This window comes from Hyla sarda, unplaced genomic scaffold (genome assembly GCF_029499605.1).
Source record: "Hyla sarda isolate aHylSar1 unplaced genomic scaffold, aHylSar1.hap1 scaffold_1359, whole genome shotgun sequence".
NCBI lineage: Eukaryota > Metazoa > Chordata > Amphibia > Anura > Hylidae > Hyla > Hyla sarda.
The window spans coordinates 1-69,227 of NW_026607986.1; the positions used below are offsets into that span (position 1 = coordinate 1).

The window sequence follows — 69,227 nt, forward strand, 5'->3', positions numbered from 1 at the left end:
CTTCGGCGAAAAGGGACATCGAACCTGGAACCTCGCAGGTACCTTTTGGTCCGGAGGCGAAGGGTAAGGTTTGTTGGGGGGCCTCTCTCCTATCGGAGAAGGGCTTGCGATAGACCGCATCCTTTGTGCACGTTTTTTTAGTGTAACACGTTTGCACTTTTTCTTGCACTTTGGGTGAATCGAAAGCACGTTCCTCGGCTTTAGATAAAAAAAAATCTGTTCTTATCAGTTTAATATCTGATACGTCCCCTATCTGGGGACCATATATTAAATGGATTTTTGAGAACGGGGGCCGATTTCGAAGCTTGCTTCCGTCGCCCTATGCATTGACCCGATATGGCAGTATCTTCGGGTACAGTGCACCACCCCCTTACAGGGTTAAAAAGAAAGATTCCTACTTTCATTGCTACCTGCTTGCTGGCTAGCCAGCTAGCCAGCCCTGTGGGCCTTGCTGCTGCTGCAGCCAAAAAACAAAAGGTGGTGCTGCTGCTGCTTCTGCTGCTTCTGCTTCTGCTTGTGTCTGGCCGCTGTTGGAGCGTCCAGGCACAGGACTTCTGCTGCTGCTGACTAAATGGCCTCCTTAATTGGATCATTTGAGTAGCCAGCACACCTGTGCAGGTAGGGCATGACATGATAGGCAGCTGCCTTGATAGCGGGTGGGTGCTGAATGTTCCTAATTGACAAAATAAGATTAATGCTTATGAAGAAATATAAAATCTCATCCCTTCCCCAATATCGCGCCACACCCCTACCCCTTAATTCCCTGGTTGAACTTGATGGACATATGTCTTTTTTCGACCGTACTAACTATGTAACTATGTAACATAACATGGGGGGGGGGGGGGGGTCTCCTGGCTGTTCACACAGGTGTGTCATTGCTGTACATTGACCATGCATTGCTTCTGTGGTATTGCAAAGGCAAAGACAAATGCTTCCAGCCATCCATTGCACTAATGGATTGGTCATCAGCTGGCTGTCTATGTCCCGCATCAATATAGACCAAAGTACAGAGGGTTAGGCTATGCTATTGTGCACCTACCTGATGCATCAGAAGGTGCGAGGCCCTTGCTAAATTCTGTGCACAGACTTTGAGATCTATACTTTAGACTGTATCTAAACCTGCTCCAACATGGACTGACATTCTGGCCTACTTTCAGCCGATGCGACTTGTCTGTCGCTGAACAGTCGCTTTTTATGTATTCAGCACCTATGTATAATGTTGTAAAAATGCTCTAGAAGCTAAAGTCGCAGAAATGTCACACATATTTGGCCTGCAACTTTCTGTGCGACAAATTCAGACAGGAAAAATCAGTATAAATCCTTAGAAAATTATCCCCCAGTGTCTCCATCTGCTGGCGGTATTGAATAAGCATTGCTGCACTGATGGGGTATGCATTAGACGAAAAAAAAGAAGAAAAAGAAGAATAATACGCCCAGAAAAGAGGCGAAAAGGAGAAAAACGTAAAAAAACGTGAAAAAAAAGTAAGAGGAAGAGAAGGGAAAAAAAGGTGGAAATGGGTTTAAAAGTGATTTCGGCGGAGAAATATATATATATATATATATATATATATATATATATATATATATATACGCGCACACACACACACATATATATAAACGTATTCTCCGTTGAGATATTGCAGCCGCTGCTGTGTCCAGGCCCAGGAGCCTTAGCACTGTGCTGTGATGTCACTCAATACCACTGACATCACTAGGTGTAAACAACATCTCTCCTTTGCTGTGTATGTGACTATGGAGCTGTTTGGTGATGTCGTCTATTATGGCCTTCATAGAAGCAACAGGAGATTGTTGCATCCATCTAGAACCCTCAGAACTACAGTGCTATGATGTCACTCACTTCCACAGGCCTTGCAGAGTGTAAACAACAACAACCCAGCTTTGTTGTGTATGTAACCATAGGGATTTGTGATGTCACCTAGAACCTTCACAGCAGCGACAGCTTTATGAGGAGCATCAGCACTGCTCTGCCTGAGCAGAACCATCACCGCCATAGGTTGTCAAATAACCCGGGTTTAACCCACACAGGTAAGTCCAATGGGGTGCAGGCATGTCCTCTATGCTTACAGCTTCCCGTGGGTGTTGGTTTGATACCGTTTGGGGACAGCCAAGGAGGCATCTGCAGGCAACAAAGGTAGGTGTGTGCTTGTGTGTGTGTTTCCTATGCAGATCCTAAGCCCAGTGTCACATGCAAGTAGGAGGAGTAAGAAGGGTTCCTGGCAAATCCGGGTTATGGATTGCATTTAAAAAGGCCCCGTGGGAGTGCAATGGGCCCCTGTCTTGCTGCTTAGCAATAATGGTATGGGTTTAGGTTCTGCTGTGTGTACTGGTGGTTGACTGCCCCCCAGCCCAGAGTGTGCATGGAAAATTGTCTGGCAGCCTCCCTGACAGCAAGCAGTGATAGTGCCCATGAAGGGCACCTTGTTGGGCCCGCCCCTTTCACGGTTATTGCTTCTCGGCCTTTTGGCTAAGATCAAGTGTAGTATCTGTTCTTATCAGTTTAATATCTGATACGTCCCCTATCTGGGGACCATATATTAAATGGATTTTTGAGAACGGGGGCCGATTTCGAAGCTTGCTTCCGTCGCCCTATGCATTGACCCGATATGGCAGTATCTTCGGGTACAGTGCACCACCCCCTTACAGGGTTAAAAAGAAAGATTCCTACTTTCATTGCTACCTGCTTGCTGGCTAGCCAGCTAGCCAGCCCTGTGGGCCTTGCTGCTGCTGCAGCCAAAAAACAAAAGGTGGTGCTGCTGCTGCTTCTGCTGCTTCTGCTTCTGCTTGTGTCTGGCCGCTGTTGGAGCGTCCAGGCACAGGACTTCTGCTGCTGCTGACTAAATGGCCTCCTTAATTGGATCATTTGAGTAGCCAGCACACCTGTGCAGGTAGGGCATGACATGATAGGCAGCTGCCTTGATAGCGGGTGGGTGCTGAATGTTCCTAATTGACAAAATAAGATTAATGCTTATGAAGAAATATAAAATCTCATCCCTTCCCCAATATCGCGCCACACCCCTACCCCTTAATTCCCTGGTTGAACTTGATGGACATATGTCTTTTTTCGACCGTACTAACTATGTAACTATGTAACATAACATGGGGGGGGGGGGGGGTCTCCTGGCTGTTCACACAGGTGTGTCATTGCTGTACATTGACCATGCATTGCTTCTGTGGTATTGCAAAGGCAAAGACAAATGCTTCCAGCCATCCATTGCACTAATGGATTGGTCATCAGCTGGCTGTCTATGTCCCGCATCAATATAGACCAAAGTACAGAGGGTTAGGCTATGCTATTGTGCACCTACCTGATGCATCAGAAGGTGCGAGGCCCTTGCTAAATTCTGTGCACAGACTTTGAGATCTATACTTTAGACTGTATCTAAACCTGCTCCAACATGGACTGACATTCTGGCCTACTTTCAGCCGATGCGACTTGTCTGTCGCTGAACAGTCGCTTTTTATGTATTCAGCACCTATGTATAATGTTGTAAAAATGCTCTAGAAGCTAAAGTCGCAGAAATGTCACACATATTTGGCCTGCAACTTTCTGTGCGACAAATTCAGACAGGAAAAATCAGTATAAATCCTTAGAAAATTATCCCCCAGTGTCTCCATCTGCTGGCGGTATTGAATAAGCATTGCTGCACTGATGGGGTATGCATTAGACGAAAAAAAAGAAGAAAAAGAAGAATAATACGCCCAGAAAAGAGGCGAAAAGGAGAAAAACGTAAAAAAACGTGAAAAAAAAGTAAGAGGAAGAGAAGGGAAAAAAAGGTGGAAATGGGTTTAAAAGTGATTTCGGCGGAGAAATATATATATATATATATATATATATATATATATATATATATATACGCGCACACACACACATATATATAAACGTATTCTCCGTTGAGATATTGCAGCCGCTGCTGTGTCCAGGCCCAGGAGCCTTAGCACTGTGCTGTGATGTCACTCAATACCACTGACATCACTAGGTGTAAACAACATCTCTCCTTTGCTGTGTATGTGACTATGGAGCTGTTTGGTGATGTCGTCTATTATGGCCTTCATAGAAGCAACAGGAGATTGTTGCATCCATCTAGAACCCTCAGAACTACAGTGCTATGATGTCACTCACTTCCACAGGCCTTGCAGAGTGTAAACAACAACAACCCAGCTTTGTTGTGTATGTAACCATAGGGATTTGTGATGTCACCTAGAACCTTCACAGCAGCGACAGCTTTATGAGGAGCATCAGCACTGCTCTGCCTGAGCAGAACCATCACCGCCATAGGTTGTCAAATAACCCGGGTTTAACCCACACAGGTAAGTCCAATGGGGTGCAGGCATGTCCTCTATGCTTACAGCTTCCCGTGGGTGTTGGTTTGATACCGTTTGGGGACAGCCAAGGAGGCATCTGCAGGCAACAAAGGTAGGTGTGTGCTTGTGTGTGTGTTTCCTATGCAGATCCTAAGCCCAGTGTCACATGCAAGTAGGAGGAGTAAGAAGGGTTCCTGGCAAATCCGGGTTATGGATTGCATTTAAAAAGGCCCCGTGGGAGTGCAATGGGCCCCTGTCTTGCTGCTTAGCAATAATGGTATGGGTTTAGGTTCTGCTGTGTGTACTGGTGGTTGACTGCCCCCCAGCCCAGAGTGTGCATGGAAAATTGTCTGGCAGCCTCCCTGACAGCAAGCAGTGATAGTGCCCATGAAGGGCACCTTGTTGGGCCCGCCCCTTTCACGGTTATCGCTTCTCGGCCTTTTGGCTAAGATCAAGTGTAGTATCTGTTCTTATCAGTTTAATATCTGATACGTCCCCTATCTGGGGACCATATATTAAATGGATTTTTGAGAACGGGGGCCGATTTCGAAGCTTGCTTCCGTCGCCCTATGCATTGACCCGATATGGCAGTATCTTCGGGTACAGTGCACCACCCCCTTACAGGGTTAAAAAGAAAGATTCCTACTTTCATTGCTACCTGCTTGCTGGCTAGCCAGCTAGCCAGCCCTGTGGGCCTTGCTGCTGCTGCAGCCAAAAAACAAAAGGTGGTGCTGCTGCTGCTTCTGCTGCTTCTGCTTCTGCTTGTGTCTGGCCGCTGTTGGAGCGTCCAGGCACAGGACTTCTGCTGCTGCTGACTAAATGGCCTCCTTAATTGGATCATTTGAGTAGCCAGCACACCTGTGCAGGTAGGGCATGACATGATAGGCAGCTGCCTTGATAGCGGGTGGGTGCTGAATGTTCCTAATTGACAAAATAAGATTAATGCTTATGAAGAAATATAAAATCTCATCCCTTCCCCAATATCGCGCCACACCCCTACCCCTTAATTCCCTGGTTGAACTTGATGGACATATGTCTTTTTTCGACCGTACTAACTATGTAACTATGTAACATAACATGGGGGGGGGGGGGGGGTCTCCTGGCTGTTCACACAGGTGTGTCATTGCTGTACATTGACCATGCATTGCTTCTGTGGTATTGCAAAGGCAAAGACAAATGCTTCCAGCCATCCATTGCACTAATGGATTGGTCATCAGCTGGCTGTCTATGTCCCGCATCAATATAGACCAAAGTACAGAGGGTTAGGCTATGCTATTGTGCACCTACCTGATGCATCAGAAGGTGCGAGGCCCTTGCTAAATTCTGTGCACAGACTTTGAGATCTATACTTTAGACTGTATCTAAACCTGCTCCAACATGGACTGACATTCTGGCCTACTTTCAGCCGATGCGACTTGTCTGTCGCTGAACAGTCGCTTTTTATGTATTCAGCACCTATGTATAATGTTGTAAAAATGCTCTAGAAGCTAAAGTCGCAGAAATGTCACACATATTTGGCCTGCAACTTTCTGTGCGACAAATTCAGACAGGAAAAATCAGTATAAATCCTTAGAAAATTATCCCCCAGTGTCTCCATCTGCTGGCGGTATTGAATAAGCATTGCTGCACTGATGGGGTATGCATTAGACGAAAAAAAAGAAGAAAAAGAAGAATAATACGCCCAGAAAAGAGGCGAAAAGGAGAAAAACGTAAAAAAACGTGAAAAAAAAGTAAGAGGAAGAGAAGGGAAAAAAAGGTGGAAATGGGTTTAAAAGTGATTTCGGCGGAGAAATATATATATATATATATATATATATATATATATATATATATATACGCGCACACACACACATATATATAAACGTATTCTCCGTTGAGATATTGCAGCCGCTGCTGTGTCCAGGCCCAGGAGCCTTAGCACTGTGCTGTGATGTCACTCAATACCACTGACATCACTAGGTGTAAACAACATCTCTCCTTTGCTGTGTATGTGACTATGGAGCTGTTTGGTGATGTCGTCTATTATGGCCTTCATAGAAGCAACAGGAGATTGTTGCATCCATCTAGAACCCTCAGAACTACAGTGCTATGATGTCACTCACTTCCACAGGCCTTGCAGAGTGTAAACAACAACAACCCAGCTTTGTTGTGTATGTAACCATAGGGATTTGTGATGTCACCTAGAACCTTCACAGCAGCGACAGCTTTATGAGGAGCATCAGCACTGCTCTGCCTGAGCAGAACCATCACCGCCATAGGTTGTCAAATAACCCGGGTTTAACCCACACAGGTAAGTCCAATGGGGTGCAGGCATGTCCTCTATGCTTACAGCTTCCCGTGGGTGTTGGTTTGATACCGTTTGGGGACAGCCAAGGAGGCATCTGCAGGCAACAAAGGTAGGTGTGTGCTTGTGTGTGTGTTTCCTATGCAGATCCTAAGCCCAGTGTCACATGCAAGTAGGAGGAGTAAGAAGGGTTCCTGGCAAATCCGGGTTATGGATTGCATTTAAAAAGGCCCCGTGGGAGTGCAATGGGCCCCTGTCTTGCTGCTTAGCAATAATGGTATGGGTTTAGGTTCTGCTGTGTGTACTGGTGGTTGACTGCCCCCCAGCCCAGAGTGTGCATGGAAAATTGTCTGGCAGCCTCCCTGACAGCAAGCAGTGATAGTGCCCATGAAGGGCACCTTGTTGGGCCCGCCCCTTTCACGGTTATCGCTTCTCGGCCTTTTGGCTAAGATCAAGTGTAGTATCTGTTCTTATCCGTTTAATATCTGATACGTCCCCTATCTGGGGACCATATATTAAATGGATTTTTGAGAACGGGGGCCGATTTCGAAGCTTGCTTCCGTCGCCCTATGCATTGACCCGATATGGCAGTATCTTCGGGTACAGTGCACCACCCCCTTACAGGGTTAAAAAGAAAGATTCCTACTTTCATTGCTACCAGCTTGCTGGCTAGCCAGCTAGCCAGCTCTGTGGGCCTTGCTGCTGCTGCAGCCAAAAAACAAAAGGTGGTGCTGCTGCTGCTTCTGCTGCTTCTGCTTCTGCTTGTGTCTGGCCGCTGTTGGAGCGTCCAGGCACAGGACTTCTGCTGCTGCTGACTAAATGGCCTCCTTAATTGGATCATTTGAGTAGCCAGCACACCTGTGCAGGTAGGGCATGACATGATAGGCAGCTGCCTTGATAGCGGGTGGGTGCTGAATGTTCCTAATTGACAAAATAAGATTAATGCTTATGAAGAAATATAAAATCTCATCCCTTCCCCAATATCGCGCCACACCCCTACCCCTTAATTCCCTGGTTGAACTTGATGGACATATGTCTTTTTTCGACCGTACTAACTATGTAACTATGTAACATAACATGGGGGGGGGGGGGTCTCCTGGCTGTTCACACAGGTGTGTCATTGCTGTACATTGACCATGCATTGCTTCTGTGGTATTGCAAAGGCAAAGACAAATGCTTCCAGCCATCCATTGCACTAATGGATTGGTCATCAGCTGGCTGTCTATGTCCCGCATCAATATAGACCAAAGTACAGAGGGTTAGGCTATGCTATTGTGCACCTACCTGATGCATCAGAAGGTGCGAGGCCCTTGCTAAATTCTGTGCACAGACTTTGAGATCTATACTTTAGACTGTATCTAAACCTGCTCCAACATGGACTGACATTCTGGCCTACTTTCAGCCGATGCGACTTGTCTGTCGCTGAACAGTCGCTTTTTATGTATTCAGCACCTATGTATAATGTTGTAAAAATGCTCTAGAAGCTAAAGTCGCAGAAATGTCACACATATTTGGCCTGCAACTTTCTGTGCGACAAATTCAGACAGGAAAAATCAGTATAAATCCTTAGAAAATTATCCCCCAGTGTCTCCATCTGCTGGCGGTATTGAATAAGCATTGCTGCACTGATGGGGTATGCATTAGACGAAAAAAAAGAAGAAAAAGAAGAATAATACGCCCAGAAAAGAGGCGAAAAGGAGAAAAACGTAAAAAAACGTGAAAAAAAAGTAAGAGGAAGAGAAGGGAAAAAAAGGTGGAAATGGGTTTAAAAGTGATTTCGGCGGAGAAATATATATATATATATATATATATATATATATATATATACGCACACACACACACATATATATAAACGTATTCTCCGTTGAGATATTGCAGCCGCTGCTGTGTCCAGGCCCAGGAGCCTTAGCACTGTGCTGTGATGTCACTCAATACCACTGACATCACTAGGTGTAAACAACATCTCTCCTTTGCTGTGTATGTGACTATGGAGCTGTTTGGTGATGTCGTCTATTATGGCCTTCATAGAAGCAACAGGAGATTGTTGCATCCATCTAGAACCCTCAGAACTACAGTGCTATGATGTCACTCACTTCCACAGGCCTTGCAGACTGTAAACAACAACAACCCAGCTTTGTTGTGTATGTAACCATAGGGATTTGTGATGTCACCTAGAACCTTCACAGCAGCGACAGCTTTATGAGGAGCATCAGCACTGCTCTGCCTGAGCAGAACCATCACCGCCATAGGTTGTCAAATAACCCGGGTTTAACCCACACAGGTAAGTCCAATGGGGTGCAGGCATGTCCTCTATGCTTACAGCTTCCCGTGGGTGTTGGTTTGATACCGTTTGGGGACAGCCAAGGAGGCATCTGCAGGCAACAAAGGTAGGTGTGTGCTTGTGTGTGTGTTTCCTATGCAGATCCTAAGCCCAGTGTCACATGCAAGTAGGAGGAGTAAGAAGGGTTCCTGGCAAATCCGGGTTATGGATTGCATTTAAAAAGGCCCCGTGGGAGTGCAATGGGCCCCTGTCTTGCTGCTTAGCAATAATGGTATGGGTTTAGGTTCTGCTGTGTGTACTGGTGGTTGACTGCCCCCCAGCCCAGAGTGTGCATGGAAAATTGTCTGGCAGCCTCCCTGACAGCAAGCAGTGATAGTGCCCATGAAGGGCACCTTGTTGGGCCCGCCCCTTTCACGGTTATCGCTTCTCGGCCTTTTGGCTAAGATCAAGTGTAGTATCTGTTCTTATCAGTTTAATATCTGATACGTCCCCTATCTGGGGACCATATATTAAATGGATTTTTGAGAACGGGGGCCGATTTCGAAGCTTGCTTCCGTCGCCCTATGCATTGACCCGATATGGCAGTATCTTCGGGTACAGTGCACCACCCCCTTACAGGGTTAAAAAGAAAGATTCCTACTTTCATTGCTACCTGCTTGCTGGCTAGCCAGCTAGCCAGCCCTGTGGGCCTTGCTGCTGCTGCAGCCAAAAAACAAAAGGTGGTGCTGCTGCTGCTTCTGCTGCTTCTGCTTCTGCTTGTGTCTGGCCGCTGTTGGAGCATCCAGGCACAGGACTTCTGCTGCTGCTGACTAAATGGCCTCCTTAATTGGATCATTTGAGTAGCCAGCACACCTGTGCAGGTAGGGCATGACATGATAGGCAGCTGCCTTGATAGCGGGTGGGTGCTGAATGTTCCTAATTGACAAAATAAGATTAATGCTTATGAAGAAATATAAAATCTCATCCCTTCCCCAATATCGCGCCACACCCCTACCCCTTAATTCCCTGGTTGAACTTGATGGACATATGTCTTTTTTCGACCGTACTAACTATGTAACTATGTAACATAACATGGGGGGGGGAGGGGGGGGGTCTCCTGGCTGTTCACACAGGTGTGTCATTGCTGTACATTGACCATGCATTGCTTCTGTGGTATTGCAAAGGCAAAGACAAATGCTTCCAGCCATCCATTGCACTAATGGATTGGTCATCAGCTGGCTGTCTATGTCCCGCATCAATATAGACCAAAGTACAGAGGGTTAGGCTATGCTATTGTGCACCTACCTGATGCATCAGAAGGTGCGAGGCCCTTGCTAAATTCTGTGCACAGACTTTGAGATCTATACTTTAGACTGTATCTAAACCTGCTCCAACATGGACTGACATTCTGGCCTACTTTCAGCCGATGCGACTTGTCTGTCGCTGAACAGTCGCTTTTTATGTATTCAGCACCTATGTATAATGTTGTAAAAATGCTCTAGAAGCTAAAGTCGCAGAAATGTCACACATATTTGGCCTGCAACTTTCTGTGCGACAAATTCAGACAGGAAAAATCAGTATAAATCCTTAGAAAATTATCCCCCAGTGTCTCCATCTGCTGGCGGTATTGAATAAGCATTGCTGCACTGATGGGGTATGCATTAGACGAAAAAAAAGAAGAAAAAGAAGAATAATACGCCCAGAAAAGAGGCGAAAAGGAGAAAAACGTAAAAAAAACGTGAAAAAAAAGTAAGAGGAAGAGAAGGGAAAAAAAGGTGGAAATGGGTTTAAAAGTGATTTCGGCGGAGAAATATATATATATATATATATATATATATATATATATATATATACGCGCACACACACACATATATATAAACGTATTCTCCGTTGAGATATTGCAGCCGCTGCTGTGTCCAGGCCCAGGAGCCTTAGCACTGTGCTGTGATGTCACTCAATACCACTGACATCACTAGGTGTAAACAACATCTCTCCTTTGCTGTGTATGTGACTATGGAGCTGTTTGGTGATGTCGTCTATTATGGCCTTCATAGAAGCAACAGGAGATTGTTGCATCCATCTAGAACCCTCAGAACTACAGTGCTATGATGTCACTCACTTCCACAGGCCTTGCAGAGTGTAAACAACAACAACCCAGCTTTGTTGTGTATGTAACCATAGGGATTTGTGATGTCACCTAGAACCTTCACAGCAGCGACAGCTTTATGAGGAGCATCAGCACTGCTCTGCCTGAGCAGAACCATCACCGCCATAGGTTGTCAAATAACCCGGGTTTAACCCACACAGGTAAGTCCAATGGGGTGCAGGCATGTCCTCTATGCTTACAGCTTCCCGTGGGTGTTGGTTTGATACCGTTTGGGGACAGCCAAGGAGGCATCTGCAGGCAACAAAGGTAGGTGTGTGCTTGTGTGTGTGTTTCCTATGCAGATCCTAAGCCCAGTGTCACATGCAAGTAGGAGGAGTAAGAAGGGTTCCTGGCAAATCCGGGTTATGGATTGCATTTAAAAAGGCCCCGTGGGAGTGCAATGGGCCCCTGTCTTGCTGCTTAGCAATAATGGTATGGGTTTAGGTTCTGCTGTGTGTACTGGTGGTTGACTGCCCCCCAGCCCAGAGTGTGCATGGAAAATTGTCTGGCAGCCTCCCTGACAGCAAGCAGTGATAGTGCCCATGAAGGGCACCTTGTTGGGCCCGCCCCTTTCACGGTTATCGCTTCTCGGCCTTTTGGCTAAGATCAAGTGTAGTATCTGTTCTTATCAGTTTTCATGCTGGTGGGGATGGGTGCTGCATGGAGGATGCAGGTGTACCAGGGCTTTCCGGGGCTGGTTCTGAGGAATCAGCTCGACGGCTGCCCCGATGTGACCTGTTCCCTCCGGGTCTCGCCATGAGGCTGAGAGGGTCTAGAGCCGAGGTACTTTTGTGCCTCGGGGAGTGGTGACCCCGAGGTGCCGAAACTCACTGGGAGAATAGACTCACTGAGTTGAAGCACGGGCACCATAATCTCTTCACCTTGTGGCACTCACCTCTTGATTCCCGGCCTTCTGGCTAGGATCAGAGAAATTTTTATTGATCCGGCCGGATGTCCGGGCAGTATATCTGCACACATTCACTTATTTATTTCTTTTTTGTCTCACTGTGTCACTTTTTGCGTGTTGTGTGTTCACAGGATTGGTCAGGATGCGGTAGCCCTTCTGGGTGTCCCTCCTGGCGGTCTAGGGGAGGTGTGTGTGTGGCCATTAGGTTCCGCACCTCCCTGCAAACACCCCGGGTACTCCTGCTTTGGCAGGGTACCTACCGTAATCGGCTCTGCGGGCAGATACCTTGGCTAACGCCAAGGGGGATGCCGGGAGCATTTGTGGTCCCCTAGTAGCTTCGGCGAAAAGGGACATTGAACCTGGAACCTCGCAGGTACCTTTTGGTACGGAGGCGAAGGGTAAGGTTTGTTGGGGGGCCTCTCTCCTATCGGAGAAGGGCTTGCGATAGACCGCATCCTTTGTGCACGTTTTTTTAGTGTAACACGTTTGCACTTTTTCTTGCACTTTGGGTGAATCGAAAGCACGTTCCTCGGCTTTAGATAAAAAAAAAAAAAAAAAAATCTGTTCTTATCAGTTTAATATCTGATACGTCCCCTTTCTGGGGACCATATATTAAATGGATTTTTGAGAACGGGGGCCGATTTCGAAGCTTGCTTCCGTCGCCCTATGCATTGACCCGATATGGCAGTATCTTCGGGTACAGTGCACCACCCCCTTACAGGGTTAAAAAGAAAGATTCCTACTTTCATTGCTACCTGCTTGCTGGCTAGCCAGCTAGCCAGCCCTGTGGGCCTTGCTGCTGCTGCAGCCAAAAAACAAAAGGTGGTGCTGCTGCTGCTTCTGCTGCTTCTGCTTCTGCTTGTGTCTGGCCGCTGTTGGAGCGTCCAGGCACAGGACTTCTGCTGCTGCTGACTAAATGGCCTCCTTAATTGGATCATTTGAGTAGCCAGCACACCTGTGCAGGTAGGGCATGACATGATAGGCAGCTGCCTTGATAGCGGGTGGGTGCTGAATGTTCCTAATTGACAAAATAAGATTAATGCTTATGAAGAAATATAAAATCTCATCCCTTCCCCAATATCGCGCCACACCCCTACCCCTTAATTCCCTGGTTGAACTTGATGGACATATGTCTTTTTTCGACCGTACTAACTATGTAACTATGTAACATAACATGGGGGGGGGGGGGTCTCCTGGCTGTTCACACAGGTGTGTCATTGCTGTACATTGACCATGCATTGCTTCTGTGGTATTGCAAAGGCAAAGACAAATGCTTCCAGCCATCCATTGCACTAATGGATTGGTCATCAGCTGGCTGTCTATGTCCCGCATCAATATAGACCAAAGTACAGAGGGTTAGGCTATGCTATTGTGCACCTACCTGATGCATCAGAAGGTGCGAGGCCCTTGCTAAATTCTGTGCACAGACTTTGAGATCTATACTTTAGACTGTATCTAAACCTGCTCCAACATGGACTGACATTCTGGCCTACTTTCAGCCGATGCGACTTGTCTGTCGCTGAACAGTCGCTTTTTATGTATTCAGCACCTATGTATAATGTTGTAAAAATGCTCTAGAAGCTAAAGTCGCAGAAATGTCACACATATTTGGCCTGCAACTTTCTGTGCGACAAATTCAGACAGGAAAAATCAGTATAAATCCTTAGAAAATTATCCCCCAGTGTCTCCATCTGCTGGCGGTATTGAATAAGCATTGCTGCACTGATGGGGTATGCATTAGACGAAAAAAAAGAAGAAAAAGAAGAATAATACGCCCAGAAAAGAGGCGAAAAGGAGAAAAACGTAAAAAAACGTGAAAAAAAAGTAAGAGGAAGAGAAGGGAAAAAAAGGTGGAAATGGGTTTAAAAGTGATTTCGGCGGAGAAATATATATATATATATATATATATATATATATATATATATATATACGCGCACACACACACATATATATAAACGTATTCTCCGTTGAGATATTGCAGCCGCTGCTGTGTCCAGGCCCAGGAGCCTTAGCACTGTGCTGTGATGTCACTCAATACCACTGACATCACTAGGTGTAAACAACATCTCTCCTTTGCTGTGTATGTGACTATGGAGCTGTTTGGTGATGTCGTCTATTATGGCCTTCATAGAAGCAACAGGAGATTGTTGCATCCATCTAGAACCCTCAGAACTACAGTGCTATGATGTCACTCACTTCCACAGGCCTTGCAGACTGTAAACAACAACAACCCAGCTTTGTTGTGTATGTAACCATAGGGATTTGTGATGTCACCTAGAACCTTCACAGCAGCGACAGCTTTATGAGGAGCATCAGCACTGCTCTGCCTGAGCAGAACCATCACCGCCATAGGTTGTCAAATAACCCGGGTTTAACCCACACAGGTAAGTCCAATGGGGTGCAGGCATGTCCTCTATGCTTACAGCTTCCCGTGGGTGTTGGTTTGATACCGTTTGGGGACAGCCAAGGAGGCATCTGCAGGCAACAAAGGTAGGTGTGTGCTTGTGTGTGTGTTTCCTATGCAGATCCTAAGCCCAGTGTCACATGCAAGTAGGAGGAGTAAGAAGGGTTCCTGGCAAATCCGGGTTATGGATTGCATTTAAAAAGGCCCCGTGGGAGTGCAATGGGCCCCTGTCTTGCTGCTTAGCAATAATGGTATGGGTTTAGGTTCTGCTGTGTGTACTGGTGGTTGACTGCCCCCCAGCCCAGAGTGTGCATGGAAAATTGTCTGGTAGCCTCCCTGAGAGCAAGCAGTGATAGTGCCCATGAAGGGCACCTTGTTGGGCCCGCCCCTTTCACGGTTATCGCTTCTCGGCCTTTTGGCTAAGATCAAGTGTAGTATCTGTTCTTATCAGTTTAATATCTGATACGTCCCCTATCTGGGGACCATATATTAAATGGATTTTTGAGAACGGGGGCCGATTTCGAAGCTTGCTTCCGTCGCCCTATGCATTGACCCGATATGGCAGTATCTTCGGGTACAGTGCACCACCCCCTTACAGGGTTAAAAAGAAAGATTCCTACTTTCATTGCTACCTGCTTGCTGGCTAGCCAGCTAGCCAGCCCTGTGGGCCTTGCTGCTGCTGCAGCCAAAAAACAAAAGGTGGTGCTGCTGCTGCTTCTGCTGCTTCTGCTTCTGCTTGTGTCTGGCCGCTGTTGGAGCGTCCAGGCACAGGACTTCTGCTGCTGCTGACTAAATGGCCTCCTTAATTGGATCATTTGAGTAGCCAGCACACCTGTGCAGGTAGGGCATGACATGATAGGCAGCTGCCTTGATAGCGGGTGGGTGCTGAATGTTCCTAATTGACAAAATAAGATTAATGCTTATGAAGAAATATAAAATCTCATCCCTTCCCCAATATCGCGCCACACCCCTACCCCTTAATTCCCTGGTTGAACTTGATGGACATATGTCTTTTTTCGACCGTACTAACTATGTAACTATGTAACATAACATGGGGGGGGGGGGGGGGTCTCCTGGCTGTTCACACAGGTGTGTCATTGCTGTACATTGACCATGCATTGCTTCTGTGGTATTGCAAAGGCAAAGACAAATGCTTCCAGCCATCCATTGCACTAATGGATTGGTCATCAGCTGGCTGTCTATGTCCCGCATCAATATAGACCAAAGTACAGAGGGTTAGGCTATGCTATTGTGCACCTACCTGATGCATCAGAAGGTGCGAGGCCCTTGCTAAATTCTGTGCACAGACTTTGAGATCTATACTTTAGACTGTATCTAAACCTGCTCCAACATGGACTGACATTCTGGCCTACTTTCAGCCGATGCGACTTGTCTGTCGCTGAACAGTCGCTTTTTATGTATTCAGCACCTATGTATAATGTTGTAAAAATGCTCTAGAAGCTAAAGTCGCAGAAATGTCACACATATTTGGCCTGCAACTTTCTGTGCGACAAATTCAGACAGGAAAAATCTGTATAAATCCTTAGAAAATTATCCCCCAGTGTCTCCATCTGCTGGCGGTATTGAATAAGCATTGCTGCACTGATGGGGTATGCATTAGACGAAAAAAAAGAAGAAAAAGAAGAATAATACGCCCAGAAAAGAGTCGAAAAGGAGAAAAACGTAAAAAAACGTGAAAAAAAAGTAAGAGGAAGAGAAGGGAAAAAAAGGTGGAAATGGGTTTAAAAGTGATTTCGGCGGAGAAATATATATATATATATATATATATATATATATATATATATATATATACGCGCACACACACACATATATATAAACGTATTCTCCGTTGAGATATTGCAGCCACTGCTGTGTCCAGGCCCAGGAGCCTTAGCACTGTGCTGTGATGTCACTCAATACCACTGACATCACTAGGTGTAAACAACATCTCTCCTTTGCTGTGTATGTGACTATGGAGCTGTTTGGTGATGTCGTCTATTATGGCCTTCATAGAAGCAACATGAGATTGTTGCATCCATCTAGAACCCTCAGAACTACAGTGCTATGATGTCACTCACTTCCACAGGCCTTGCAGAGTGTAAACAACAACAACCCAGCTTTGTTGTGTATGTAACCATAGGGATTTGTGATGTCACCTAGAACCTTCACAGCAGCGACAGCTTTATGAGGAGCATCAGCACTGCTCTGCCTGAGCAGAACCATCACCGCCATAGGTTGTCAAATAACCCGGGTTTAACCCACACAGGTAAGTCCAATGGGGTGCAGGCATGTCCTCTATGCTTACAGCTTCCCGTGGGTGTTGGTTTGATACCGTTTGGGGACAGCCAAGGAGGCATCTGCAGGCAACAAAGGTAGGTGTGTGCTTGTGTGTGTGTTTCCTATGCAGATCCTAAGCCCAGTGTCACATGCAAGTAGGAGGAGTAAGAAGGGTTCCTGGCAAATCCGGGTTATGGATTGCATTTAAAAAGGCCCCGTGGGAGTGCAATGGGCCCCTGTCTTGCTGCTTAGCAATAATGGTATGGGTTTAGGTTCTGCTGTGTGTACTGGTGGTTGACTGCCCCCCAGCCCAGAGTGTGCATGGAAAATTGTCTGGCAGCCTCCCTGACAGCAAGCAGTGATAGTGCCCATGAAGGGCACCTTGTTGGGCCCGCCCCTTTCACGGTTATCGCTTCTCGGCCTTTTGGCTAAGATCAAGTGTAGTATCTGTTCTTATCAGTTTAATATCTGATACGTCCCCTATCTGGGGACCATATATTAAATGGATTTTTGAGAACGGGGGCCGATTTCGAAGCTTGCTTCCGTCGCCCTATGCATTGACCCGATATGGCAGTATCTTCGGGTACAGTGCACCACCCCCTTACCGGGTTAAAAAGAAAGATTCCTACTTTCATTGCTACCTGCTTGCTGGCTAGCCAGCTAGCCAGCCCTGTGGGCCTTGCTGCTGCTGCAGCCAAAAAGCAAAAGGTGGTGCTGCTGCTGCTTCTGCTGCTTCTGCTTCTGCTTGTGTCTGGCTGCTGTTGGAGCGTCCAGGCACAGGACTTCTGCTGCTGCTGACTAAATGGCCTCCTTAATTGGATCATTTGAGTAGCCAGCACACCTGTGCAGGTAGGGCATGACATGATAGGCAGCTGCCTTGATAGCGGGTGGGTGCTGAATGTTCCTAATTGACAAAATAAGATTAATGCTTATGAAGAAATATAAAATCTCATCCCTTCCCCAATATCGCGCCACACCCCTACCCCTTAATTCCCTGGTTGAACTTGATGGACATATGTCTTTTTTCGACCGTACTAACTATATAACTATGTAACATAACATGGGGGGGGGGGGGGGTCTCCTGGCTGTTCACACAGGTGTGTCATTGCTGTACATTGACCATGCATTGCTTCTGTGGTATTGCAAAGGCAAAGACAAATGCTTCCAGCCATCCATTGCACTAATGGATTGGTCATCAGCTGGCTGTCTATGTCCCGCATCAATATAGACCAAAGTACAGAGGGTTAGGCTATGCTATTGTGCACCTACCTGATGCATCAGAAGGTGCGAGGCCCTTGCTAAATTCTGTGCACAGACTTTGAGATCTATACTTTAGACTGTATCTAAACCTGCTCCAACATGGACTGACATTCTGGCCTACTTTCAGCCGATGCGACTTGTCTGTCGCTGAACAGTCGCTTTTTATGTATTCAGCACCTATGTATAATGTTGTAAAAATGCTCTAGAAGCTAAAGTCGCAGAAATGTCACACATATTTGGCCTGCAACTTTCTGTGCGACAAATTCAGACAGGAAAAATCAGTATAAATCCTTAGAAAATTATCCCCCAGTGTCTCCATCTGCTGGCGGTATTGAATAAGCATTGCTGCACTGATGGGGTATGCATTAGACGAAAAAAAAGAAGAAAAAGAAGAATAATACGCCCAGAAAAGAGGCGAAAAGGAGAAAAACGTAAAAAAACGTGAAAAAAAAGTAAGAGGAAGAGAAGGGAAAAAAAGGTGGAAATGGGTTTAAAAGTGATTTCGGCGGAGAAATATATATATATATATATATATATATATATATATATATATATATGCGCACACACACACATATATATAAACGTATTCTCCGTTGAGATATTGCAGCCGCTGCTGTGTCCAGGCCCAGGAGCCTTAGCACTGTGCTGTGATGTCACTCAATACCACTGACATCACTAGGTGTAAACAACATCTCTCCTTTGCTGTGTATGTGACTATGGAGCTGTTTGGTGATGTCGTCTATTATGGCCTTCATAGAAGCAACAGGAGATTGTTGCATCCATCTAGAACCCTCAGAACTACAGTGCTATGATGTCACTCACTTCCACAGGCCTTGCAGAGTGTAAACAACAACAACCCAGCTTTGTTGTGTATGTAACCATAGGGATTTGTGATGTCACCTAGAACCTTCACAGCAGCGACAGCTTTATGAGGAGCATCAGCACTGCTCTGCCTGAGCAGAACCATCACCGCCATAGGTTGTCAAATAACCCGGGTTTAACCCACACAGGTAAGTCCAATGGGGTGCAGGCATGTCCTCTATGCTTACAGCTTCCCGTGGGTGTTGGTTTGATACCGTTTGGGGACAGCCAAGGAGGCATCTGCAGGCAACAAAGGTAGGTGTGTGCTTGTGTGTGTGTTTCCTATGCAGATCCTAAGCCCAGTGTCACATGCAAGTAGGAGGAGTAAGAAGGGTTCCTGGCAAATCCGGGTTATGGATTGCATTTAAAAAGGCCCCGTGGGAGTGCAATGGGCCCCTGTCTTGCTGCTTAGCAATAATGGTATGGGTTTAGGTTCTGCTGTGTGTACTGGTGGTTGACTGCCCCCCAGCCCAGAGTGTGCATGGAAAATTGTCTGGCAGCCTTCCTGACAGCAAGCAGTGATAGTGCCCATGAAGGGCACCTTGTTGGGCCCGCCCCTTTCACGGTTATCGCTTCTCGGCCTTTTGGCTAAGATCAAGTGTAGTATCTGTTCTTATCAGTTCAATATCTGATACGTCCCCTATCTGGGGACCATATATTAAATGGATTTTTGAGAACGGGGGCCGATTTCGAAGCTTGCTTCCGTCGCCCTATGCATTGACCCGATATGGCAGTATCTTCGGGTACAGTGCACCACCCCCTTACAGGGTTAAAAAGAAAGATTCCTACTTTCATTGCTACCTGCTTGCTGGCTAGCCAGCTAGCCAGCCCTGTGGGCCTTGCTGCTGCTGCAGCCAAAAAACAAAAGGTGGTGCTGCTGCTGCTTCTGCTGCTTCTGCTTCTGCTTGTGTCTGGCCGCTGTTGGAGCGTCCAGGCACAGGACTTCTGCTGCTGCTGACTAAATGGCCTCCTTAATTGGATCATTTGAGTAGCCAGCACACCTGTGCAGGTAGGGCATGACATGATAGGCAGCTGCCTTGATAGCGGGTGGGTGCTGAATGTTCCTAATTGACAAAATAAGATTAATGCTTATGAAGAAATATGAAATCTCATCCCTTCCCCAATATCGCGCCACACCCCTACCCCTTAATTCCCTGGTTGAACTTGATGGACATATGTCTTTTTTCGACCGTACTAACTATGTAACTATGTAACATAACATGGGGGGGGGGGGGGTCTCCTGGCTGTTCACACAGGTGTGTCATTGCTGTACATTGACCATGCATTGCTTCTGTGGTATTGCAAAGGCAAAGACAAATTCTTCCAGCCATCCATTGCACTAATGGATTGGTCATCAGCTGGCTGTCTATGTCCCGTATCAATATAAACCAAAGTACAGAGGGTTAGGCTATGCTATTGTGCACCTACCTGATGCATCAGAAGGTGCGAGGCCCTTGCTAAATTCTGTGCACAGACTTTGAGATCTATACTTTAGACTGTATCTAAACCTGCTCCAACATGGACTGACATTCTGGCCTACTTTCAGCCGATGCGACTTGTCTGTCGCTGAACAGTCGCTTTTTATGTATTCAGCACCTATGTATAATGTTGTAAAAATGCTCTAGAAGCTAAAGTCGCAGAAATGTCACACATATTTGGCCTGCAACTTTCTGTGCGACAAATTCAGACAGGAAAAATCAGTATAAATCCATAGAAAATTATCCCCCAGTGTCTCCATCTGCTGGCGGTATTGAATAAGCATTGCTGCACTGATGGGGTATGCATTAGACGAAAAAAAAGAAGAAAAAGAAGAATAATACGCCCAGAAAAGAGGCGAAAAGGAGAAAAACGTAAAAAAACGTGAAAAAAAAGTAAGAGGAAGAGAAGGGAAAAAAAGGTGGAAATGGGTTTAAAAGTGATTTCGGCGGAGAAATATATATATATATATATATATATATATATATATATATATATATACGCGCACACACACACATATATATAAACGTATTCTCCGTTGAGATATTGCAGCCGCTGCTGTGTCCAGGCCCAGGAGCCTTAGCACTGTGCTGTGATGTCACTCAATACCACTGACATCACTAGGTGTAAACAACATCTCTCCTTTGCTGTGTATGTGACTATGGAGCTGTTTGGTGATGTCGTCTATTATGGCCTTCATAGAAGCAACAGGAGATTGTTGCATCCATCTAGAACCCTCAGAACTACAGTGCTATGATGTCACTCACTTCCACAGGCCTTGCAGAGTGTAAACAACAACAACCCAGCTTTGTTGTGTATGTAACCATAGGGATTTGTGATGTCACCTAGAACCTTCACAGCAGCGACAGCTTTATGAGGAGCATCAGCACTGCTCTGCCTGAGCAGAACCATCACCGCCATAGGTTGTCAAATAACCCGGGTTTAACCCACACAGGTAAGTCCAATGGGGTGCAGGCATGTCCTCTATGCTTACAGCTTCCCGTGGGTGTTGGTTTGATACCGTTTGGGGACAGCCAAGGAGGCATCTGCAGGCAACAAAGGTAGGTGTGTGCTTGTGTGTGTGTTTCCTATGCAGATCCTAAGCCCAGTGTCACATGCAAGTAGGAGGAGTAAGAAGGGTTCCTGGCAAATCCGGGTTATGGATTGCATTTAAAAAGGCCCCGTGGGAGTGCAATGGGCCCCTGTCTTGCTGCTTAGCAATAATGGTATGGGTTTAGGTTCTGCTGTGTGTACTGGTGGTTGACTGCCCCCCAGCCCAGAGTGTGCATGGAAAATTGTCTGGCAGCCTCCCTGACAGCAAGCAGTGATAGTGCCCATGAAGGGCACCTTGTTGGGCCCGCCCCTTTCACGGTTATCGCTTCTCGGCCTTTTGGCTAAGATCAAGTGTAGTATCTGTTCTTATCAGTTTTCATGCTGGTGGGGATGGGTGCTGCATGGAGGATGCAGGTGTACCAGGGCTTTCCGGGGCTGGTTCTGAGGAATCAGCTCGACGGCTGCCCCGATGTGACCTGTTCCCTCCGGGTCTCGCCATGAGGCTGAGAGGGTCTAGAGCCGAGGTACTTTTGTGCCTCGGGGAGTGGTGACCCCGAGGTGCCGAAACTCACTGGGAGAATAGGCTCACTGAGTTGAAGCACGGGCACCATAATCTCTTCACCTTGTGGCACTCACCTCTTGATTCCCGGCCTTCTGGCTAGGATCAGAGAAATTTTTATAGATCCGGCCGGATGTCCGGGCAGTATATCTGCACACATTCACTTATTTATTTCTTTTTTGTCTCACTGTGTCACTTTTTGCGTGTTGTGTGTTCACAGGATTTGTCAGGATGCGGTAGCCCTTCTGGGTGTCCCTCCTGGCGGTCTAGGGGAGGTGTGTGTGGCCATTAGGTTCCGCACCTCCCTGCAAACACCCCGGGTACTCCTGCTTTGGCAGGGTACCTACCGTAATCGGCTCTGCGGGCAGATACCTTGGCCAACGCCAAGGGGGATGCCGGGAGCATTTGTGGTCCCCTAGTAGCTTCGGCGAAAAGGGACATCGAACCTGGAACCTCGCAGGTACCTTTTGGTCCGGAGGTGAAGGGTAAGGTTTGTTGGGGGGCCTCTCTCCTATCGGAGAAGGGCTTGCGATAGACCGCATCCTTTGTGCACGTTTTTTTTTAGTGTAACACGTTTGCACTTTTTCTTGCACTTTGGGTGAATCGAAAGCACGTTCCTCGGCTTTAGATAAAAAAAAAAAAAAAAAAATCTGTTCTTATCAGTTTAATATCTGATACGTCCCCTATCTGGGGACCATATATTAAATGGATTTTTGAGAACGGGGGCCGATTTCGAAGCTTGCTTCCGTCGCCCTATGCATTGACCCGATATGGCAGTATCTTCGGGTACAGTGCACCACCCCCTTACAGGGTTAAAAAGAAAGATTCCTACTTTCATTGCTACCTGCTTGCTGGCTAGCCAGCTAGCCAGCCCTGTGGGCCTTGCTGCTGCTGCAGCCAAAAAACAAAAGGCGGTGCTGCTGCTGCTTCTGCTTCTGCTTGTGTCTGGCCGCTGTTGGAGCGTCCAGGCACAGGACTTCTGCTGCTGCTGACTAAATGGCCTCCTTAATTGGATCATTTGAGTAGCCAGCACACCTGTGCAGGTAGGGCATGACATGATAGGCAGCTGCCTTGATAGCGGGTGGGTGCTGAATGTTCCTAATTGACAAAATAAGATTAATGCTTATGAAGAAATATAAAATCTCATCCCTTCCCCAATATCGCGCCACACCCCTACCCCTTAATTCCCTGGTTGAACTTGATGGACATATGTCTTTTTTCGACCGTACTAACTATGTAACTATGTAACATAACATGGGGGGGGGGGGTCTCCTGGCTGTTCACACAGGTGTGTCATTGCTGTACATTGACCATGCATTGCTTCTGTGGTATTGCAAAGGCAAAGACAAATGCTTCCAGCCATCCATTGCACTAATGGATTGGTCATCAGCTGGCTGTCTATGTCCCGCATCAATATAGACCAAAGTACAGAGGGTTAGGCTATGCTATTGTGCACCTACCTGATGCATCAGAAGGTGCGAGGCCCTTGCTAAATTCTGTGCACAGACTTTGAGATCTATACTTTAGACTGTATCTAAACCTGCTCCAACATGGACTGACATTCTGGCCTACTTTCAGCCGATGCGACTTGTCTGTCGCTGAACAGTCGCTTTTTATGTATTCAGCACCTATGTATAATGTTGTAAAAATGCTCTAGAAGCTAAAGTCGCAGAAATGTCACACATATTTGGCCTGCAACTTTCTGTGCGACAAATTCAGACAGGAAAAATCAGTATAAATCCTTAGAAAATTATCCCCCAGTGTCTCCATCTGCTGGCGGTATTGAATAAGCATTGCTGCACTGATGGGGTATGCATTAGACGAAAAAAAAGAAGAAAAAGAAGAATAATACGCCCAGAAAAGAGGCGAAAAGGAGAAAAACGTAAAAAAACGTGAAAAAAAAGTAAGAGGAAGAGAAGGGAAAAAAAGGTGGAAATGGGTTTAAAAGTGATTTCGGCGGAGAAATATATATATATATATATATATATATATATATATATATATATACGCGCACACACACACATATATATAAACGTATTCTCCGTTGAGATATTGCAGCCGCTGCTGTATCCAGGCCCAGGAGCCTTAGCACTGTGCTGTGATGTCACTCAATACCACTGACATCACTAGGTGTAAACAACATCTCTCCTTTGCTGTGTATGTGACTATGGAGCTGTTTGGTGATGTCGTCTATTATGGCCTTCATAGAAGCAACAGGAGATTGTTGCATCCATCTAGAACCCTCAGAACTACAGTGCTATGATGTCACTCACTTCCACAGGCCTTGCAGAGTGTAAACAACAACAACCCAGCTTTGTTGTGTATGTAACCATAGGGATTTGTGATGTCACCTAGAACCTTCACAGCAGCGACAGCTTTATGAGGAGCATCAGCACTGCTCTGCCTGAGCAGAACCATCACCGCCATAGGTTGTCAAATAACCCGGGTTTAACCCACACAGGTAAGTCCAATGGGGTGCAGGCATGTCCTCTATGCTTACAGCTTCCCGTGGGTGTTGGTTTGATACCGTTTGGGGACAGCCAAGGAGGCATCTGCAGGCAACAAAGGTAGGTGTGTGCTTGTGTGTGTGTTTCCTATGCAGATCCTAAGCCCAGTGTCACATGCAAGTAGGAGGAGTAAGAAGGGTTCCTGGCAAATCCGGGTTATGGATTGCATTTAAAAAGGCCCCGTGGGAGTGCAATGGGCCCCTGTCTTGCTGCTTAGCAATAATGGTATGGGTTTAGGTTCTGCTGTGTGTACTGGTGGTTGACTGCCCCCCAGCCCAGAGTGTGCATGGAAAATTGTCTGGCAGCCTCCCTGACAGCAAGCAGTGATAGTGCCCATGAAGGGCACCTTGTTGGGCCCGCCCCTTTCACGGTTATCGCTTCTCGGCCTTTTGGCTAAGATCAAGTGTAGTATCTGTTCTTATCAGTTTAATATCTGATACGTCCCCTATCTGGGGACCATATATTAAATGGATTTTTGAGAACGGGGGCCGATTTCGAAGCTTGCTTCCGTCGCCCTATGCATTGACCCGATATGGCAGTATCTTCGGGTACAGTGCACCACCCCCTTACAGGGTTAAAAAGAAAGATTCCTACTTTCATTGCTACCTGCTTGCTGGCTAGCCAGCTAGCCAGCCCTGTGGGCCTTGCTGCTGCTGCAGCCAAAAAACAAAAGGTGGTGCTGCTGCTGCTTCTGCTGCTTCTGCTTCTGCTTGTGTCTGGCCGCTGTTGGAGCGTCCAGGCACAGGACTTCTGCTGCTGCTGACTAAATGGCCTCCTTAATTGGATCATTTGAGTAGCCAGCACACCTGTGCAGGTAGGGCATGACATGATAGGCAGCTGCCTTGATAGCGGGTGGGTGCTGAATGTTCCTAATTGACAAAATAAGATTAATGCTTATGAAGAAATATAAAATCTCATCCCTTCCCCAATATCGCGCCACACCCCTACCCCTTAATTCCCTGGTTGAACTTGATGGACATATGTCTTTTTTCGACCGTACTAACTATGTAACTATGTAACATAACATGGGGGGGGGGGGGGTCTCCTGGCTGTTCACACAGGTGTGTCATTGCTGTACATTGACCATGCATTGCTTCTGTGGTATTGCAAAGGCAAAGACAAATGCTTCCAGCCATCCATTGCACTAATGGATTGGTCATCAGCTGGCTGTCTATGTCCCGCATCAATATAGACCAAAGTACAGAGGGTTAGGCTATGCTATTGTGCACCTACCTGATGCATCAGAAGGTGCGAGGCCCTTGCTAAATTCTGTGCACAGACTTTGAGATCTATACTTTAGACTGTATCTAAACCTGCTCCAACATGGACTGACATTCTGGCCTACTTTCAGCCGATGCGACTTGTCTGTCGCTGAACAGTCGCTTTTTATGTATTCAGCACCTATGTATAATGTTGTAAAAATGCTCTAGAAGCTAAAGTCGCAGAAATGTCACACATATTTGGCCTGCAACTTTCTGTGCGACAAATTCAGACAGGAAAAATCAGTATAAATCCTTAGAAAATTATCCCCCAGTGTCTCCATCTGCTGGCGGTATTGAATAAGCATTGCTGCACTGATGGGGTATGCATTAGACGAAAAAAAAGAAGAAAAAGAAGAATAATACGCCCAGAAAAGAGGCGAAAAGGAGAAAAACGTAAAAAAACGTGAAAAAAAAGTAAGAGGAAGAGAAGGGAAAAAAAGGTGGAAATGGGTTTAAAAGTGATTTCGGCGGAGAAATATATATATATATATATATATATATATATATATATATACGCGCACACACACACATATATATAAACGTATTCTCCGTTGAGATATTGCAGCCGCTGCTGTGTCCAGGCCCAGGAGCCTTAGCACTGTGCTGTGATGTCACTCAATACCACTGACATCACTAGGTGTAAACAACATCTCTCCTTTGCTGTGTATGTGACTATGGAGCTGTTTGGTGATGTCGTCTATTATGGCCTTCATAGAAGCAACAGGAGATTGTTGCATCCATCTAGAACCCTCAGAACTACAGTGCTATGATGTCACTCACTTCCACAGGCCTTGCAGAGTGTAAACAACAACAACCCAGCTTTGTTGTGTATGTAACCATAGGGATTTGTGATGTCACCTAGAACCTTCACAGCAGCGACAGCTTCATGAGGAGCATCAGCACTGCTCTGCCTGAGCAGAACCATCACCGCCATAGGTTGTCAAATAACCCGGGTTTAACCCACACAGGTAAGTCCAATGGGGTGCAGGCATGTCCTCTATGCTTACAGCTTCCCGTGGGTGTTGGTTTGATACCGTTTGGGGACAGCCAAGGAGGCATCTGCAGGCAACAAAGGTAGGTGTGTGCTTGTGTGTGTGTTTCCTATGCAGATCCTAAGCCCAGTGTCACATGCAAGTAGGAGGAGTAAGAAGGGTTCCTGGCAAATCCGGGTTATGGATTGCATTTAAAAAGGCCCCGTGGGAGTGCAATGGGCCCCTGTCTTGCTGCTTAGCAATAATGGTATGGGTTTAGGTTCTGCTGTGTGTACTGGTGGTTGACTGCCCCCCAGCCCAGAGTGTGCATGGAAAATTGTCTGGCAGCCTCCCTGACAGCAAGCAGTGATAGTGCCCATGAAGGGCACCTTGTTGGGCCCGCCCCTTTCACGGTTATCGCTTCTCGGCCTTTTGGCTAAGATCAAGTGTAGTATCTGTTCTTATCAGTTTAATATCTGATACGTCCCCTATCTGGGGACCATATATTAAATGGATTTTTGAGAACGGGGGCCGATTTCGAAGCTTGCTTCCGTCGCCCTATGCATTGACCCGATATGGCAGAATCTTCGGGTACAGTGCACCACCCCCTTACAGGGTTAAAAAGAAAGATTCCTACTTTCATTGCTACCTGCTTGCTGGCTAGCCAGCTAGCCAGCCCTGTGGGCCTTGCTGCTGCTGCAGCCAAAAAACAAAAGGTGGTGCTGCTGCTGCTTCTGCTGCTTCTGCTTCTGCTTGTGTCTGGCCGCTGTTGGAGCGTCCAGGCACAGGACTTCTGCTGCTGCTGACTAAATGGCCTCCTTAATTGGATCATTTGAGTAGCCAGCACACCTGTGCAGGTAGGGCATGACATGATAGGCAGCTGCCTTGATAGCGGGTGGGTGCTGAATGTTCCTAATTGACAAAATAAGATTAATGCTTATGAAGAAATATAAAATCTCATCCCTTCCCCAATATCGCGCCACACCCCTACCCCTTAATTCCCTGGTTGAACTTGATGGACATATGTCTTTTTTCGACCGTACTAACTATGTAACTATGTAACATAACATGGGGGGGGGGGGGGGGTCTCCTGGCTGTTCACACAGGTGTGTCATTGCTGTACATTGACCATGCATTGCTTCTGTGGTATTGCAAAGGCAAAGACAAATGCTTCCAGCCATCCATTGCACTAATGGATTGGTCATCAGCTGGCTGTCTATGTCCCGCATCAATATAGACCAAAGTACAGAGGGTTAGGCTATGCTATTGTGCACCTACCTGATGCATCAGAAGGTGCGAGGCCCTTGCTAAATTCTGTGCACAGACTTTGAGATCTATACTTTAGACTGTATCTAAACCTGCTCCAACATGGACTGACATTCTGGCCTACTTTCAGCCGATGCGACTTGTCTGTCGCTGAACAGTCGCTTTTTATGTATTCAGCACCTATGTATAATGTTGTAAAAATGCTCTAGAAGCTAAAGTCGCAGAAATGTCACACATATTTGGCCTGCAACTTTCTGTGCGACAAATTCAGACAGGAAAAATCAGTATAAATCCTTAGAAAATTATCCCCCAGTGTCTCCATCTGCTGGCGGTATTGAATAAGCATTGCTGCACTGATGGGGTATGCATTAGACGAAAAAAAGAAGAAAAAGAAGAATAATACGCCCAGAAAAGAGGCGAAAAGGAGAAAAACGTAAAAAAACGTGAAAAAAAAGTAAGAGGAAGAGAAGGGAAAAAAAGGTGGAAATGGGTTTAAAAGTGATTTCGGCGGAGAAATATATATATATATATATATATATATATATATATATATATACGCGCACACACACACATATATATAAACGTATTCTCCGTTGAAATATTGCAGCCGCTGCTGTGTCCAGGCCCAGGAGCCTTAGCACTGTGCTGTGATGTCACACAATACCACTGACATCACTAGGTGTAAACAACATCTCTCCTTTGCTGTGTATGTGACTATGGAGCTGTTTGGTGATGTCGTCTATTATGGCCTTCATAGAAGCAACAGGAGATTGTTGCATCCATCTAGAACCCTCAGAACTACAGTGCTATGATGTCACTCACTTCCACAGGCCTTGCAGAGTGTAAACAACAACAACCCAGCTTTGTTGTGTATGTAACCATAGGGATTTGTGATGTCACCTAGAACCTTCACAGCAGCGACAGCTTTATGAGGAGCATCAGCACTGCTCTGCCTGAGCAGAACCATCACCGCCATAGGTTGTCAAATAACCCGGGTTTAACCCACACAGGTAAGTCCAATGGGGTGCAGGCATGTCCTCTATGCTTACAGCTTCCCGTGGGTGTTGGTTTGATACCGTTTGGGGACAGCCAAGGAGGCATCTGCAGGCAACAAAGGTAGGTGTGTGCTTGTGTGTGTGTTTCCTATGCAGATCCTAAGCCCAGTGTCACATGCAAGTAGGAGGAGTAAGAAGGGTTCCTGGCAAATCCGGGTTATGGATTGCATTTAAAAAGGCCCCGTGGGAGTGCAATGGGCCCCTGTCTTGCTGCTTAGCAATAATGGTATGGGTTTAGGTTCTGCTGTGTGTACTGGTGGTTGACTGCCCCCCAGCCCAGAGTGTGCATGGAAAATTGTCTGGCAGCCTCCCTGACAGCAAGCAGTGATAGTGCCCATGAAGGGCACCTTGTTGGGCCCGCCCCTTTCACGGTTATCGCTTCTCGGCCTTTTGGCTAAGATCAAGTGTAGTATCTGTTCTTATCAGTTTAATATCTGATACGTCCCCTATCTGGGGACCATATATTAAATGGATTTTTGAGAACGGGGGCCGATTTCGAAGCTTGCTTCCGTCGCCCTATGCATTGACCCGATATGGCAGTATCTTCGGGTACAGTGCACCACCCCCTTACAGGGTTAAAAAGAAAGATTCCTACTTTCATTGCTACCTGCTTGCTGGCTAGCCAGCTAGCCAGCCCTGTGGGCCTTGCTGCTGCTGCAGCCAAAAAACAAAAGGTGGTGCTGCTGCTGCTTCTGCTGCTTCTGCTTCTGCTTGTGTCTGGCCGCTGTTGGAGCGTCCAGGCACAGGACTTCTGCTGCTGCTGACTAAATGGCCTCCTTAATTGGATCATTTGAGTAGCCAGCACACCTGTGCAGGTAGGGCATGACATGATAGGCAGCTGCCTTGATAGCGGGTGGGTGCTGAATGTTCCTAATTGACAAAATAAGATTAATGCTTATGAAGAAATATAAAATCTCATCCCTTCCCCAATATCGCGCCACACCCCTACCCCTTAATTCCCTGGTTGAACTTGATGGACATATGTCTTTTTTCGACCGTACTAACTATGTAACTATGTAACATAACATGGGGGGGGGGGGGGGGGTCTCCTGGCTGTTCACACAGGTGTGTCATTGCTGTACATTGACCATGCATTGCTTCTGTGGTATTGCAAAGGCAAAGACAAATGCTTCCAGCCATCCATTGCACTAATGGATTGGTCATCAGCTGGCTGTCTATGTCCCGCATCAATATAGACCAAAGTACAGAGGGTTAGGCTATGCTATTGTGCACCTACCTGATGCATCAGAAGGTGCGAGGCCCTTGCTAAATTCTGTGCACAGACTTTGAGATCTATACTTTAGACTGTATCTAAACCTGCTCCAACATGGACTGACATTCTGGCCTACTTTCAGCCGATGCGACTTGTCTGTCGCTGAACAGTCGCTTTTTATGTATTCAGCACCTATGTATAATGTTGTAAAAATGCTCTAGAAGCTAAAGTCGCAGAAATGTCACACATATTTGGCCTGCAACTTTCTGTGCGACAAATTCAGACAGGAAAAATCAGTATAAATCCTTAGAAAATTATCCCCCAGTGTCTCCATCTGCTGGCGGTATTGAATAAGCATTGCTGCACTGATGGGGTATGCATTAGACGAAAAAAAAGAAGAAAAAGAAGAATAATACGCCCAGAAAAGAGGCGAAAAGGAGAAAAACGTAAAAAAACGTGAAAAAAAAGTAAGAGGAAGAGAAGGGAAAAAAAGGTGGAAATGGGTTTAAAAGTGATTTCGGCGGAGAAATATATATATATATATATATATATATATATATATATATATATATATATATACGCGCACACACACACATATATATAAACGTATTCTCCGTTGAGATATTGCAGCCGCTGCTGTGTCCAGGCCCAGGAGCCTTAGCACTGTGCTGTGATGTCACTCAATACCACTGACATCACTAGGTGTAAACAACATCTCTCCTTTGCTGTGTATGTGACTATGGAGCTGTTTGGTGATGTCGTCTATTATGGCCTTCATAGAAGCAACAGGAGATTGTTGCATCCATCTAGAACCCTCAGAACTACAGTGCTATGATGTCACTCACTTCCACAGGCCTTGCAGACTGTAAACAACAACAACCCAGCTTTGTTGTGTATGTAACCATAGGGATTTGTGATGTCACCTAGAACCTTCACAGCAGCGACAGCTTTATGAGGAGCATCAGCACTGCTCTGCCTGAGCAGAACCATCACCGCCATAGGTTGTCAAATAACCCGGGTTTAACCCACACAGGTAAGTCCAATGGGGTGCAGGCATGTCCTCTATGCTTACAGCTTCCCGTGGGTGTTGGTTTGATACCGTTTGGGGACAGCCAAGGAGGCATCTGCAGGCAACAAAGGTAGGTGTGTGCTTGTGTGTGTGTTTCCTATGCAGATCCTAAGCCCAGTGTCACATGCAAGTAGGAGGAGTAAGAAGGGTTCCTGGCAAGTCCGGGTTATGGATTGCATTTAAAAAGGCCCCGTGGGAGTGCAATGGGCCCCTGTCTTGCTGCTTAGCAATAATGGTATGGGTTTAGGTTCTGCTGTGTGTACTGGTGGTTGACTGCCCCCCAGCCCAGAGTGTGCATGGAAAATTGTCTGGCAGCCTCCCTGACAGCAAGCAGTGATAGTGCCCATGAAGGGCACCTTGTTGGGCCCGCCCCTTTCACGGTTATCGCTTCTCGGCCTTTTGGCTAAGATCAAGTGTAGTATCTGTTCTTATCAGTTTAATATCTGATACGTCCCCTATCTGGGGACCATATATTAAATGGATTTTTGAGAACGGGGGCCGATTTCGAAGCTTGCTTCCGTCGCCCTATGCATTGACCCGATATGGCAGTATCTTCGGGTACAGTGCACCACCCCCTTACAGGGTTAAAAAGAAAGATTCCTACTTTCATTGCTACCTGCTTGCTGGCTAGCCAGCTAGCCAGCCCTGTGGGCCTTGCTGCTGCTGCAGCCAAAAAACAAAAGGTGGTGCTGCTGCTGCTTCTGCTGCTTCTGCTTCTGCTTGTGTCTGGCCGCTGTTGGAGCGTCCAGGCACAGGACTTCTGCTGCTGCTGACTAAATGGCCTCCTTAATTGGATCATTTGAGTAGCCAGCACACCTGTGCAGGTAGGGCATGACATGATAGGCAGCTGCCTTGATAGCGGGTGGGTGCTGAATGTTCCTAATTGACAAAATAAGATTAATGCTTATGAAGAAATATAAAATCTCATCCCTTCCCCAATATCGCGCCACACCCCTACCCCTTAATTCCCTGGTTGAACTTGATGGACATATGTCTTTTTTCGACCGTACTAACTATGTAACTATGTAACATAACATGGGGGGGGGAGGGGGGGGGGTCTCCTGGCTGTTCACACAGGTGTGTCATTGCTGTACATTGACCATGCATTGCTTCTGTGGTATTGCAAAGGCAAAGACAAATGCTTCCAGCCATCCATTGCACTAATGGATTGGTCATCAGCTGGCTGTCTATGTCCCGCATCAATATAGACCAAAGTACAGAGGGTTAGGCTATGCTATTGTGCACCTACCTGATGCATCAGAAGGTGCGAGGCCCTTGCTAAATTCTGTGCACAGACTTTGAGATCTATACTTTAGACTGTATCTAAACCTGCTCCAACATGGACTGACATTCTGGCCTACTTTCAGCCGATGCGACTTGTCTGTCGCTGAACAGTCGCTTTTTATGTATTCAGCACCTATGTATAATGTTGTAAAAATGCTCTAGAAGCTAAAGTCGCAGAAATGTCACACATATTTGGCCTGCAACTTTCTGTGCGACAAATTCAGACAGGAAAAATCAGTATAAATCCTTAGAAAATTATCCCCCAGTGTCTCCATCTGCTGGCGGTATTGAATAAGCATTGCTGCACTGATGGGGTATGCATTAGACGAAAAAAAAGAAGAAAAAGAAGAATAATACGCCCAGAAAAGAGGCGAAAAGGAGAAAAACGTAAAAAAACGTGAAAAAAAAGTAAGAGGAAGAGAAGGGAAAAAAAGGTGGAAATGGGTTTAAAAGTGATTTCGGCGGAGAAATATATATATATATATATATATATATATATATATATATATATACGCGCACACACACACATATATATAAACGTATTCTCTGTTGAGATATTGCAGCCGCTGCTGTGTCCAGGCCCAGGAGCCTTAGCACTGTGCTGTGATGTCACTCAATACCACTGACATCACTAGGTGTAAACAACATCTCTCCTTTGCTGTGTATGTGACTATGGAGCTGTTTGGTGATGTCGTCTATTATGGCCTTCATAGAAGCAACAGGAGATTGTTGCATCCATCTAGAACCCTCAGAACTACAGTGCTATGATGTCACTCACTTCCACAGGCCTTGCAGAGTGTAAACAACAACAACCCAGCTTTGTTGTGTATGTAACCATAGGGATTTGTGATGTCACCTAGAACCTTCACAGCAGCGACAGCTTTATGAGGAGCATCAGCACTGCTCTGCCTGAGCAGAACCATCACCGCCATAGGTTGTCAAATAACCCGGGTTTAACCCACACAGGTAAGTCCAATGGGGTGCAGGCATGTCCTCTATGCTTACAGCTTCCCGTGGGTGTTGGTTTGATACCGTTTGAGGACAGCCAAGGAGGCATCTGCAGGCAACAAAGGTAGGTGTGTGCTTGTGTGTGTGTTTCCTATGCAGATCCTAAGCCCAGTGTCACATGCAAGTAGGAGGAGTAAGAAGGGTTCCTGGCAAATCCGGGTTATGGATTGCATTTAAAAAGGCCCCGTGGGAGTGCAATGGGCCCCTGTCTTGCTGCTTAGCAATAATGGTATGGGTTTAGGTTCTGCTGTGTGTACTGGTGGTTGACTGCCCCCCAGCCCAGAGTGTGCATGGAAAATTGTCTGGCAGCCTCCCTGACAGCAAGCAGTGATAGTGCCCATGAAGGGCACCTTGTTGGGCCCGCCCCTTTCACGGTTATCGCTTCTCGGCCTTTTGGCTAAGATCAAGTGTAGTATCTGTTCTTATCAGTTTAATATTTAATACTTACCTGGCAGGGGAGATACCATGATCGCTACGGTCTGAAGAACTCCAAGCATTGTGGTAGAGATTTTGCGTAGTACGATTGCAGTACTTTTCGTTCTTATTAGAACCGCATTTCTCTAGAGCATACCACCTGAAGATCGTCTCCTGCCTGCCTCGGAACATCTGAAGAAGGAGAAGATCTTGAAGACTGCAGCTCCGGAAGAAGCCGACGAAGAACCTGGAAGAAGGGAATCGGCGGTGAATTCCGGAACAGCGGCGAAGAGGAAGGCGGCGCAGAATCTTTTCGAAGAAACTCGCTGCCTCTGGAGAAGGATTTGCATAGCTCCTCCCACCGGGACCGGATCTGCATAGCTCCTCCCACCCGGGAAAGAAGACTTTGCGAAGCCTCTCTCCACAAGTAAGCAAGGAAGCGGAAAAGAGCCTGCTGGAAGAAGCCATGGCCTCAACCAGCAAGTCCACCCAGGAGGCTGCAGGGCAAGGCCTGGAGGTCCAGCCCCAACCACAGCAAGCTTCAACCTCCACCACGGCAAGGCAGAAGGGCGGCAGAATTCCTAACCTGGAAGCTCCAACCCTGGAGCCCTGGATGAGGCAGACTGTTGCCTTGAAGCTCAAGCCCGTGGATGGAAGGGTGCCGGACATGTCCCACGACGTGTTCTGCAAGAAGATGCTGGCGGATCAAGGCTTCCCCACGGCTGACACCCTGGGAATAGCAACCTTCTTTTCGGGAATCTTCTACATCACCTTTGCCACCATTGGGACCTGTAGAAGATACTGGGAGGTGGTGAAAGCGGCGAGTCCCGAATCCCCTTTCTCTCGCTTTGTGGGCAACTGCCTTATTCAAAGAGAGGAGAGGCGGGTGACGGTCTCAATGCGGAACCCACACACCCCAGGCACGGACATCTCGACCTTCCTGAAGCGCTTCTGCACCGTGGTGAGGGAGCCCACCCGCATCCTGAACTCACTCGGATACTGGACCTGCAAGTGGTCTGTGGTCGTCAGACTCAACAAGAACCCTGCTTCTCCAGACGGACTACAGCACCTGCCAACGACATTTTCCTTGGGCAACTCCACAGGACTTATCTTCTACCCGGACATGCCGCAGACCTGCAGGAGATGCGGCAAGATGGGCCACGAGGGCAAGGACTGTACGGAGGATGCCTGCAGGTATTGCCGTGTGACAGGTCACACGACCAAGGACTGCCCCAAGAGCAAGACCTGCAACCTCTGCGGACTGGCAGCCCACAGCTACAAGGACTGCCCCCAGAGGGAGAGAACATGGGCATCTGTGGCAGCGAGAGCACCGAAGCCAGCCCCAGCTCCGGAGCCAACACCACGGATGGCCAAGCCGACCAAGGAGGGTAAGAAGGCGAAAGCCACCACCCCTGCCCCATCCCCCCCCCTCCCCTGCCCCTCCCGCCCCATCCCCTGCCCCTCCCGCCCCCATCTCCTGCCCCATCCCGCCCCACCCCTGCCCCATCCCGTCCCACCCCTGCCCCATCCCGTCCCACCCCTCCCCCTCCTGCCCCATCCCGTCCCACCCCTGCCCCTCCTACCCCATCCCGTCCCACCCCTGCCCCTCCTGCCCCATCCCGCCCCACCCCTGCCCCCCGTACCCCACCCCGGCCCACCCCTGCCCCGTCCTCCCCTGCCCGGCCCACCCCTGCCCCGTCCTCCCCTGCCCGGCCCACCCCTGCCCCGTCCTCCCCTGCCCGGGCACTCTCTCCTGCCCCCCGCCCCACCCAGCCTCCTTTCTCTCCTGGCCCAGCAGCACCTAACCCCCCTCCAGCTGCTGGTGCCCGCCCTTCGGAGGACTTTCCTGTGCTTCCTCCCCCAGGTACCATACAGAGGAAGAGGAAAGGAAGGGACAACGTATCAGAAGAGTCCCACAAAAGAAAGATAATCGAGACCTGCGAGACCCCTCAAGCTTCAGATGAGGAGGAGGAGATGGAGCAGGTCTGCGAGAGCCTTGAGGCTTCAGAAGGAGAGGAGGTGATGGAGCAGGCCCAAGTGGAGCAGGTCCAAGCAGAGCCAGTCCAAGCTCAATCTATGGAGGAGCTGCTGCAGGACCCAGAGGTTAAGAAAATCCTAGACACTCCGTCCAACACGGTCTACGACGAGTTCTTGGAAGGGCGCTACGAGAAGCCACAGGAGCCGACAGGCGCCAGAGAAGAGGACCCGTCCGACCAGACTGGTAACTAGTATCAGAACTAACCTCTCTTTTTATTCCCATGGCTGATCTCAACATCTTCTGCATTAATGTGAGGAGTATTAGAGCTTGGTTCAGATTTCAGACTGTTCTTACGTTCTTAGATTCCCAGAGGTGTGATGTTTACATGTTGCAGGAATGTGCTTTGTCTGCTTCTAGGTCTTACAACCATCTGGCCAGGCAGTGGCCTCACGGCCCTTCCTACTGGTCTGGTGGGGGCGACAATAGGTCTGCGGGGGTGGCCATCCTGATCAGGGGAGGTAACTTTGCACTTGATTCCGTCCGGGAGCTCGTCTGTGGCAGACTTCTTGTCGCAGACGGTTCCTGGGCGGGTGAGCCCGTGCGGCTCATCAACGTGTATGCCTCCCCTGAGAGGGATGTCCGACTGGAGGTTCTCCAGGCCCTGCGGGCTGAACTCGCCACCACTAGAGCAGTAGTGTTGGGTGGTGACTTCAACTGCCCCATTGAGGTGGAAGGGCGCAGTTCTGGCACATCCGCCAACCTGGACGTGACGTCTAAACTGCTGATTGAGATGGTGACGGAGGCATCCTTGCAGGACGTTGTCGGGTCCATCGGGAACGGCTCCGTAAACTATACGTGGAGCCGCCCCGATGGCTCGCTCCGTTCTCGGATAGACTTCATCTTCACTTCGAGAACAGTCAGAAAGGTGTCGTACTCTATGGTCCCCTGCTTCTTCTCTGACCACAGGGCCATTCGATTCCGGGGGACTCTGGGCCATGGATTCCCACCTGGCCCGGGCTCCTGGAAGTTGAATTGTGCCCTGTTGGAGCAGAGGGAGGTCATGGAGGAACTTAGGGATGCTTACCTTGTATGGCGAAATGACAAATGTCTGTTCAAGTGCATCAGCGATTGGTGGGAATATGTTAAAGTCGAATTCCGTTGTTTCTTTCAGGCAAAAGGCAGACAACAGGCGTGTGCGAAGAAGTGGGACTTGAGGAAACTGCAGCGCGAGCTGCGGTCCCTGCAGGACCTGCTCCAGTGTGGCTGGGACGTCAGGGAGGAGCTGGAGGAGACCAAAAAGAGCTTGAAAAGGCACTTTGAGGAGGAATCCAAGCGAATCGTCTTTCGTTCCAAGGTGGAGAACCTGGAGAAGGGTGAGAAATGTAACTCTTTCTTTTTCAGGAAGCTCCATGCCGGCCACACGCCCCTGACTGAGCTACGAGATGAGACCGGACACATGAGGAGCGGCAAGGAGGAAGTGGTGGGGGTCGTCCACGACTTCTACAGCAACCTCTACGCCCCCAAGTCATCCGACCCCGAAGCCGCCGAGAGGTTCCTGTCAGGTGTCACTAACGTTGTTGATCCCGCAGGTGCGGCGGCTATGGACGATCCCTTGACGGTGGGGGAGCTGCTCTCTGCCGCTAAATCCTTTAAGCCCGGCAGGACCCCGGGCAGTGACGGTCTCCCGGCCGAGCTCTACGTAGCGCTGGGTGACCTGATCTGTCCGGACCTGTTGGAGGTGTACGAGGAGATGGTGGTGGGGGGCAGAATGCCTCCGTCGTTGAGGGAAGGGATGATCACGATCTTGTATAAGCGGAAGGGGGAGAGATGTGACCTGAAAAACTGGCGTCCCATCTCTCTCCTGAACGTGGACTACAAGATCCTCGCCAAGGTGCTGGCCAACAGGCTGAAACCTGTCATGGGGCAGATCGTCCATCCGGACCAGACCTGCAGCATTCCTGGCCGCAGGATTGCCGACAGCCTTGCCCTTGTGAGAGACACGGTCCATTACATCCAGGACCGCGGGGGCCGCGCCGCCCTGGTCAGCTTAGATCAGGAGAAGGCGTTCGACCGTGTCTCCCACGCATTCATGGACAGGGTTTTGCGCAGGCTGGGTCTGGGGAAGATGTTTTGCTCTTTTGTTAACGTTATGTATTTTGACATTTACAGCACGGTGTTGGTGAACGGCTGGAAGACTGACCCCTTTCCTATTCTTTCAGGGGTTAGACAAGGCTGCCCTCTTTCACCTCTCCTTTTTGTTTGTGTTATAGAGCTCTTCGCTGAGACTATCCGGCAGAATGGAGAGATCAGAGGGATCACCGCACCAGGACCAGATCGCCACGAGGTCAAGTGCTCGCTCTACATGGACGACGTGACCGTCTTCTGCGCTGACCAGCGTTCGGTGACTGCACTCGTCCAGACCTGCGAGGACTTCGGCAGAGCTTCGGGGGCAAAAGTCAACTGCGGGAAGTCGGAGGCCATGCTCTTCGGGAAGTGGCACATGGCTTCTTCCGCCCCCTTCCCCTTTGCCGTTAAGCCGGACTTCATTCAAATTCTTGGAGTCTGGTTCGGGAAGGAAGGAGCGGCCCTTAAGTCTTGGCAAGACCGACTAGGAAGGATAAACTCAAAGATCGGACTGTGGAGCTCCAGAAAGCTCACGATGGAAGGCAAGGCACTTGTCCTGCGGAGTGAAGTTTTGCCTGTGCTCCAATATACCGCACAGGCCTGGCCTCCCCATACCACCGTTTGCAAGGCCATCACCCGGACAGTGTTTGGCTTCGTCTGGGGCAAAATGGACAGAGTCAAGAGGACCGTGATGTACAAGGAACCCCGCAAGGGTGGGAAGGGAATACCCGACATCCCCGCTCTGCTGAGGGCCTCCTTTGCATGTGTCACGGTGCAGCGGACTCTTGTTGAAAAGACTGGCTCAGCGGGCAGGTCCATGTCTCGCTTGCTTCTCATGCCCCTCTGGAGACAGCTGGGCTGGGACAAGTGGGACAGCTCCATCCCTTACAACTGGAACACTCCCTGGTTCTATGGGGATGTTGTCCGGTTTGTGAGGGAGCACCAGCTGGAAGGACTGAAACCAGACCTATGGAAGCCAAAGACAATCCACAAGCTCATCCGAGCTAAGGACTCGACCGAGCTGGTTCCGGGACTCCCCGCAGCCACTGCAGAGACAGTTTGGAACAATGTGGCCTCAAAGCGGCTTACCAATGGACACAAGGACTTGTCGTGGATGGCCGTCATGGGAGGTCTCTCTCTCAGGTCATTCATGCATGCCCGCAACCTGTGCAAGACCCGGTACTGCCCCCGTTGCCCCTACGTGGAGGAAACATCTTTCCACGTGTTTTGGCAGTGCCCCTTTGCACAGGGTCTGTTGGACGCCCTAGAACAGGAACTCAGAGACTCAGTGCCCAGGAGCTGCCTATCGTACCATTCGGTGCTTTACGGCCTGTTCCCTGGGACCCACGACGTGGAGGCCATCCAGGAGGCCTGGCGCCTTATGAACTGTTTTAAGGACGCAGTGTGGCTTGCCAGGAACCGCCTCGTGATCAACAGGGAAAACATGTCCGTCCGGGACTGCCGCAGGTTCATCAAGAACCTGCTTAGAGACTATTACATCTTGGACAGCTCGGCCGTTGATGAGGAAGAAGAGGAGTGAAGACCCCTCTCCTTCTCCCATGTCTCCCTGAAGATACAGCCCAACAGTTTGGCCCTGTGATCCGCCCCCTCCCTACCCCCACATAGTCGCCCACACCCCTACCCCGATCACAGATTGTATTATTTGGTTTTTGTTTGATCTCTTGTGCTTTTCTATTGCAGGATTGAGCTGAATGTTAGAGTAGCATGGTGTGCGATGTATAGCTTAGGGAACCTTTGCTGTGTATTGTACTATCATGCTTTGTGTGACTGTAATTTATTGTACGACTTGTAATGACTGAACGGAATATATATACGCGCACACACACACATATATATAAACGTATTCTCCGTTGAGATATTGCAGCCGCTGCTGTGTCCAGGCCCAGGAGCCTTAGCACTGTGCTGTGATGTCACTCAATACCACTGACATCACTAGGTGTAAACAACATCTCTCCTTTGCTGTGTATGTGACTATGGAGCTGTTTGGTGATGTCGTCTATTATGGCCTTCATAGAAGCAACAGGAGATTGTTGCATCCATCTAGAACCCTCAGAACTACAGTGCTATGATGTCACTCACTTCCACAGGCCTTGCAGACTGTAAACAACAACAACCCAGCTTTGTTGTGTATGTAACCATAGGGATTTGTGATGTCACCTAGAACCTTCACAGCAGCGACAGCTTTATGAGGAGCATCAGCACTGCTCTGCCTGAGCAGAACCATCACCGCCATAGGTTGTCAAATAACCCGGGTTTAACCCACACAGGTAAGTCCAATGGGGTGCAGGCATGTCCTCTATGCTTACAGCTTCCCGTGGGTGTTGGTTTGATACCGTTTGGGGACAGCCAAGGAGGCATCTGCAGGCAACAAAGGTAGGTGTGTGCTTGTGTGTGTGTTTCCTATGCAGATCCTAAGCCCAGTGTCACATGCAAGTAGGAGGAGTAAGAAGGGTTCCTGGCAAATCCGGGTTATGGATTGCATTTAAAAAGGCCCCGTGGGAGTGCAATGGGCCCCTGTCTTGCTGCTTAGCAATAATGGTATGGGTTTAGGTTCTGCTGTGTGTACTGGTGGTTGACTGCCCCCCAGCCCAGAGAGTGCATGGAAAATTGTCTGGTAGCCTCCCTGACAGCAAGCAGTGATAGTGCCCATGAAGGGCACCTTGTTGGGCCCGCCCCTTTCACGGTTATCGCTTCTCGGCCTTTTGGCTAAGATCAAGTGTAGTATCTGTTCTTATCAGTTTAATATCTGATACGTCCCCTATCTGGGGACCATATATTAAATGGATTTTTGAGAACGGGGGCCGATTTCGAAGCTTGCTTCCGTCGCCCTATGCATTGACCCGATATGGCAGTATCTTCGGGTACAGTGCACCACCCCCTTACAGGGTTAAAAAGAAAGATTCCTACTTTCATTGCTACCTGCTTGCTGGCTAGCCAGCTAGCCCGCCCTGTGGGCCTTGCTGCTGCTGCAGCCAAAAAACAAAAGGTGGTGCTGCTGCTGCTTCTGCTTCTGCTTGTGTCTGGCCGCTGTTGGAGCGTCCAGGCACAGGACTTCTGCTGCTGCTGACTAAATGGCCTCCTTAATTGGATCATTTGAGTAGCCAGCACACCTGTGCAGGTAGGGCATGACATGATAGGCAGCTGCCTTGATAGCGGGTGGGTGCTGAATGTTCCTAATTGACAAAATAAGATTAATGCTTATGAAGAAATATAAAATCTCATCCCTTCCCCAATATCGCGCCACACCCCTACCCCTTAATTCCCTGCTTGAACTTGATGGACATATGTCTTTTTTCGACCGTACTAACTATGTAACTATGTAACATAACATGGGGGGGGGGGGGGGGTCTCCTGGCTGTTCACACAGGTGTGTCATTGCTGTACATTGACCATGCATTGCTTCTGTGGTATTGCAAAGGCAAAGACAAATGCTTCCAGCCATCCATTGCACTAATGGATTGGTCATCAGCTGGCTGTCTATGTCCCGCATCAATATAGACCAAAGTACAGAGGGTTAGGCTATGCTATTGTGCACCTACCTGATGCATCAGAAGGTGCGAGGCCCTTGCTAAATTCTGTGCACAGACTTTGAGATCTATACTTTAGACTGTATCTAAACCTGCTCCAACATGGACTGACATTCTGGCCTACTTTCAGCCGATGCGACTTGTCTGTCGCTGAACAGTCGCTTTTTATGTATTCAGCACCTATGTATAATGTTGTAAAAATGCTCTAGAAGCTAAAGTCGCAGAAATGTCACACATATTTGGCCTGCAACTTTCTGTGCGACAAATTCAGACAGGAAAAATCAGTATAAATCCTTAGAAAATTATCCCCCAGTGTCTCCATCTGCTGGCGGTATTGAATAAGCATTGCTGCACTGATGGGGTATGCATTAGACGAAAAAAAAGAAGAAAAAGAAGAATAATACGCCCAGAAAAGAGGCGAAAAGGAGAAAAACGTAAAAAAACGTGAAAAAAAAGTAAGAGGAAGAGAAGGGAAAAAAAGGTGGAAATGGGTTTAAAAGTGATTTCGGCGGAGAAATATATATATATATATATATATATATATATATATATATATATTTATTTATACGCGCACACACACACATATATATAAACGTATTCTCCGTTGAGATATTGCAGCCGCTGCTGTGTCCAGGCCCAGGAGCCTTAGCACTGTGCTGTGATGTCACTCAATACCACTGACATCACTAGGTGTAAACAACATCTCTCCTTTGCTGTGTATGTGACTATGGAGCTGTTTGGTGATGTCGTCTATTATGGCCTTCATAGAAGCAACAGGAGATTGTTGCATCCATCTAGAACCCTCAGAACTACAGTGCTATGATGTCACTCACTTCCACAGGCCTTGCAGAGTGTAAACAACAACAACCCAGCTTTGTTGTGTATGTAACCATAGGGATTTGTGATGTCACCTAGAACCTTCACAGCAGCGACAGCTTTATGAGGAGCATCAGCACTGCTCTGCCTGAGCAGAACCATCACCGCCATAGGTTGTCAAATAACCCGGGTTTAACCCACACAGGTAAGTCCAATGGGGTGCAGGCATGTCCTCTATGCTTACAGCTTCCCGTGGGTGTTGGTTTGATACCGTTTGGGGACAGCCAAGGAGGCATCTGCAGGCAACAAAGGTAGGTGTGTGCTTGTGTGTGTGTTTCCTATGCAGATCCTAAGCCCAGTGTCACATGCAAGTAGGAGGAGTAAGAAGGGTTCCTGGCAAATCCGGGTTATGGATTGCATTTAAAAAGGCCCCGTGGGAGTGCAATGGGCCCCTGTCTTGCTGCTTAGCAATAATGGTATGGGTTTAGGTTCTGCTGTGTGTACTGGTGGTTGACTGCCCCCCAGCCCAGAGTGTGCATGGAAAATTGTCTGGCAGCCTCCCTGACAGCAAGCAGTGATAGTGCCCATGAAGGGCACCTTGTTGGGCCCGCCCCTTTCACGGTTATCGCTTCTCGGCCTTTTGGCTAAGATCAAGTGTAGTATCTGTTCTTATCAGTTTAATATCTGATACGTCCCCTATCTGGGGACCATATATTAAATGGATTTTTGAGAACGGGGGCCGATTTCGAAGCTTGCTTCCGTCGCCCTATGCATTGACCCGATATGGCAGTATCTTCGGGTACAGTGCACCACCCCCTTACAGGGTTAAAAAGAAAGATTCCTACTTTCATTGCTACCTGCTTGCTGGCTAGCCAGCTAGCCAGCCCTGTGGGCCTTGCTGCTGCTGCAGCCAAAAAACAAAAGGTGGTGCTGCTGCTGCTTCTGCTTCTGCTTGTGTCTGGCCGCTGTTGGAGCGTCCAGGCACAGGACTTCTGCTGCTGCTGACTAAATGGCCTCCTTAATTGGATCATTTGAGTAGCCAGCACACCTGTGCAGGTAGGGCATGACATGATAGGCAGCTGCCTTGATAGCGGGTGGGTGCTGAATGTTCCTAATTGACAAAATAAGATTAATGCTTATGAAGAAATATAAAATCTCATCCCTTCCCCAATATCGCGCCACACCCCTACCCCTTAATTCCCTGGTTGAACTTGATGGACATATGTCTTTTTTCGACCGTACTAACTATGTAACTATGTAACATAACATGGGGGGGGGGGGGGGGGTCTCCTGGCTGTTCACACAGGTGTGTCATTGCTGTACATTGACCATGCATTGCTTCTGTGGTATTGCAAAGGCAAAGACAAATGCTTCCAGCCATCCATTGCACTAATGGATTGGTCATCAGCTGGCTGTCTATGTCCCGCATCAATATAGACCAAAGTACAGAGGGTTAGGCTATGCTATTGTGCACCTACCTGATGCATCAGAAGGTGCGAGGCCCTTGCTAAATTCTGTGCACAGACTTTGAGATCTATACTTTAGACTGTATCTAAACCTGCTCCAACATGGACTGACATTCTGGCCTACTTTCAGCCGATGCGACTTGTCTGTCGCTGAACAGTCGCTTTTTATGTATTCAGCACCTATGTATAATGTTGTAAAAATGCTCTAGAAGCTAAAGTCGCAGAAATGTCACACATATTTGGCCTGCAACTTTCTGTGCGACAAATTCAGACAGGAAAAATCAGTATAAATCCTTAGAAAATTATCCCCCAGTGTCTCCATCTGCTGGCGGTATTGAATAAGCATTGCTGCACTGATGGGGTATGCATTAGACGAAAAAAAAGAAGAAAAAGAAGAATAATACGCCCAGAAAAGAGGCGAAAAGGAGAAAAACGTAAAAAAACGTGAAAAAAAAGTAAGAGGAAGAGAAGGGAAAAAAAGGTGGAAATGGGTTTAAAAGTGATTTCGGCGGAGAAATATATATATATATATATATATATATATATATATATATATATATATACGCGCACACACACACATATATATAAACGTATTCTCCGTTGAGATATTGCAGCCGCTGCTGTGTCCAGGCCCAGGAGCCTTAGCACTGTGCTGTGATGTCACTCAATACCACTGACATCACTAGGTGTAAACAACATCTCTCCTTTGCTGTGTATGTGACTATGGAGCTGTTTGGTGATGTCGTCTATTATGGCCTTCATAGAAGCAACAGGAGATTGTTGCATCCATCTAGAACCCTCAGAACTACAGTGCTATGATGTCACTCACTTCCACAGGCCTTGCAGAGTGTAAACAACAACAACCCAGCTTTGTTGTGTATGTAACCATAGGGATTTGTGATGTCACCTAGAACCTTCACAGCAGCGACAGCTTTATGAGGAGCATCAGCACTGCTCTGCCTGAGCAGAACCATCACCGCCATAGGTTGTCAAATAACCCGGGTTTAACCCACACAGGTAAGTCCAATGGGGTGCAGGCATGTCCTCTATGCTTACAGCTTCCCGTGGGTGTTGGTTTGATACCGTTTGGGGACAGCCAAGGAGGCATCTGCAGGCAACAAAGGTAGGTGTGTGCTTGTGTGTGTGTTTCCTATGCAGATCCTAAGCCCAGTGTCACATGCAAGTAGGAGGAGTAAGAAGGGTTCCTGGCAAATCCGGGTTATGGATTGCATTTAAAAAGGCCCCGTGGGAGTGCAATGGGCCCCTGTCTTGCTGCTTAGCAATAATGGTATGGGTTTAGGTTCTGCTGTGTGTACTGGTGGTTGACTGCCCCCCAGCCCAGAGTGTGCATGGAAAATTGTCTGGCAGCCTCCCTGACAGCAAGCAGTGATAGTGCCCATGAAGGGCACCTTGTTGGGCCCGCCCCTTTCACGGTTATCGCTTCTCGGCCTTTTGGCTAAGATCAAGTGTAGTATCTGTTCTTATCAGTTTAATATCTGATACGTCCCCTATCTGGGGACCATATATTAAATGGATTTTTGAGAACGGGGGCCGATTTCGAAGCTTGCTTCCGTCGCCCTATGCATTGACCCGATATGGCAGTATCTTCGGGTACAGTGCACCACCCCCTTACAGGGTTAAAAAGAAAGATTCCTACTTTCATTGCTACCTGCTTGCTGGCTAGCCAGCTAGCCAGCCCTGTGGGCCTTGCTGCTGCTGCAGCCAAAAAACAAAAGGTGGTGCTGCTGCTGCTTCTGCTGCTTCTGCTTCTGCTTGTGTCTGGCCGCTGTTGGAGCGTCCAGGCACAGGACTTCTGCTGCTGCTGACTAAATGGCCTCCTTAATTGGATCATTTGAGTAGCCAGCACACCTGTGCAGGTAGGGCATGACATGATAGGCAGCTGCCTTGATAGCGGGTGGGTGCTGAATGTTCCTAATTGACAAAATAAGATTAATGCTTATGAAGAAATATAAAATCTCATCCCTTCCCCAATATCGCGCCACACCCCTACCCCTTAATTCCCTGGTTGAACTTGATGGACATATGTCTTTTTTCGACCGTACTAACTATGTAACTATGTAACATAACATGGGGGGGGGGAGGGGGGGGGTCTCCTGGCTGTTCACACAGGTGTGTCATTGCTGTACATTGACCATGCATTGCTTCTGTGGTATTGCAAAGGCAAAGACAAATGCTTCCAGCCATCCATTGCACTAATGGATTGGTCATCAGCTGGCTGTCTATGTCCCGCATCAATATAGACCAAAGTACAGAGGGTTAGGCTATGCTATTGTGCACCTACCTGATGCATCAGAAGGTGCGAGGCCCTTGCTAAATTCTGTGCACAGACTTTGAGATCTATACTTTAGACTGTATCTAAACCTGCTCCAACATGGACTGACATTCTGGCCTACTTTCAGCCGATGCGACTTGTCTGTCGCTGAACAGTCGCTTTTTATGTATTCAGCACCTATGTATAATGTTGTAAAAATGCTCTAGAAGCTAAAGTCGCAGAAATGTCACACATATTTGGCCTGCAACTTTCTGTGCGACAAATTCAGACAGGAAAAATCAGTATAAATCCTTAGAAAATTATCCCCCAGTGTCTCCATCTGCTGGCGGTATTGAATAAGCATTGCTGCACTGATGGGGTATGCATTAGACGAAAAAAAAGAAGAAAAAGAAGAATAATACGCCCAGAAAAGAGGCGAAAAGGAGAAAAACGTAAAAAAACGTGAAAAAAAAGTAAGAGGAAGAGAAGGGAAAAAAAGGTGGAAATGGGTTTAAAAGTGATTTCGGCGGAGAAATATATATATATATATATATATATATATATATATATATATATACGCGCACACACACACATATATATAAACGTATTCTCCGTTGAGATATTGCAGCCGCTGCTGTGTCCAGGCCCAGGAGCCTTAGCACTGTGCTGTGATGTCACTTAATACCACTGACATCACTAGGTGTAAACAACATCTCTCCTTTGCTGTGTATGTGACTATGGAGCTGTTTGGTGATGTCGTCTATTATGGCCTTCATAGAAGCAACAGGAGATTGTTGCATCCATCTAGAACCCTCAGAACTACAGTGCTATGATGTCACTCACTTCCACAGGCCTTGCAGAGTGTAAACAACAACAACCCAGCTTTGTTGTGTATGTAACCATAGGGATTTGTGATGTCACCTAGAACCTTCACAGCAGCGACAGCTTTATGAGGAGCATCAGCACTGCTCTGCCTGAGCAGAACCATCACCGCCATAGGTTGTCAAATAACCCGGGTTTAACCCACACAGGTAAGTCCAATGGGGTGCAGGCATGTCCTCTATGCTTACAGCTTCCCGTGGGTGTTGGTTTGATACCGTTTGGGGACAGCCAAGGAGGCATCTGCAGGCAACAAAGGTAGGTGTGTGCTTGTGTGTGTGTTTCCTATGCAGATCCTAAGCCCAGTGTCACATGCAAGTAGGAGGAGTAAGAAGGGTTCCTGGCAAATCCGGGTTATGGATTGCATTTAAAAAGGCCCCGTGGGAGTGCAATGGGCCCCTGTCTTGCTGCTTAGCAATAATGGTATGGGTTTAGGTTCTGCTGTGTGTACTGGTGGTTGACTGCCCCCCAGCCCAGAGTGTGCATGGAAAATTGTCTGGCAGCCTCCCTGACAGCAAGCAGTGATAGTGCCCATGAAGGGCACCTTGTTGGGCCCGCCCCTTTCACGGTTATCGCTTCTCGGCCTTTTGGCTAAGATCAAGTGTAGTATCTGTTCTTATCAGTTTAATATCTGATACGTCCCCTATCTGGGGACCATATATTAAATGGATTTTTGAGAACGGGGGCCGATTTCGAAGCTTGCTTCCGTCGCCCTATGCATTGACCCGATATGGCAGTATCTTCGGGTACAGTGCACCACCCCCTTACAGGGTTAAAAAGAAAGATTCCTACTTTCATTGCTACCTGCTTGCTGGCTAGCCAGCTAGCCAGCCCTGTGGGCCTTGCTGCTGCTGCAGCCAAAAAACAAAAGGTGGTGCTGCTGCTGCTTCTGCTGCTTCTGCTTCTGCTTGTGTCTGGCCGCTGTTGGAGCGTCCAGGCACAGGACTTCTGCTGCTGCTGACTAAATGGCCTCCTTAATTGGATCATTTGAGTAGCCAGCACACCTGTGCAGGTAGGGCATGACATGATAGGCAGCTGCCTTGATAGCGGGTGGGTGCTGAATGTTCCTAATTGACAAAATAAGATTAATGCTTATAAAGAAATATAAAATCTCATCCCTTCCCCAATATCGCGCCACACCCCTACCCCTTAATTCCCTGGTTGAACTTGATGGACATATGTCTTTTTTCGACCGTACTAACTATGTAACTATGTAACATAACATGGGGGGGGGGGGGGTCTCCTGGCTGTTCACACAGGTGTGTCATTGCTGTACATTGACCATGCATTGCTTCTGTGGTATTGCAAAGGCAAAGACAAATGCTTCCAGCCATCCATTGCACTAATGGATTGGTCATCAGCTGGCTGTCTATGTCCCGCATCAATATAGACCAAAGTACAGAGGGTTAGGCTATGCTATTGTGCACCTACCTGATGCATCAGAAGGTGCGAGGCCCTTGCTAAATTCTGTGCACAGACTTTGAGATCTATACTTTAGACTGTATCTAAACCTGCTCCAACATGGACTGACATTCTGGCCTACTTTCAGCCGATGCGACTTGTCTGTCGCTGAACAGTCGCTTTTTATGTATTCAGCACCTATGTATAATGTTGTAAAAATGCTCTAGAAGCTAAAGTCGCAGAAATGTCACACATATTTGGCCTGCAACTTTCTGTGCGACAAATTCAGACAGGAAAAATCAGTATAAATCCTTAGAAAATTATCCCCCAGTGTCTCCATCTGCTGGCGGTATTGAATAAGCATTGCTGCACTGATGGGGTATGCATTAGACGAAAAAAAAGAAGAAAAAGAAGAATAATACGCCCAGAAAAGAGGCGAAAAGGAGAAAAACGTAAAAAAACGTGAAAAAAAAGTAAGAGGAAGAGAAGGGAAAAAAAGGTGGAAATGGGTTTAAAAGTGATTTCGGCGGAGAAATATATATATATATATATATATATATATATATATATATATATATACGCGCACACACACACATATATATAAACGCATTCTCCGTTGAGATATTGCAGCCGCTGCTGTGTCCAGGCCCAGGAGCCTTAGCACTGTGCTGTGATGTCACTCAATACCACTGACATCACTAGGTGTAAACAACATCTCTCCTTTGCTGTGTATGTGACTATGGAGCTGTTTGGTGATGTCGTCTATTATGGCCTTCATAGAAGCAACAGGAGATTGTTGCATCCATCTAGAACCCTCAGAACTACAGTGCTATGATGTCACTCACTTCCACAGGCCTTGCAGACTGTAAACAACAACAACCCAGCTTTGTTGTGTATGTAACCATAGGGATTTGTGATGTCACCTAGAACCTTCACAGCAGCGACAGCTTTATGAGGAGCATCAGCACTGCTCTGCCTGAGCAGAACCATCACCGCCATAGGTTGTCAAATAACCCGGGTTTAACCCACACAGGTAAGTCCAATGGGGTGCAGGCATGTCCTCTATGCTTACAGCTTCCCGTGGGTGTTGGTTTGATACCGTTTGGGGACAGCCAAGGAGGCATCTGCAGGCAACAAAGGTAGGTGTGTGCTTGTGTGTGTGTTTCCTATGCAGATCCTAAGCCCAGTGTCACATGCAAGTAGGAGGAGTAAGAAGGGTTCCTGGCAAATCCGGGTTATGGATTGCATTTAAAAAGGCCCCGTGGGAGTGCAATGGGCCCCTGTCTTGCTGCTTAGCAATAATGGTATGGGTTTAGGTTCTGCTGTGTGTACTGGTGGTTGACTGCCCCCCAGCCCAGAGTGTGCATGGAAAATTGTCTGGCAGCCTCCCTGACAGCAAGCAGTGATAGTGCCCATGAAGGGCACCTTGTTGGGCCCGCCCCTTTCACGGTTATCGCTTCTCGGCCTTTTGGCTAAGATCAAGTGTAGTATCTGTTCTTATCAGTTTAATATCTGATACGTCCCCTATCTGGGGACCATATATTAAATGGATTTTTGAGAACGGGGGCCGATTTCGAAGCTTGCTTCCGTCGCCCTATGCATTGACCCGATATGGCAGTATCTTCGGGTACAGTGCACCACCCCCTTACAGGGTTAAAAAGAAAGATTCCTACTTTCATTGCTACCTGCTTGCTGGCTAGCCAGCTAGCCAGCCCTGTGGGCCTTGCTGCTGCTGCAGCCAAAAAACAAAAGGTGGTGCTGCTGCTGCTTCTGCTGCTTCTGCTTCTGCTTCTGCTTGTGTCTGGCCGCTGTTGGAGCGTCCAGGCACAGGACTTCTGCTGCTGCTGACTAAATGGCCTCCTTAATTGGATCATTTGAGTAGCCAGCACACCTGTGCAGGTAGGGCATGACATGATAGGCAGCTGCCTTGATAGCGGGTGGGTGCTGAATGTTCCTAATTGACAAAATAAGATTAATGCTTATGAAGAAATATAAAATCTCATCCCTTCCCCAATATCGCGCCACACCCCTACCCCTTAATTCCCTGGTTGAACTTGATGGACATATGTCTTTTTTCGACCGTACTAACTATGTAACTATGTAACATAACATGGGGGGGGGGGGGGTCTCCTGGCTGTTCACACAGGTGTGTCATTGCTGTACATTGACCATGCATTGCTTCTGTGGTATTGCAAAGGCAAAGACAAATGCTTCCAGCCATCCATTGCACTAATGGATTGGTCATCAGCTGGCTGTCTATGTCCCGCATCAATATAGACCAAAGTACAGAGGGTTAGGCTATGCTATTGTGCACCTACCTGATGCATCAGAAGGTGCGAGGCCCTTGCTAAATTCTGTGCACAGACTTTGAGATCTATACTTTAGACTGTATCTAAACCTGCTCCAACATGGACTGACATTCTGGCCTACTTTCAGCCGATGCGACTTGTCTGTCGCTGAACAGTCGCTTTTTATGTATTCAGCACCTATGTATAATGTTGTAAAAATGCTCTAGAAGCTAAAGTCGCAGAAATGTCACACATATTTGGCCTGCAACTTTCTGTGCGACAAATTCAGACAGGAAAAATCAGTATAAATCCTTAGAAAATTATCCCCCAGTGTCTCCATCTGCTGGCGGTATTGAATAAGCATTGCTGCACTGATGGGGTATGCATTAGACGAAAAAAAAGAAGAAAAAGAAGAATAATACGCCCAGAAAAGAGGCGAAAAGGAGAAAAACGTAAAAAAACGTGAAAAAAAAGTAAGAGGAAGAGAAGGGAAAAAAAGGTGGAAATGGGTTTAAAAGTGATTTCGGCGGAGAAATATATATATATATATATATATATATATATATATATATATATATATATATACGCGCACACACACACATATATATAAACGTATTCTCCGTTGAGATATTGCAGCCGCTGCTGTGTCCAGGCCCAGGAGCCTTAGCACTGTGCTGTGATGTCACTCAATACCACTGACATCACTAGGTGTAAACAACATCTCTCCTTTGCTGTGTATGTGACTATGGAGCTGTTTGGTGATGTCGTCTATTATGGCCTTCATAGAAGCAACAGGAGATTGTTGCATCCATCTAGAACCCTCAGAACTACAGTGCTATGATGTCACTCACTTCCACAGGCCTTGCAGACTGTAAACAACAACAACCCAGCTTTGTTGTGTATGTAACCATAGGGATTTGTGATGTCACCTAGAACCTTCACAGCAGCGACAGCTTTATGAGGAGCATCAGCACTGCTCTGCCTGAGCAGAACCATCACCGCCATAGGTTGTCAAATAACCCGGGTTTAACCCACACAGGTAAGTCCAATGGGGTGCAGGCATGTCCTCTATGCTTACAGCTTCCCGTGGGTGTTGGTTTGATACCGTTTGGGGACAGCCAAGGAGGCATCTGCAGGCAACAAAGGTAGGTGTGTGCTTGTGTGTGTGTTTCCTATGCAGATCCTAAGCCCAGTGTCACATGCAAGTAGGAGGAGTAAGAAGGGTTCCTGGCAAGTCCGGGTTATGGATTGCATTTAAAAAGGCCCCGTGGGAGTGCAATGGGCCCCTGTCTTGCTGCTTAGCAATAATGGTATGGGTTTAGGTTCTGCTGTGTGTACTGGTGGTTGACTGCCCCCCAGCCCAGAGTGTGCATGGAAAATTGTCTGGCAGCCTCCCTGACAGCAAGCAGTGATAGTGCCCATGAAGGGCACCTTGTTGGGCCCGCCCCTTTCACGGTTATCGCTTCTCGGCCTTTTGGCTAAGATCTTGTATCTTGTCAAGGGGCTCTGAGTTCGTCGAACCTTCGGCCTTGAGGCATCGGCGGTTTTTTAGCCGTCTTAAGCCTCATGCTGCTATAGGAGGAGGACTTACAAAGAACGGGAAGGCGATCCCCCATGGCGACCCTTAGGTTTGCTGCGCATACTGAAACTCGGATTAAGAACACCTTCCGTATTGAAGTGGATGAGGAGAAAAAGGAGAAGATGACTTTGGAATTTTTTGTCAAGAGAATTATGCTGGATTTATTGCACATTCAGAGAGAAGATGTGTTTTGCCTAAAAGACCCAGGTAAAGGACTTTTCATTCTTACCTTGACTTCCGCATCTGCATGTGACCATATGTTTGAGAAAGTTCGGGAGCTTGCCAATGAGGAGGATATGAAAGGACTTGTTTTCATTGCTCTATATTCTAATGGCGATGTTCCACTGGTGGTTACTATGCACGATCCATACGTGGATATAAGAGACATTGTCTTATTTTTAAACCAATATTGTGCGGAAGTCAAATACTCTCATAAAATAATGAATGCAATGGACTTTTGGACTGGAAAGCATAAGTTTGCTGTTAAGTTCAGAGAAGATGTGAGAGGAATTGGAGGTCTGTGTCGCCCACCTGCAAATTTTTTAATTGGGCGTAAACGTGGCTATTTATTCTACCCTGGGATGCCGTATTATTGCAGGAAATGCCATGAATATGGTCATACACAAGAATCTTGCAAAGAGGAAGTGGTTATTTGCAAAAGATGTGGCCAAAAAGGCCACACCACTTTGGACTGTCAAAATGAGATTCTGTGTAATGTGTGTAAGCAGAAAGGACACGCTTTTAAGGATTGTCCTCAACGCTCCTGGGCCAATATTGTGGCTACGTCGGCTGGTCCCTCGATGAGGAAGAGCTCCATGGATGCTGTGCCTGTGCCTAAGACCCACACCCTGAAAGTGATGCCTGAGTCTTCTGCTACCGGAATTCCTGTGATACCTGCTGTGGCTCATGTCTCCAAAAGCATTGTGTCCCCGGGGAAGGTCGTGGGACCTGAGACAGAAGTGAGGGGTTCTCCTCTCATGGAAGTTGAGGGTCCTGGACCGCCCAGAAGGGATACAGAGGAGATGGATGTAGAAGAACGGCGAAAGAGGAAAAGCAGAGACCGGAAAGAGGAAAAGGGCCTTAACATCAAAAGGAGTGGTCGAGTTAGTGCGGACGAGGGGAACGTGGAGATTGTCTGCCAAAAGGTTATAACAGCATCCGACCCTGTTAATATTGAGGAATTTGTGTCACCACCTACAGATTGGGGTTCTTTGTCTGAGGATAATGAATGACCCAGGAGCTACCAAGTGTTAATATCTCCTCCTTCAATGTGAGGAGTTTGAAGAGCCCAGAGAGGAGGGCTGCTTTATTTTCTTTCTTGTCTTCTTTGCCTACAGACATTTTATTTTTACAGGAATGTGCCATTGATTATGATATCAATTATTCATCTTTGAGATCTGAATGGACTCTTGGCCCGTCTGTGTGGTCAGGGGATAATGAGAGGAAAGTGACTGGTGTTGGCATACTGTTCAAGAGCAGTGAGTATAAAGTTACCTCCTTCACAGACATTGTACCCGGTAGAGCCCTGCTCGTTCATATTATTTATAATGACATGAATATGAGACTTTTAAATGTATATGCCTCTCCAGATAAGGATGAAAGATCTGATTTATTAGAGAAAATTCAGTTTTATTTACCGGGTTCATCCCCGCTTATCATCGCTGGTGATTTTAATTGTATAATGGCAGGAGAGGAGCGGGCTGGAGGATCTGAACAAAGGAAAGATAAGACTGAAAAACAACTAAAGGATTTTATAGTTGATTTTAATTTAAAAGATTTGTGGAGAACCTCTTTCCCTAATGACCCTGGGTATACCTGGGGGAATAGCCTTTATATGTCAAGGATTGATTATATTTTTGCTTCTGGATTTGCATTTTATGGGAACATGCAATTGACTTCTACCTTTTTTTCAGATCATAAGATTTTATCTGCTACATGTAAGTTTGATGGGGTTTGCAGAGCCAAAGGAGTCTGGCGTCTGAATGTCTCTTTGCTTGAAGATGAAGAAATTAAATGTAATTTTATCTATCTTTTTAAAAAATTGCAGAACTCAAGGACTAATTTTAATTCTCTTTTAGCATGGTGGGAATTCTGCAAGGTAAAATTTAAAGAGTATTTTATTAAGATGGGTGTTAAAAAAACAAAAGACAAATTGAAATGGTATAGAGATCTTAACACAAAACTACAAACCTATTATCAACTCAAAGAGCTGGGTGTATATGTAGACGATCTGATTTTAAGTGTTAAAAGTGATATTCAGAAGGCTATAACTAACAAAGGGAAAGAAATAATTTTTAACTCCAAAGTTGAATGTAAAGAGAAGGATGAAAAGTGTACAAGATTCTTTTTTAAAAAGGTAATGGAAACAAAAAAGTTAATGATTAACATTGAGGATGAAACTACTAATGTAGGAATGTTATCCAAAGCTAAATCCTTTTATCAAGATCTGTTTAATGAGAAACCCATTGATATATCTGCTGCTAATTTTCTCCTAAGCACTTTAGATTGTGGTTTAAGTAAGGAGGACCAAGATGCACCTTGCACAGAAGTAAGATGCCAAGAATTAGAAATTGCTGCTAAAAGTTTATCCACAGGTAAAACACCAGGTTCTGATGGACTTCCTGTAGAGTTTTATAAAACCTTTTGGGAAATTTTTAAAGATGATTTGCTTAATATTTTTAAGGAGGCTTTTAATTCTGATGTTCTACCTTTATCTTGGAGGAGTGGTATAGTGTCTCTGATCCCCAAAAAGGGGGATAGGAACAGCTTAGAAAATTGGAGACCAATTACGCTTCTTAATGTTGATTATAAGATTATGTCAAAAATTTTTGTTAACAGAATGAAGCCATTTTTGCACAAGGTCATCCATGTGGATCAGGTATGTGGTGTCCCAGGAAGGAGTGTAGCTGAACCTTTAAATGCTATTAGGGACGTCATATGGTATCAGCAAGAGCGGAATCAAAATATAGCCATTCTATCTCTAGATTTTCATAAAGCGTTCGATAGAGTATCACATTGTTTTTTATGGATGGTTTTACAACGCATGGGTTTTCCTAACATACTTATTAAGCAAATTGCTCTCTTATATAAAGGTTCTTTTAGCAGGATTTTAATAAATGGTTTCCTTACAGATTTTATTAATTTATCATCAGGGGTAAAGCAAGGCTGCCCTCTGTCTCCTATACTGTTTATATGTGCAATAGAACCTCTGTTAAACTTAATAAGGAATGATAAAATAATAAAAGGAGTGCCAGTTCCTGGAGGTAATAATGCCACCCTTAAAGTGTGTGGCTATATGGATGATATTAATGTTTTTTGTGAAAGTTCCTTCTCTTTACAAAGAGTTGTTGATGTTACTGATTTCTTTTGTAAAGCTTCTGCTTTCAAACTTAATTTATCTAAATGTGACTGTTTTTATATAGGTAAATGGGAAAACGTGCAAATACCAAACCTAAAATTACAGTCAGAAAAAATAAAAATCCTTGGAGTCATCTTTGATAAAAATAACAATGGTGAGGAAAGTTGGCTAATGGTAAAAGAAAAGGTAAAGAAGAAAGTAGACTTTTGGTCCCTTAGGAAATTATCTTTAGAAGGTAAAATTTTGGTGATTAAGGCTATGCTAATACCCATTATGCTCTATTTAAATATGATTTATCCTCCTAATGAACTTATGTCTAGGCAACTTCAGAGGATTCTCTTTGAGTTTCTATGGAGTTCTAAAGCAGAAAAATTAAAAAGAGATATTATGTATAAGTCACAAAAAAATGGAGGAAAACAGGTTCCCTGTATTAGAAAATTTTTATACTTAAGGTTTTTTAGTTGGTGTTTTAGGGGACTTTTTATGAAAAGTGTATGGTCCTGTTTTTTAAAGTACTCTGCGGGACATATTTTTAGAAGAAGAAAATGGGTGTTTTTATCATTATCTTCTCCTGTACTTTTAACTCCGCCTAAACATTATGCCATCTTAGAAAAAATAATACGTATGTATAACCTTAAAGACTTTGACTTGTTAACCTTGAGGGATGCTCGCAAGATAGAAGTACAGTTAAATTTGCAAGAAGAAATATGTATGGTCTCTAATTTTTCTTATAATAGGTGTGTACAAATATGGAAAAAGGTAAACGAGCCATATCTTTTTAATGAGCACAAGGATTTAGCATGGATGATTATCCATGAGTGTCTTCCGGTAAGATTTTTCCAATATAGAAGAGGTCTAAATGCTGTATGTGTCTGTCCCCGGGAAAATTGCAATATAGATGAAACTGTTTTGCACCTTTTCTGGAATTGTTATTTTGCACAAAAGGTTTTTAGACTAATTGGTTCTTTATTGAAATTCCTAACAGGTCTAAAAGTTTTAAATCATGAAGTTGTTTTATATGGCAAAAGTGATGGAGTTACGAAAGAAAAAGAGAGAATTTTGTGGATTTTTATCAACTGTACAAAAAATGTATTATGGAAAGTTCGTAATATCCTTGTCTTCAAAAGAGATTTTATTTGTGAAAAAGAATGTTTGAAGATGATATACAGTGAAGTTTACTTGTACTATTTAATTGATAAAAAGAGATTTGGGCAGAAAAAAGCATTAGCTATGTGGAATTTACATTTATGGAAAACAGTATTTGAAGTATTGTAAAAATTTTCTTGTGATGTATTTAAGTTTTTGAGTTTTTTCAATAAAAATGTAAAAAAAAAAAAAAATCTGTTCTTATCAGTTTAATATCTGATACGTCCCCTATCTGGGGACCATATATTAAATGGATTTTTGAGAACGGGGGCCGATTTCGAAGCTTGCTTCCGTCGCCCTATGCATTGACCCGATATGGCAGTATCTTCGGGTACAGTGCACCACCCCCTTACAGGGTTAAAAAGAAAGATTCCTACTTTCATTGCTACCTGCTTGCTGGCTAGCCAGCTAGCCAGCCCTGTGGGCCTTGCTGCTGCTGCAGCCAAAAAACAAAAGGTGGTGCTGCTGCTGCTTCTGCTGCTTCTGCTTCTGCTTCTGCTTGTGTCTGGCCGCTGTTGGAGCGTCCAGGCACAGGACTTCTGCTGCTGCTGACTAAATGGCCTCCTTAATTGGATCATTTGAGTAGCCAGCACACCTGTGCAGGTAGGGCATGACATGATAGGCAGCTGCCTTGATAGCGGGTGGGTGCTGAATGTTCCTAATTGACAAAATAAGATTAATGCTTATGAAGAAATATAAAATCTCATCCCTTCCCCAATATCGCGCCACACCCCTACCCCTTAATTCCCTGGTTGAACTTGATGGACATATGTCTTTTTTCGACCGTACTAACTATGTAACTATGTAACATAACATGGGGGGGGGGGGGGGGGTCTCCTGGCTGTTCACACAGGTGTGTCATTGCTGTACATTGACCATGCATTGCTTCTGTGGTATTGCAAAGGCAAAGACAAATGCTTCCAGCCATCCATTGCACTAATGGATTGGTCATCAGCTGGCTGTCTATGTCCCGCATCAATATAGACCAAAGTACAGAGGGTTAGGCTATGCTATTGTGCACCTACCTGATGCATCAGAAGGTGCGAGGCCCTTGCTAAATTCTGTGCACAGACTTTGAGATCTATACTTTAGACTGTATCTAAACCTGCTCCAACATGGACTGACATTCTGGCCTACTTTCAGCCGATGCGACTTGTCTGTCGCTGAACAGTCGCTTTTTATGTATTCAGCACCTATGTATAATGTTGTAAAAATGCTCTAGAAGCTAAAGTCGCAGAAATGTCACACATATTTGGCCTGCAACTTTCTGTGCGACAAATTCAGACAGGAAAAATCAGTATAAATCCTTAGAAAATTATCCCCCAGTGTCTCCATCTGCTGGCGGTATTGAATAAGCATTGCTGCACTGATGGGGTATGCATTAGACGAAAAAAAAGAAGAAAAAGAAGAATAATACGCCCAGAAAAGAGGCGAAAAGGAGAAAAACTTAAAAAAACGTGAAAAAAAAGTAAGAGGAAGAGAAGGGAAAAAAAGGTGGAAATGGGTTTAAAAGTGATTTCGGCGGAGAAATATATACGCGCACACACACACATATATATAAACGTATTCTCCGTTGAGATATTGCAGCCGCTGCTGTGTCCAGGCCCAGGAGCCTTAGCACTGTGCTGTGATGTCACTCAATACCACTGACATCACTAGGTGTAAACAACATCTCTCCTTTGCTGTGTATGTGACTATGGAGCTGTTTGGTGATGTCGTCTATTATGGCCTTCATAGAAGCAACAGGAGATTGTTGCATCCATCTAGAACCCTCAGAACTACAGTGCTATGATGTCACTCACTTCCACAGGCCTTGCAGAGTGTAAACAACAACAACCCAGCTTTGTTGTGTATGTAACCATAGGGATTTGTGATGTCACCTAGAACCTTCACAGCAGCGACAGCTTTATGAGGAGCATCAGCACTGCTCTGCCTGAGCAGAACCATCACCGCCATAGGTTGTCAAATAACCCGGGTTTAACCCACACAGGTAAGTCCAATGGGGTGCAGGCATGTCCTCTATGCTTACAGCTTCCCGTGGGTGTTGGTTTGATACCGTTTGGGGACAGCCAAGGAGGCATCTGCAGGCAACAAAGGTAGGTGTGTGCTTGTGTGTGTGTTTCCTATGCAGATCCTAAGCCCAGTGTCACATGCAAGTAGGAGGAGTAAGAAGGGTTCCTGGCAAGTCCGGGTTATGGATTGCATTTAAAAAGGCCCCGTGGGAGTGCAATGGGCCCCTGTCTTGCTGCTTAGCAATAATGGTATGGGTTTAGGTTCTGCTGTGTGTACTGGTGGTTGACTGCCCCCCAGCCCAGAGTGTGCATGGAAAATTGTCTGGCAGTCTCCCTGACAGCAAGCAGTGATAGTGCCCATGAAGGGCACCTTGTTGGGCCCGCCCCTTTCACGGTTATCGCTTCTCGGCCTTTTGGCTAAGATCCTGTGCGGTTTACCGGGCAGGGTAGGAGTCGGAAGGGGTGGTGATCGGGGCCCTCTTTTGCGGGGGGGCCCTGGATTGTTACTGGGTTGCGATAGTGGGTATCTTAACCTGCAAAAATGAGCGGAGAGAGGACTCGAGGACTCGAGGATACGGTGCGGATTTACGTTCCTGGCGAACACCGGGGGACGATTGGATTGGATCAAGTTGTGCTGGAGATTCTTCGCAAGCTCCAGTACCTTCAGGTATGGCATGTAATCGCTATGCAAGACTTCCCTAGGCAAGGGATTTACGATATAACCTTTTATGATTCTGAGGTTTGCCAGAGGGTCTACATGGACTTAGAAGTGATGAAGAGGAGGAATGAGCCAGCTATAATGAGTAAGGTGAAAGTGGAGCCATTATTCATGAATATGTCTAAGGTTGTTATAGTCCATATGTACAACCCGAAGGTTTCGGATGAGATGGTGACCAATTTTTTGTACCGATATTGTGATGAAGTTAAATTTCTTGGAAGACTCAAGAACAGACATGGGTACTTTAATTGTAAAAGGAAATTTGTTGTAAAATTTAAAAAGGACGAAGGAATGGAAGAGGGAAGGAAGAGTATACCACAGGTATTTTCTATTGGAGGAGAAAGAGGTTTTTGTTTTTATGAAGGACAGTTGCAGTACTGTAGACGTTGTCACGCTTATGGACATGTACAGGAGTCTTGCCCTGAGCAAGGAGTATGCTGCAGGAATTGTGGGAAATCAGGTCACAACTCGGGTGAATGTACTGAGAAGAAAACGTGTGATATCTGTGGTAGTGAGGAGCATTTGGCTAGAGGATGCAGTTTATGGTATAGAAAGAAAATGAGCTATGCTGACGCAGCAGGAAATAGAAGAGAGGAAAGAGGAGAAAGGCCATTTCCACGTGTTTTTGGTGTGAATGCTGAGGTGACTCAGGTGATTGACGAGAACTCTGTAAAAGGGAGTGCAGCAGGTGTGACAGTGCAGCACATGAATACTCAGGAAAAATCTGGAAAAGGGGAGGAGGGTGACTCCACTGGTGTGCATTGTGAGGAGACTGGTGTTGGTGAAGAGTTTACTGAGGTCAGTAAGAAGAAAGCACGTAAAGGGAAAAAAGAGAAAGTGGTGGAGAGTGTGGAGACTGTGTGTAGGGAGGTTCCCCCATGTGAAGAAACAATTGAGGATTTTGAATGCCCAAACCCAGTGGTGGGGGAGGAGGAGGGGATGGAGTTTCAGGAGAATGAGAGTGAGAGATCCCTAACACCTGGGCAGAGGGTGATTAGTGGGGAGGAGAATGTAACATCTGAAGAGGAGGAGAAGGAGGAGGAGGAGGGGGAAGATGAAGATGAAGATGCAAATGGAGGCTTTCAAGGTAAAAGTAAAAGGTGTAAGAAAGGGAGTTGGTCAGGGGATCAGACGGATCCTGTGTATGGAGGTGAGAAAATGATGGACAGGGACTCTCAAGTGGGGTCGCCTGATTGCTATGGGATGCTGCTAAGGAAGGTTGAAGGTCAGAATACTAACTTCTAGTTAAAATGGATGTTAAGAAAATGGATTGCCTTCTTTCCTTTTTAATGGCATTGGTTGTGGCTACTCTTAATGTTCGGAGTATAGGAACAACCATCAGAAGAGCAGCAGTTTTTGATTTTTTGGAGAATGTGAAGGGAGATATATTTTGTTTACAGGAGTGTGCAATTAAGTCTGCACCTTATGTAGATGAATGGAAGAGAGGGCAGTCTTTTTGGTCTACATGCACAGAGAATAAAAATGAAGGTGTGGGGATTTTATTGTGTAACAGGGACATTAAAGTTTTAAATTGCCAAGTTTTAGTACCAGGTCGTTGTATGGTTTTAAATTTTCAGTTTTTAGGCCAGAGAATGAGAGTTTTTAATGTATATGCGCCAGCAGAAAAACAGGCACGTGTGTTATTTTTAGAGTCTCTTAAACTTTTTATTCCTGGTCGTGATGGTACTATTATTGTTGGTGATTTTAACTGCATTAGATCCGTCAATGATCGTGAGAGCTCTGCTAAGGTTAGAACTGATATTACTTCAAATGTTTTAAACCAAATTATTCAAGACTTACATTATTCTGATGTTGGACTGATGGTTAGCACTGATGAAAGATACACCTATATATCAGATAGTGGCCGCTGTAAATCCCGGATTGATTACATTCTTGTCTCTGAGGGGATTAAGGTGGTCCGGTGCAATCAAATGATGTCAACTTTCTCAGATCATAAGATGGTGTCGGCAGAAATAAGTATTGCAGAGTCCTTTCATTTTGGTAGAGGGCTCTGGAAATTAAATGTAAGTCTATTAGAAGATGAAGAAGTAATGGCCGGTTTTAAAGATTTTTTTTTATCTTGTACTTCTAAACAATCTGTTTTTAGTAATGTTTTAGCTTGGTGGGATTGGGCAAAAAGTGAGTTTGCTAAGTATTTTAAGTTCATTTGCATAAGGAGGGCACAAGAAAAGAGGAGGGGTTATGAAAGGCTTATCTCACGTTTAGAAACTCTCTTTAAGTTTAAACATGTTGGTGTGGAGGTGGAGGAGGAAATTGAGAAGGTGAAAATTGAGATGAAGAACAGGTTGTTGGAAAGAGGTAGAAATATTGTTTTTAAATCCAAAGTTCAACATTTGGAGGAAAATGAACAATGTACAAGATATTTCTTTAAAAAATGTTTTAATGCTAGGGGTGTTTTTAAGTCTGTTTTAACTCCTACAGGGGAAGTTGTTGGTGATGAGATGGTGAAGGAGATTGGCAGATTTTATGAAACACTTTTTAGTAATAAGAGCAGAGCCAGTGAGACGGAGATGAATGATTATTGTAATATTTTAGAGAATAATGTCCCTGAAGGAAAAAGTGCATTTTTAATTGAGGAAGTTTGTGAAGGGGAGATCAAGCAGGCTCTGGACAAGACAGCGAAAGGGAAGACACCGGGCTGTGATGGCCTCCCCTTTGAGTTTTATTCAGTTTTTTGGCATATTTTAAAGCAAGATTTTACACGGGTGGTGCAATATGTTTTTAACTCAGGTATTTTAGCGGAGTCTATGAAGAAAGGAGTTATTACCTTGATACATAAGAAAGGTGATGAAAGAGATTTGAAAAACTGGAGGCCGATCACATTATTGAATACAGATTATAAGATCATTGCAAAGATTGTGGCGAACAGGATGAGTGACATAGTTGAGCACCTTGTTGGAGAATACCAAGTTTGTGCAGTGCCAAATAGGAGAATAACTGATAATTTATTAGTTTTAAGAGACTCTATTTATTATAGTAATTTTAATAAGAATGCACTTTTTGTGGAATCCATTGATTTTGAAAAAGCTTATGACAGAGTTGCTCATGATTTTTTGTTTATGGTTTTAAAGCATATGGGTATTCCTGAGAAGCTACTGTTTGTGATTAAAAGTTTTTATTATGGGGCAACAAGTCAGATTTTAGTCAATGGACATGTGGGGCCGGGTTTTAATATTTTATCAGGAGTACGACAGGGATGCCCACTCTCCCCAATTTTATTCATTTGTGTCATTGAGGCCTTGCTCAAAAATGTACAGAAGGACAAATGTGTGAGTGGTGTTTTTATCCTGGGAAGTAATGGAAGGAATTTGAAGGTTTTAAGTTACATGGATGATGTGGTTTTTACTTGCACTTCCCAAGCTGATCTTAATAGAGTGAATTTGCATGTAAAGATTTTTTGTTGTATTGCTGGTATGAAAGTCAATTGGGGGAAGTGCCAATTGAGTAATTTTGGAAAGCAAGGAAAAGTGGTGGTGGATGGCGTGGATGAGAAGGAAGATATTGAAGTGTTAGGGGTTGTTTTTGAAAAAAATCTAAAAGGAGGGAAAAGTTATGAGAAGTTGGAGGAGAAGATAGAGAAGAAATTATCTTTTTGGAAATTGAGAAACTTGTCCCTTAAAGGTAAAGTTCTGATTTTAAAGGCAGTAATTTTGCCACTACTATTATATACTGCAATGGTTTTCCCACCCGGCAAATTATGGACCAGAAGGATGACAAGGAAGTTGTTTATTTTTTTCTGGGGTTCAAAGATGGAAAAGATGAAGAGGGAGGAAGTGATGAAGAGCGTGAAGAAAGGCGGATATAATTTCCCGGATATTAATCTGTTTTTAAAGACTCATTACTTTCTTTTAATTTATAAAGTGTCTCAGTGCAATAATTGGGTGGCAGACATGAGCAGGTATTTGGCAGGATGGTTGTTTTCCAAATGGGGCTGGTGTGAGAAGGATCTGAGGAGACCAATAGCGCAAGTTATACCTACCTTCTATGTGGTTCTCAGATCTTTCAGTGATCAATTTGGTTTGAGTTCCCTGGGAAAACCTGAGAAAAAGAAAATTGAAAATGAAATAAGAAAAAATGAGAGATTATATGAAGTACCATTCTGCACTACTGCTCAGTCTGTGAAGATCTGGAATCTTTTTAATGTTAGAGGATTATCCAATAGACAGAGAGATGTAAACTGGATGACTTTTCATGGCTGCCTCCCAACCAGAGCTTTCCTGAATGGACGAGGAATAAGAGTGAGCGAGAAATGTCCAAGAGAGGGTTGTGGAGGCAGGGAGGATACAGTGCACTTATTTTGGAACTGTTTTTATGCAAGAGAATTTTTTATGCTTCTACAGAGGTTTTTTTCTGCAATCACGGGATATGTTGATTTTAATTTTGAGAAGATTTTTATTGGTCAGGATTTTAGCAGGAGAGAGGACACACGTGAAAGCTGGATTGTATTTTCTGTTTTTAAAGAAGTTTTATGGGATTCTAGAAACCTGCTTGTTTTTAAAAATGTGTGTATTTCTCCAAGGGAGTTGAAGAGACTTTTTTTTGGAAGGTTGTTTATTATTTTTCTATTTGACAAGAAGAGAATGGGAGAGGAAGAGGCTGAAAAGATTTGGAGATACAAGGAATGGAGAAAGTTGTAAGTATCCTGATCAAGGTTTTGAATTTGTGCTTCTCTTATAGTTTTCTTATTGAGATATTTTTCCGCATGATGTTTTTTCAGACTTTGTTTAGAAGTGATGAGTTTTGGTAGGTGACCTGATGATCGCTTGAACAATAGTCTGTAACTGAGGAAAAAAAAAAAAAAAAAATCTGTTCTTATCAGTTTAATATCTGATACGTCCCCTATCTGGGGACCATATATTAAATGGATTTTTGAGAACGGGGGCCGATTTCGAAGCTTGCTTCCGTCGCCCTATGCATTGACCCGATATGGCAGTATCTTCGGGTACAGTGCACCACCCCCTTACAGGGTTAAAAAGAAAGATTCCTACTTTCATTGCTACCTGCTTGCTGGCTAGCCAGCTAGCCAGCCCTGTTGGCCTTGCTGCTGCTGCAGCCAAAAAACAAAAGGTGGTGCTGCTGCTGCTTCTGCTGCTTCTGCTTCTGCTTGTGTCTGGCCGCTGTTGGAGCGTCCAGGCACAGGACTTCTGCTGCTGCTGACTAAATGGCCTCCTTAATTGGATCATTTGAGTAGCCAGCACACCTGTGCAGGTAGGGCATGACATGATAGGCAGCTGCCTTGATAGCGGGTGGGTGCTGAATGTTCCTAATTGACAAAATAAGATTAATGCTTATGAAGAAATATAAAATCTCATCCCTTCCCCAATATCGCGCCACACCCCTACCCCTTAATTCCCTGGTTGAACTTGATGGACATATGTCTTTTTTCGACCGTACTAACTATGTAACTATGTAACATAACATGGGGGGGGGGGGGGGGTCTCCTGGCTGTTCACACAGGTGTGTCATTGCTGTACATTGACCATGCATTGCTTCTGTGGTATTGCAAAGGCAAAGACAAATGCTTCCAGCCATCCATTGCACTAATGGATTGGTCATCAGCTGGCTGTCTATGTCCCGCATCAATATAGACCAAAGTACAGAGGGTTAGGCTATGCTATTGTGCACCTACCTGATGCATCAGAAGGTGCGAGGCCCTTGCTAAATTCTGTGCACAGACTTTGAGATCTATACTTTAGACTGTATCTAAACCTGCTCCAACATGGACTGACATTCTGGCCTACTTTCAGCCGATGCGACTTGTCTGTCGCTGAACAGTCGCTTTTTATGTATTCAGCACCTATGTATAATGTTGTAAAAATGCTCTAGAAGCTAAAGTCGCAGAAATGTCACACATATTTGGCCTGCAACTTTCTGTGCGACAAATTCAGACAGGAAAAATCAGTATAAATCCTTAGAAAATTATCCCCCAGTGTCTCCATCTGCTGGCGGTATTGAATAAGCATTGCTGCACTGATGGGGTATGCATTAGACGAAAAAAAAGAAGAAAAAGAAGAATAATACGCCCAGAAAAGAGGCGAAAAGGAGAAAAACGTAAAAAAACGTGAAAAAAAAGTAAGAGGAAGAGAAGGGAAAAAAAGGTGGAAATGGGTTTAAAAGTGATTTCGGCGGAGAAATATATATATATATATATATATATATATATATATATATATATACGCGCACACAACATATATATAAACGTATTCTCCGTTGAGATATTGCAGCCGCTGCTGTGTCCAGGCCCAGGAGCCTTAGCACTGTGCTGTGATGTCACTCAATACCACTGACATCACTAGGTGTAAACAACATCTCTCCTTTGCTGTGTATGTGACTATGGAGCTGTTTGGTGATGTCGTCTATTATGGCCTTCATAGAAGCAACAGGAGATTGTTGCATCCATCTAGAACCCTCAGAACTACAGTGCTATGATGTCACTCACTTCCACAGGCCTTGCAGAGTGTAAACAACAACAACCCAGCTTTGTTGTGTATGTAACCATAGGGATTTGTGATGTCACCTAGAACCTTCACAGCAGCGACAGCTTTATGAGGAGCATCAGCACTGCTCTGCCTGAGCAGAACCATCACCGCCATAGGTTGTCAAATAACCCGGGTTTAACCCACACAGGTAAGTCCAATGGGGTGCAGGCATGTCCTCTATGCTTACAGCTTCCCGTGGGTGTTGGTTTGATACCGTTTGGGGACAGCCAAGGAGGCATCTGCAGGCAACAAAGGTAGGTGTGTGCTTGTGTGTGTGTTTCCTATGCAGATCCTAAGCCCGGTGTCACATGCAAGTAGGAGGAGTAAGAAGGGTTCCTGGCAAATCCGGGTTATGGATTGCATTTAAAAAGGCCCCGTGGGAGTGCAATGGGCCCCTGTCTTGCTGCTTAGCAATAATGGTATGGGTTTAGGTTCTGCTGTGTGTACTGGTGGTTGACTGCCCCCCAGCCCAGAGTGTGCATGGAAAATTGTCTGGCAGCCTCCCTGACAGCAAGCAGTGATAGTGCCCATGAAGGGCACCTTGTTGGGCCCGCCCCTTTCACGGTTATCGCTTCTCGGCCTTTTGGCTAAGATCAAGTGTAGTATCTGTTCTTATCAGTTTAATATCTGATACGTCCCCTATCTGGGGACCATATATTAAATGGATTTTTGAGAACGGGGGCCGATTTCGAAGCTTGCTTCCGTCGCCCTATGCATTGACCCGATATGGCAGTATCTTCGGGTACAGTGCACCACCCCCTTACAGGGTTAAAAAGAAAGATTCCTACTTTCATTGCTACCTGCTTGCTGGCTAGCCAGCTAGCCAGCTAGCCAGCCCTGTGGGCCTTGCTGCTGCTGCAGCCAAAAAACAAAAGGTGGTGCTGCTGCTGCTTCTGCTGCTTCTGCTTCTGCTTGTGTCTGGCCGCTGTTGGAGCGTCCAGGCACAGGACTTCTGCTGCTGCTGACTAAATGGCCTCCTTAATTGGATCATTTGAGTAGCCAGCACACCTGTGCAGGTAGGGCATGACATGATAGGCAGCTGCCTTGATAGCGGGTGGGTGCTGAATGTTCCTAATTGACAAAATAAGATTAATGCTTATAAAGAAATATAAAATCTCATCCCTTCCCCAATATCGCGCCACACCCCTACCCCTTAATTCCCTGGTTGAACTTGATGGACATATGTCTTTTTTCGACCGTACTAACTATGTTACTATGTAACATAACATGGGGGGGGGGGGGGGGGTCTCCTGGCTGTTCACACAGGTGTGTCATTGCTGTACATTGACCATGCATTGCTTCTGTGGTATTGCAAAGGCAAAGACAAATGCTTCCAGCCATCCATTGCACTAATGGATTGGTCATCAGCTGGCTGTCTATGTCCCGCATCAATATAGACCAAAGTACAGAGGGTTAGGCTATGCTATTGTGCACCTACCTGATGCATCAGAAGGTGCGAGGCCCTTGCTAAATTCTGTGCACAGACTTTGAGATCTATACTTTAGACTGTATCTAAACCTGCTCCAACATGGACTGACATTCTGGCCTACTTTCAGCCGATGCGACTTGTCTGTCGCTGAACAGTCGCTTTTTATGTATTCAGCACCTATGTATAATGTTGTAAAAATGCTCTAGAAGCTAAAGTCGCAGAAATGTCACACATATTTGGCCTGCAACTTTCTGTGCGACAAATTCAGACAGGAAAAATCAGTATAAATCCTTAGAAAATTATCCCCCAGTGTCTCCATCTGCTGGCGGTATTGAATAAGCATTGCTGCACTGATGGGGTATGCATTAGACGAAAAAAAAGAAGAAAAAGAAGAATAATACGCCCAGAAAAGAGGCGAAAAGGAGAAAAACGTAAAAAAACGTGAAAAAAAAGTAAGAGGAAGAGAAGGGAAAAAAAGGTGGAAATGGGTTTAAAAGTGATTTCGGCGGAGAAATATATATATATATATATATATATATATATATATATATATATATATATACGCGCACACACACACATATATATAAACGTATTCTCCGTTGAGATATTGCAGCCGCTGCTGTGTCCAGGCCCAGGAGCCTTAGCACTGTGCTGTGATGTCACTCAATACCACTGACATCACTAGGTGTAAACAACATCTCTCCTTTGCTGTGTATGTGACTATGGAGCTGTTTGGTGATGTCGTCTATTATGGCCTTCATAGAAGCAACAGGAGATTGTTGCATCCATCTAGAACCCTCAGAACTACAGTGCTATGATGTCACTCACTTCCACAGGCCTTGCAGACTGTAAACAACAACAACCCAGCTTTGTTGTGTATGTAACCATAGGGATTTGTGATGTCACCTAGAACCTTCACAGCAGCGACAGCTTTATGAGGAGCATCAGCACTGCTCTGCCTGAGCAGAACCATCACCGCCATAGGTTGTCAAATAACCCGGGTTTAACCCACACAGGTAAGTCCAATGGGGTGCAGGCATGTCCTCTATGCTTACAGCTTCCCGTGGGTGTTGGTTTGATACCGTTTGGGACAGCCAAGGAGGCATCTGCAGGCAACAAAGGTAGGTGTGTGCTTGTGTGTGTGTTTCCTATGCAGATCCTAAGCCCGGTGTCACATGCAAGTAGGAGGAGTAAGAAGGGTTCCTGGCAAATCCGGGTTATGGATTGCATTTAAAAAGGCCCCGTGGGAGTGCAATGGGCCCCTGTCTTGCTGCTTAGCAATAATGGTATGGGTTTAGGTTCTGCTGTGTGTACTGGTGGTTGACTGCCCCCCAGCCCAGAGTGTGCATGGAAAATTGTCTGGCAGCCTCCCTGACAGCAAGCAGTGATAGTGCCCATGAAGGGCACCTTGTTGGGCCCGCCCCTTTCACGGTTATCGCTTCTCGGCCTTTTGGCTAAGATCAAGTGTAGTATCTGTTCTTATCAGTTTAATATCTGATACGTCCCCTATCTGGGGACCATATATTAAATGGATTTTTGAGAACGGGGGCCGATTTCGAAGCTTGCTTCCGTCGCCCTATGCATTGACCCGATATGGCAGTATCTTCGGGTACAGTGCACCACCCCCTTACAGGGTTAAAAAGAAAGATTCCTACTTTCATTGCTACCTGCTTGCTGGCTAGCCAGCTAGCCAGCCCTGTGGGCCTTGCTGCTGCTGCAGCCAAAAAACAAAAGGTGGTGCTGCTGCTGCTTCTGCTGCTTCTGCTTCTGCTTGTGTCTGGCCGCTGTTGGAGCGTCCAGGCACAGGACTTCTGCTGCTGCTGACTAAATGGCCTCCTTAATTGGATCATTTGA

General features: G+C 46.1%; 23 non-coding genes and 3 pseudogenes across 23 annotated transcripts; all 26 read left to right on the forward strand.

Moving 5' to 3' along the window:
• The first annotated feature begins 186 nt into the window (after window positions 1-186).
• Window positions 187-368, forward strand: LOC130306223 (U2 spliceosomal RNA). The gene has a single exon (XR_008855608.1). It is a non-coding gene; the product is annotated as a U2 spliceosomal RNA (small nuclear RNA).
• A 2,097-nt stretch (window positions 369-2,465) lies between these two features.
• LOC130306216 (U2 spliceosomal RNA) lies at window positions 2,466-2,656 on the forward strand. Its single transcript, XR_008855602.1, has one exon. It is a non-coding gene; the product is annotated as a U2 spliceosomal RNA (small nuclear RNA).
• Window positions 2,657-4,748: 2,092 nt separating this feature from the next.
• Window positions 4,749-4,939, forward strand: LOC130306196 (U2 spliceosomal RNA). Its single transcript, XR_008855582.1, has one exon. It is a non-coding gene; the product is annotated as a U2 spliceosomal RNA (small nuclear RNA).
• Window positions 4,940-7,032: 2,093 nt separating this feature from the next.
• On the forward strand, window positions 7,033-7,223 carry LOC130306221 (U2 spliceosomal RNA). The gene has a single exon (XR_008855607.1). It is a non-coding gene; the product is annotated as a U2 spliceosomal RNA (small nuclear RNA).
• A 2,084-nt stretch (window positions 7,224-9,307) lies between these two features.
• Window positions 9,308-9,498, forward strand: LOC130306207 (U2 spliceosomal RNA). Its single transcript, XR_008855593.1, has one exon. It is a non-coding gene; the product is annotated as a U2 spliceosomal RNA (small nuclear RNA).
• Window positions 9,499-11,593: 2,095 nt separating this feature from the next.
• On the forward strand, window positions 11,594-11,753 carry LOC130306234 (U2 spliceosomal RNA; annotated as a pseudogene).
• A 695-nt stretch (window positions 11,754-12,448) lies between these two features.
• LOC130306228 (U2 spliceosomal RNA) lies at window positions 12,449-12,633 on the forward strand. The gene has a single exon (XR_008855613.1). It is a non-coding gene; the product is annotated as a U2 spliceosomal RNA (small nuclear RNA).
• Window positions 12,634-14,723: 2,090 nt separating this feature from the next.
• On the forward strand, window positions 14,724-14,914 carry LOC130306219 (U2 spliceosomal RNA). Its single transcript, XR_008855605.1, has one exon. It is a non-coding gene; the product is annotated as a U2 spliceosomal RNA (small nuclear RNA).
• A 2,095-nt stretch (window positions 14,915-17,009) lies between these two features.
• On the forward strand, window positions 17,010-17,200 carry LOC130306230 (U2 spliceosomal RNA). Its single transcript, XR_008855614.1, has one exon. It is a non-coding gene; the product is annotated as a U2 spliceosomal RNA (small nuclear RNA).
• A 2,090-nt stretch (window positions 17,201-19,290) lies between these two features.
• On the forward strand, window positions 19,291-19,481 carry LOC130306218 (U2 spliceosomal RNA). Its single transcript, XR_008855604.1, has one exon. It is a non-coding gene; the product is annotated as a U2 spliceosomal RNA (small nuclear RNA).
• Window positions 19,482-21,572: 2,091 nt separating this feature from the next.
• On the forward strand, window positions 21,573-21,732 carry LOC130306235 (U2 spliceosomal RNA; annotated as a pseudogene).
• Window positions 21,733-22,427: 695 nt separating this feature from the next.
• On the forward strand, window positions 22,428-22,612 carry LOC130306227 (U2 spliceosomal RNA). Its single transcript, XR_008855612.1, has one exon. It is a non-coding gene; the product is annotated as a U2 spliceosomal RNA (small nuclear RNA).
• A 2,078-nt stretch (window positions 22,613-24,690) lies between these two features.
• Window positions 24,691-24,881, forward strand: LOC130306236 (U2 spliceosomal RNA). Its single transcript, XR_008855615.1, has one exon. It is a non-coding gene; the product is annotated as a U2 spliceosomal RNA (small nuclear RNA).
• Window positions 24,882-26,966: 2,085 nt separating this feature from the next.
• LOC130306217 (U2 spliceosomal RNA) lies at window positions 26,967-27,157 on the forward strand. Its single transcript, XR_008855603.1, has one exon. It is a non-coding gene; the product is annotated as a U2 spliceosomal RNA (small nuclear RNA).
• Window positions 27,158-29,245: 2,088 nt separating this feature from the next.
• Window positions 29,246-29,436, forward strand: LOC130306197 (U2 spliceosomal RNA). Its single transcript, XR_008855583.1, has one exon. It is a non-coding gene; the product is annotated as a U2 spliceosomal RNA (small nuclear RNA).
• Window positions 29,437-31,536: 2,100 nt separating this feature from the next.
• On the forward strand, window positions 31,537-31,727 carry LOC130306198 (U2 spliceosomal RNA). Its single transcript, XR_008855584.1, has one exon. It is a non-coding gene; the product is annotated as a U2 spliceosomal RNA (small nuclear RNA).
• A 2,095-nt stretch (window positions 31,728-33,822) lies between these two features.
• On the forward strand, window positions 33,823-34,001 carry LOC130306229 (U2 spliceosomal RNA; annotated as a pseudogene).
• Window positions 34,002-40,668: 6,667 nt separating this feature from the next.
• LOC130306199 (U2 spliceosomal RNA) lies at window positions 40,669-40,859 on the forward strand. Its single transcript, XR_008855585.1, has one exon. It is a non-coding gene; the product is annotated as a U2 spliceosomal RNA (small nuclear RNA).
• Window positions 40,860-42,949: 2,090 nt separating this feature from the next.
• LOC130306200 (U2 spliceosomal RNA) lies at window positions 42,950-43,140 on the forward strand. Its single transcript, XR_008855586.1, has one exon. It is a non-coding gene; the product is annotated as a U2 spliceosomal RNA (small nuclear RNA).
• Window positions 43,141-45,227: 2,087 nt separating this feature from the next.
• Window positions 45,228-45,418, forward strand: LOC130306201 (U2 spliceosomal RNA). The gene has a single exon (XR_008855587.1). It is a non-coding gene; the product is annotated as a U2 spliceosomal RNA (small nuclear RNA).
• A 2,095-nt stretch (window positions 45,419-47,513) lies between these two features.
• On the forward strand, window positions 47,514-47,704 carry LOC130306202 (U2 spliceosomal RNA). The gene has a single exon (XR_008855588.1). It is a non-coding gene; the product is annotated as a U2 spliceosomal RNA (small nuclear RNA).
• A 2,091-nt stretch (window positions 47,705-49,795) lies between these two features.
• On the forward strand, window positions 49,796-49,986 carry LOC130306203 (U2 spliceosomal RNA). Its single transcript, XR_008855589.1, has one exon. It is a non-coding gene; the product is annotated as a U2 spliceosomal RNA (small nuclear RNA).
• Window positions 49,987-56,871: 6,885 nt separating this feature from the next.
• On the forward strand, window positions 56,872-57,061 carry LOC130306224 (U2 spliceosomal RNA). The gene has a single exon (XR_008855609.1). It is a non-coding gene; the product is annotated as a U2 spliceosomal RNA (small nuclear RNA).
• Window positions 57,062-64,223: 7,162 nt separating this feature from the next.
• On the forward strand, window positions 64,224-64,423 carry LOC130306226 (U2 spliceosomal RNA). The gene has a single exon (XR_008855611.1). It is a non-coding gene; the product is annotated as a U2 spliceosomal RNA (small nuclear RNA).
• Window positions 64,424-66,511: 2,088 nt separating this feature from the next.
• LOC130306204 (U2 spliceosomal RNA) lies at window positions 66,512-66,702 on the forward strand. Its single transcript, XR_008855590.1, has one exon. It is a non-coding gene; the product is annotated as a U2 spliceosomal RNA (small nuclear RNA).
• Window positions 66,703-68,807: 2,105 nt separating this feature from the next.
• LOC130306205 (U2 spliceosomal RNA) lies at window positions 68,808-68,998 on the forward strand. The gene has a single exon (XR_008855591.1). It is a non-coding gene; the product is annotated as a U2 spliceosomal RNA (small nuclear RNA).
• The last annotated feature ends 229 nt before the right edge of the window (window positions 68,999-69,227 follow it).